Genomic DNA, 61,011 nt, shown 5'->3' with positions numbered 1-61,011 from the left:
CTGTAATGGTGAATATTTGTGATATGCTGATGGCCTAACTCGAATTAATGACGCTGCATGAATTATAGCATGTCCCCAAGCAGAAATAGGAAGATTTGATTTCATAAGTAAAGGTCTAGCGATTAGCTGAAGCCTTTTAATCAATGATTCAGCTAAACCATTTTGAGTGTGTGTGTGGGCAACTGGATGTTCAACATCTATTCCTATTGACATGCAATAATTATCAAAAGTTTGAGATGTAAATTCTCCTGCATTATCCAATCGAATAGTTTTAATTGGATAGTCAGGGAATTGTGCTCGTAGCTTAATTATTTGTGCAAGAAGTTTAGCAAATGCAGTATTTCTAGTGGAAAGTAGACAAACATGTGACCATCGACTTGATGCATCAATTAAAACCATAAAATATCTAAACGGTCCACTTGATGGTTGAATAGGCCCACATATATCCCCATGAATCATTTGTAAAAAAGATGGAGATTCAAAAACAACCTTTGAGATAGATGGTTTGATAATCAATTTACCTTGAGAACATGCAGAGCATGGATATTCATTGGGTAAGATAATCTTCTGATTCTTTAGGGGATGCCCATACGAATTATCAATTATTCGTCTCATCATTATTGATCCGGATGTCCAAGGCGATCATGCCAAGTCATAAATATTTTGGGATCAATGCACTTCTGGTGCATTACAACATGTGATTCAATTGTTCTCATTTTTGTATAATACAATCCAGATGAGATGGCAGACAGTTTTTCTAATACGAGCTTCTGGCTCGAAATTATTTTAGTAATGAGAAGATGCTCTTTATCGTCTTCGTTAATGGTTTCAATATGACAACCATTACGACGTATATCTTTAAAACTTAATAAATTTCTTCTGGATTGTGAAGAAAATAGAGCATCATTAATACAAAATTTGGTGTCATTAGGCAACACAATATAAGCTCTTCCGGAACCTTCAATTAGATTCGATGAACCGGAAATGGTATGAATATAGGCTTTACTCAATGTTAGATTTTGAAAATATTTTTTATCCTTAAGAATTGTGTGAGTTGTAGCACTGTCAGCCAGACATACATCTTTATTATTCATCTCGGAAATAGAAAGTTCATCAATAAGACTCATGATTCTACAAAATATATAAAACTTTCATTACTAAAAAAAACATTGCAGAATAAAAATATTTTACAATAATATAAAGGAAATACATTAATTAAAAAGGAACACTTCCATGATCAACTCTACCACTAGAATCCTTAAAGAAATCAGAAACATTAAGGCTTGTAATATCTTCTCCATCTATAGAATTTAAAGCATATGATGGTTCAGCAAAATTTGTTTCAAATTTCTTTGTTTTTTCTTTTATAGAAGATTGGTATAAGTCAACCAAGTGCTTAGTTGTACGACAGGTACGAGACCAATGTCCAGTCATACCACATCTATGGCATTCATCTTCATATTTCTTTACAAATTTATTTTGAGGACCTTTGCCCTTCTCAGAGTTGAACCACTTCTGGTGGTACGGTGTATATCTATTATTTTCCCTTTTAGTGTGGTCACTTCTAGGACCTCCACTTCTATAGTTTTTCTTACCACGTCCACGCCCTCTTTTTCTTTGAAAAGATGCACCATTCGCTTCTGGGAATAATGTAAATCTAGTACCATTCACTTCAGGGAATGATATAGAACCAGTAGGACGTGACTGGTGATTTCTTAATAAAAACTCATTATTTTGCTCAGCTAATAGAAGACAAGATATAAGTTCAGAATATTTCTTGAACTTTCGCTCTCGATACTGCTGCTGCAGGAGCACATTCAAGGCATAAAAAGTAGTATATGTCTTCTCTAACAAGTCATCATCAGTGACTTTTTCACCACATAATTTCAATAGCGAGCTAATTTTAAAGAGTGCAGAGTTATATTCACTAACACTCTTGAAGTCTTGCAACCTCAGGTGCATCCAATCATGACGAGCTTTTGGGAGGATTACAGTTTTCTGGTGTTCATATCTCTCCCTTAAATCATTCCACAAAATAAGTGAATCTTTTACCGTTAGATACTTAGTTTTTAATTCTTCATGAAGATGGTGCCGAAGGAAAATCATTGCCTTAGCACGGTCCTGCAGGGACCTTTGATTTCCTTCTTTAATTGTATCTCCCAGGTTCATTGCATCCAGATGAATCTCAGCATCAAGGATATAAGATAAATAATTTTTTCCAGAAATGTCAAGAGCAACGAATTCCAATTTTGTAAGATTTGACATTTTCTACATATATAAATCAGGAACATAAGTATGTTTAACATTTCATATTTATTTTGAAAACTACAAAAATATATTGAAAAACTTACTTGAAGTAGATGACTATTAGCTTCAAGATCGTCAGAACTTTCGTGCTGATAACGTGTTATAAAACTATCGAAAAGGAAAGAGAGATAGATTTGTTATAAAACTTTCTAAAAGGAGAGAGAGATAGAGCTCAGAGAAGTTATGAAACTTATGAATTTTTTAAAAAATTCAACGATATATATAGGCGTACAAAGGGGACTATGCTAGCTTACTATGCAGTAATATGCTGGCACTATGCACTGTGCATATGTCGACCATTCACTATGCCAGTTACTATGTTGGTACTATACACTGTGCATATGTGGACTATTCACTATACCAGTTACTATGCTGGCACTATGTATTGTGCATATGTCGGCTAGTTCAAGGTGGTCATATAATTTATTTTACAACAATATTATTTTACAATAATAATGAGTATTATTATTATTATTCTTTATTTATAAAATTTACAGCATACGATCAAATCTGCCAATATACTTCAATATGCTTATTTTGGTGATTCACGTAGCTTATTGGTCTGATCGTATTATAATAACAACAAAATAGTTACTATTTTAATCATCGTGTTTTTTCACAAGATTAAGTATATAATAAAATATCAATATAGTCGATGCTTTATAGTTTATACTAAGGTTGTACAGAAACTGACAATACCGACCGCCACCGATTGGAACTGATTGTTGGAGGCAGGAACCTATGGAGAACTAGTCGTGAGAATTTGAAGAAACCGATACCAGCCAATTCGATTTTGGTTAAAAGTTGGACCGGATCGTTGAATCGCCCCAAAATATATATATATTTTTTTATTTTTAATGTGCCTTATTCAAGATGAATTTTAAGTAAAACATCATTTTTTTTAATGCTTTATAGTATACAAAACATAACTTAAATCAAATGGCGTTATTTTATGCAAAACGTAGGGATAAAGATGTGAGTCAACGCTGTTTGATTTTAAACCAAACGACGTTGTTTCGAGATGAGATCATCTATCGTCTTTTTCCCTGTCAGTTTCTCGCATCCTCTCTCCCTCATTTGCAACACTCTCTTACTCTATTCTCTCAAACGAAGCTTGACACTAGGAGGATTGAGAATCGTCAAAGTCGATATAACCTATATTTCTCCTCCCCATCGACCAGTACAGTTGGTTGCTCCTTGTCAGTTTCTCTCTTAGTTGGTGGTGGTTTTACCCAAAAACTGCGCCAAATGCATTGATTTTTACCCCTAGTTTACACTTACTAAATACTTTTCATTTTGGAAAATACTAGTCTTTCCGCTGTGTGTTTTTTTTACTTAATAATTAAAGAAATGTTTTTAATACTATTTTGAATTTTTTTTAAATATTTAAAATTGTTAAAAAAATACATGTAAAAAAAAGTAAAGAAAAAATATGAATAAATAGACTAGCGAGAGCTCCCAACGGTGGCTATGGAGCTACCTTTTCATTTTAAATGAAGGTTAAAATGCTAAAAAAAAAAAAAAAAGATGCCAGAAAATAAATTGGAAAATAATTTCTTTATACACTCTTATGGATGTAAGCCTGTGTACTTATTTTGAAAAAATATATATATAGTATTTACATAAGAAGTCTCAATTTTTAATAGTAAACTTCACTTTTTTTTAATATAATACATGAGGCTTTTACATTTTATAATTGTATATAACGTTGCTTAAAAATATTATATCCATTGACTTTATAAAGTTTAGTCATTTCTTAGATCCTTTTGAAGTGTGCATGTTTGACAAGGGACAAAACTTTCAAAATCTCTTGTAACTTCATTATCAAATATCACTCAAATATGAAAAAGTTTTCAATTTCAAACTTTTAAATTTTTTATCTAAACATTAAACAAATACAAAAATCAATATAACTTTTAAAAACTTGAAAATAAATAAAAAAATAATCTAAACAAATTATATTCAAACAACTTTTCAACCTTATCTAGCAACTTTCATAAACTCCAATACAATATTTATATAATTTTTAAATTATTCAACTTTTTCTTTATCATCTTTCAAAATCTAATCTCAAATAAATTCTTACAATTTTCAAATGTTTCCAAACATGCATAACTCCACATTCTCTTTAACTTACATTTAAAACAAGAAAGATTATTTGTATATTTGTTTGTTTAAAGCCTGGATTGGTTACACAATATCAAAAATCTTATCTCAACTTATCATTACAATTTTTTTAAATTCTCATATAAAATATAATAAATAATTTACATTTTTTAAATTTCAATACAAAATTAATATTACAAAATTATATTATAATAATATTTTATTTATTACTATTTAAAATATCTCATCTCATCTCATCTGTGTAACCAAACGGGGCCTAAGTCTGTCACTACCAATGCATGCATATATAAGCTCAATACTAAGGTCTCATTTGGTTATACATATGAGATGAGATGAAATATAAGTTAAAAATTAAATAAAATATTATTGAAATATAAAATTTTTAATATTATTTTTATTTTGATATTTGAAAAAGTTGAATTGTTTATTTTATTTTGTGTATGAATTTAAAAAAATTATAATAATTATATAAGATAAGATAAGATGAGTCTCGTGGTAACCAAACGAGGCCTAAGTATAAGAATGGGTTGTCTACTTCAAAGATTTGAACTATATTATTATGCGTTTGAATATGGTCACACATAAGCTGTTTAATGGTTTAAGTTACTCTTAACCCACCTCTTAGGTTTCCTACTACATTCATATATATCAAAATATCCTTTGTATTCTGTCACTCTATATTTCGGTTAAATTCCGATTATGGTCTCATTGTGATTCTACTTATATAGAAGATGATCGAGTTTAGATTTAAACATGCAAAAGAAACGTTAATTTATCTATCTTCTCTTTTTTTGTATAATCTTCAATCTTGTAAGAAAAATTATATTTATTATTCTTATATGATATACATTATATATTTTTTTTACTTTTTTTTTTTTATCAAATGTGTATTATGTTAATAGAAGAATTTAATTAATTTAACAAAAAGAATAAAAAAAATATAATATATTATTTGTGACGATGATAAGTAATAAAACTCGTCCCACAAATTACCTCGCTATATTTTGTACACAAATCGAACACAGCACTCTTAACTTTTGGACCCAAACCGTTGGGTTGGGGCCCTTTCTCTGTTAGGCCCTGTCTCTACTCACTCAGCAAAGATTTCAAATCGCCGACTGCCGAACGGGACTTTGAAGGCTCATTGGGCCTGCGGAATTAGTACCCGCAGCCTTCGTCAGCTTTTGTGCTTTCATTGCCTATTTGCAGGCTCTCTTTCGCCTTGCTATGGTTTTGAGCACGTAGGCTTCGTCTTCTACCCTTTTTTTTTTTTTTTTTTAAAGCAATGAATCTTCTTATAAAAATTGAGAAATGTTATAGATAGAAAAAGATTTTATAAAAATAAATTCATAAATTAATGTATTTCATATGATTTATTATATCTATTTTATAATAAAATTAATTTTTTGACATATCATATCAAATAATGCCAATTTATGAATTTATCTTTCTATAATTCTTTTATAGCTAAAATATCTCTCATGAAACAAGTGTATCATTCTAGATTATACGTGATGATATGAAATTTTAAATAACATCATATGTTTATTATTTAAAGTCCCGTTTAATTACACAATTTAGATGAGAAGAGATGATATATTTTGTTGAAATTTAAATAAAATCTTGTTATAATATAATTTTTTAATATTAATTTTGTTTTAAAATTTAAAAAAATTTAAATTATTTATTATATTTTGTATGAAAATATGAGAAAATTATAATAATTATATAAGATGAGATAGTTTGAATTTGTGTAACTAAATTAGTCCTAAATATTCAACTACTTAAAGTGCGACACATTAGGGATTTGAGATGATAACAAGATATCATTTTTCTTTTTGTAATCTTATTCAAATAAATTTTGTTTTATTGTCTTCTGAATTACAATAAAATAAAAATATTGTAGAAAATGAGATTTGATATCCTGATTTAAATGGAGTTGGTAATTTAGGGTACGCTTGGTTCACCAAATCAGTATTTCTAATTTCTTAAAACAATAGGTCTTATCATAATTTTGTTCGGTAACAACGTAAAAACATAGCATCGGAATTAGAGCAAATTTCTCCAAAAGGAAAAACGACATATAATTATCATTTTGGGCTTCCCAATTAACCATATTACAAAATGCCCGCCATTGATGACGAAAAGGCTTTAGCCTTTTTGTCACTCGATATTCTGGAGGTGGTTCGAACAACTCTAGAATATCAGTGATAAGAAGTTTATTATTTTGGATGAATTTAATAGGGAGGGTGAACGACTCTCAAGAATCTCAGAATATCAATGATATCTATCTTAAATTTGCATATGCCGTTTATCAATAATTTTCACATAATTTTTAAGAATTTGGTTTACTCTTAAATTTCTTTTTATATAAAATATTCATTTATCATAAATGACGATTATCGATAAAATTGAGATGAGATTTTAGACCCGATTTAGATGATGAGTTGAGATGAGTTAGAAGTTAAAAATTGAATAAAATATTATTAAAATATTATTTTTTAATATTATTATTATTATTTCGAGATTTAAAAAAATTATATTATTTATTATATTTTATATTAAACATTAAAAAAAATTATAATGATTAGAATTTATATTAGGTTGAATTGAACTCAACCTGGTAACTAAACGCTACATAACTTAAAATCGGATGGAGTGAAGGAGGAACTTATACAGCCTCTAATAAAATTTTGACACATAAGTATTGTAAGAAGAGAATAATAAAACAGTACACAGCAAAAAAATTTCACTCTCTTTCTTCCCCTCTACCTCAGTCTTTCCGTGTCCTGCACTTTCTCATTTTCTTATTTGCCCACCCCTCTGTTTCTCTCTCTCTCACCCTGAAACAGAGGAATCATTCGGAGATCCAAAACTTAGGATAGTCAACTGCCTTTGCTCACCTTTGTTCCATTTGAATTGAAGCTATGAGTAAAGAAGATTTTGTGAAGATCCAATACTCCCACTCAACCATTGTATCATTTATCTACTTTATTGTTCTTTTCCATCATATTTCTTTCTATTTTTTCGTTGAATACTCATGGCTTGGGGAGAGAGATTGGGGAGAGAGAGTGGAGATTGGAGAGAGTGAGAGTGACGTGAAAAGAGGGGGTGAGATAGGAGAAACGAGAAAGAGAAAGTGATTTGATTGTCTGTAGTGTAGTTTTATTATTTTTTTCCTAGAACTCTTGCGTGTCAAAAGCCTATTGAAGGGTGTATTTATACCTTAGTGTTGTTGTGAAAAACAACCATAAAATAAATAAAATAAATAATATTTTGACAATGAATCTTCATTTTTTAAACTATAGAAAGTTGAGAATACCTTCTAGTCAGTCTGATTTTCCCGTTATAACAGCCTGTCATTAGATTTTAAACACGTCAGCTTTCCACCATAATTATTGTGAACTATACTACATGAAATCATCCTTCTCGATAGCTCCTGCTCGAAACAGAACCCACCCTTTCTCTTTCCCTGTGTGAAACATAACCCCTCTTCTCCCTTTTCTTGCGCAAAATCATTAAGTAACTCTTCGAAAGCATCTCGTAGACTTTTTGCAGTAGCTCACAGTGCCCCCCCTCCCCTTCGCAGCAGCTCACAGACCCTTCAGAATCGCAACACAACCCCTTCGTCTTGCATATATGCGCAACCACTTTAGAATTAGAATATAACTTTAGAAAGAAATGTATGAGATATACATTTAACAACAATCTCATCAGAATAAACTCATTCAATTTATTCAATGAGATAATTTTTGATGTGTCTGAACCTGCAGCTTCAGCTGCTATGCTTGATTCCGGTAATTTTGTGCTCTATAAGAATGATTCATACATTATTTGGGAAACTTTTGATTTTCCAACTGACACCATATTAGGAGGTCAGAATCTGTCTATGGGCAAAAGTTTGGTTTCAAGTGTGTCTAAATTAGACCAATTGAGTGGACGATTTTTCTCTTAATATTGTTAGCCATGAACAACCATGTGGGCGACAGTGGTGCGACGGTGATGAGAATCAGTGTGGTTGAGAAGATATGGTGGTGCAAAATCTTGGGCGGCAGTGCAAACAATCGGAAGAGATGGCTGGGTCTCGGTGGGTTGAGATTCGGAAGGCAACGACTGTGTGATTCGAACAACAGGAGTGTGTGACTAACTTTCTGATCATGTGTAGCTGCACCCATAGACTTTTTTGTGTGATTTCTAACGTGGCTGATGATGATAGGAGGGTTGTTTTTCTCTAATAAACGGCCGGACCGCTTAGACGCGGAACTGTAGAAAGTTTAACAATAAATGCTTCACAACTTTTCTGCTATTTTTCCCACAAACACAGCCCTCCATTCAAGTCCAGACACGTAAGAAAATATATTGAAAGAGAAATACGCTAGACCATAGAGTATCAAGTTGTCTGTGTTACCACTATGCTAGCCCCTTTTAGTGTTTTCAGTATTGCCATATGCTCTTCTCTTATTGGTTGCTTTTTGTGTCTTTGTGTATTGCCCTTAGTTACAGGATGCCGAAACCGACGAGTAATGCAAAGCCTCGTTTGCACCGCCCCTCTCTTGCACTTGTGAAACATCTCTGTTCTCATTTGCACTGCCCCAATCTCAGTCCAACGCTGACAGAGCTTAAAAAATCTGACGTCGATGCAACCAGTTGCCCACAAGGATTTCATAGCTAACACTTAGGTATTTATTTGATTAAATGCCACAAAGGGCTGTATTTATCTTATATGGACTCTATTACAAAGGGTTAAATCCAAATCAACATCTTCCGCATGAATCCCATACATCTTTGGGTATTTTTATTTAGGAAAAATAAAAAGAAATTACAAATAAAGGAAAATGGAATTACAGAGTATTTGAAATTTTCCACTGCATACTCGGTCCCTGGTACTTGGAACTTTGACATTGACACTGAGTTTTGTATCCCAAACCTGACTTTGCTTATCCTGTAATTATAAATTGTTATTAGAAAATGGATTAGGGATTGATTATCCTCCTAATCACATGGCTAGATGTTATTTTGAAGAGAAATAATGCTTGTCTTGTAACTATAAAAATGCTTGTCCTGTAAATGTTTTTTTTTTTTTTAAAAGTATACCTAGTTCCAGACCTAGTAATAAGTTTCGATAAGAGATTAAAAATATAGCAATGGAAGTGCAACTGTAAAAACACACTGCCATCATGACCTTAATGTAGTATTGTTGCCAGCAAACACATGTGCCACCTTTTTATCGCACACAAATGTTTTGAATAACTATTAAATTTATAATGTGGTGGTTTTGTATTGAATGAACAAATTTCTTGGGTTGATAGTGATGAACTTGAGACTGAAAGTATAGATAGACAATGTGATTTCAATGTTGAAGATGAGGTGAATGTTGAAAATGATGTGAATGTCGAAAATTGTGTGAATGTTGAAGATGGTTTGAATGTCGAAGATGAGGTTAATGTTGAAGATGGAGTGAATGTCGAAGAAGGAGTAGAAGGAGTGAATGTGGAAGATTCGAGTAGTGGTACTTTAGAGCCATTCATTGGCATGATATTCGACGATGTGGAAGATGCCCAAGCATTTTACAAGGCATATGTAAGACGGAAATGCTTTGCAATTCGGACAAATTGTGACGCCCCCAAATTCCGTTTGGGATCGGACGGACATTTGAAGCGTCGAGACATGCAACACAAGGTTACCTGCCCCCGTTCATGACATATAAGATGCAATATTCCTAACATGCATCTAACAATATGCAATATTCGCAGCGGATAAATTTTTTCTTTAGCAATACTATGCACCAAATTGAAAATATCCCAAATGCTTAAAACATACTTCATACATAAAAATCCATTGAACAACTAAGATCACAACACTAGTCCAAAATGGTTATGATCCAAAAAGTAGTAGAGATGCAACTCAATCGTACAAGTAGTAATTTACGTTAATTACTATATCAACATTTATGTCGCACCGTCACTTAGTCAACTGTGTCTAGTTGATCAGCTCCTGATTCTCCTTCAGGTCCTGTAACAAGATCTACCATTCGGGGGGAATGGTAGTTGGGACTACCAAAGTGAGATTTGATTACAAATCTCAGCAAGTTAACAAAAAACTTCCATACAGACTAATGATACATGTATGACAGTAAAAACATAAATGCATAATCAAATTCATAAGTAATTAAAGCATAACTTAGCGTACAACATAGCATAATTGACATAGCTTAAATTGAATCATGAACTGAACTTGACTTGACATGAATTTGATCTGAAACTTGACTTAGCATGAATTTGCTCTGAAACTTGAATTAACATGAAAAATACATACTCCACAGTTGTTGTGGCCCCATGTATTCTACACAAACTTGACTTAACATTAAAAATACATACTCCACAGTTGTTGTGGCCCCATGTATTCGACATAAACTTGACTTAACATGAAAAATACATACTCCACAGTTGTTGTGGCCCCATGTATTCTACACAAACTTGACTTAACATGAAAAATACATACTCCACAGTTGTTGTGGCCCCATGTATTCTACGTGTAAATACATACTCCACAGTTGTTGTGGCCCCATGTATTCTACACAAACTTGACTTAACATGAAAAATACATACTCCACAGTTGTTGTGGCCCCATGTATTCTACGTGTAAATACATACTCCACAGTTGTTGTGGCCCCATGTATTCTACGCATCACAATTGTAGTAAAATACATACTCCACAGTTGTTGTGGCCCCATGTATTCTACACAAACATAATGTACTCAAGATGAAACGTGACTTGAACATAACTTGAAATACATGACCAACTTGAGATAGAAACATTTCGTAACATGGCATAACATATAATAGACAACATATTTAACATGACATACTTGCAACAGTGAATATTACATGACTTGACATACATGTAATAGATGGCATACTTAGCATGACGTACTTGTAATGTACAGTAATACATAACAGAATATATTATGTAACAGATAAAAATTGATGACAGAATAAATTCTGTATAATAGATAATTACGTGATAACTTGGCATGGCATGACATATATGATAACATACATACATACACTATAGTTCCTTTACTTAGCACACATACACAGTAGACTGCTAGTAAGTTAAAAGCTAACTTACCTCGATCTCCGCGTTTCTTATAAAACTTCAAGTGCGATCACGAGGAACTGTAATTAGTGATTCTAAAAGTTAGAACTAAATCACTAATAATTTGAAATATGGAAAATACTAACTTAAAGAGTAAAATTTCCATTTTACTTCCTACATGTAGGAAAATGACCGTTTTACCCATAACTTAAGGATTTTGCGTACTAACTCCAAAAGTCACCAAAATTTACATGCCTCATGTAAATTTTATCCTCAACTCAAATATCAATTTAGAAAAATTTAAAACTAATCACAACTATTAAAACTCCATAGGGCCGAAATTCTCATATGCTATTTCTATTGATTTTTGTTTCTAACTTGTTTTGATCAACCTTTTGATCTATGATTTATAAATATGTGATCTTCAAACCAAACCATCACATGGTTTAAAAAGATGTCCTAAAACATATATAAGCTTCTAATTCAAGATCACATGGTTAAAAATTAACCAAAACATAAATTTAGCCAAGAACATCCACACTTTGGCTTATCTGAATATCTCTTTGTATAAAATTTCATATCTTTGAAACTAACATCAAATATCTTCAAAATAATAATATAACATGTATATAAGATGCTTAGGATCCTCCAATAAAATTATCAAAGTCATTAGAATAGGTTTAGACCACCAAAGAGTTAAACTTTCTCAAAATAGAAACTGTTTTTCTTCTTCCAGTTTCTAAGTTTCTAAATCTAAGCAAATATTTCATCAAAACCTTCAATCATGCAAAACTCCTCAACCAATAGTCATATATACATGTTAACAATACTCCATAAAAATTTCGGACCAATATCTATCCATTAGCTTGGTCAAAAACTCCAAACTATAACATATTCTCCAGTTTATCTCTCAGAATGACCTTTCTATAGTTTACATAATATTTGACTGACCAAATGATCTTCAAATGGGGCAAATAAGATATCCATGTAAACTAGACTCAAAAAGGAACAACTTATATGAAGGAGACTTTATGATAAAATACTTACAACAGCTTCGAAATGGGCATGCAAAAGAACTCCTAAAAGCTGTCCGAGAGAGAATGTTTGATATTCTTTTAAAGAAACGTGTAAATGAAGATAAGTTCGTGGGTGATGGCTGGAGATGCTTATGGAAGAGATAAGGGAGATGATAAGGCTGGAGTTGAGAGTTGAGTGTGGTTTTCTCCTACCCAAAATATCTATAAAATATTATCTCAAAATATTCTATCCAATAATATCTATAAAAATCAGCTCAATATATTTTCCAAATGTGGAGTAGACTTGGAAGAGTAAGGTGGCTAAAATCTTTTTATGTGTATTTTAAATCTCTATTCTTAAGATATTTTCCAAATGTGTATTTTGCTTAGGTGTCATGATCTCACACCTTGATTTCCTTCACAATTCCATCTAATGGTTTCTCTTTGTGCCAAGTATCTAATACTATTCATTATGTGTGGTTAAGATCTTGCCAAGTGTCCAAATAAAATATCGCTATCCTAATTTGGACATTTCACACTATGATTTTGAAAACACTGCGCTCAGTACATTTACCGAGGTTACTATTCACTCCAAAAATAAACGTAATAAACTTAGTACTGAAAAATTCTAAATATTTAATTAAGCCTAGTGGTGTAGACTATAATGTATTCTGACACTTTTAACTATCTCAAATAATTAAAATCGCATTTCTGGCACCATAATGAGTGATAACACTAACTATGTTGACAGGCTAAAACCTATGCGATTAGTCGATTCGTATAAACTTACAGAGTTTTCACGAGGTTCCTAAAGTCAATAGAAATTCCTTAATTGAATTTCTAGCGGGCTGTTACACAAATCATACTCGGTTATCGAAAGATGATAAAAAATTTTGTGCAATATACTATGTTTGTACAAGACAAGGATTTCGGCAGGTAAGTCTACAAGAAAAAGAACAAACAATTCATAAACTTGCCGAGACAAAGATTTGATGTAAAAAAATTATGGGAATAAAAAAATATGGTGAAAAATGGATAGTCAACAAGTTTGTGGTTGGACATAATAATGTTCTACTTATACCGAGGAGTACTAGTTTGTTTCGTGGAAATAGGAAAGTTACTAAAGTAAAAAAAAAAAAAAATATTATGACATTGAATGAGTTCGGTGTACCGACAAGGAAGATTATGTCAGTGTTGAGTAAATAATCAGGCGGTGAATTCAATGTTGGCTGTATTGGCAAGGATGTTGAAAATTACTTGAAAAACAAAAAGAGAAAAGTATTTGAAGAGGGGGATGCACAAAGGTTATATTCTTACTTTCTTGAGTACAACTCATAGAACCTGGATTTGTGTACTCCATGCAAGTTGATAATGATGGGTGTATGGGAAATTGTTTTTGGGCCGATGCGCGATCAAGAGCTGCATACCAGTATTTTGGAAATATTGTTACATTTGATGCCACGTACCTGACCAATATTTATAAGATGTCATTTGTGCCATTTTCTAGAGTTAACCCTCATCATCAGACCATAATGTTTGGTTATGCTTTGTTAATGAATGAAACAACAAAATCATATACATGGTTATTGAGAACATGACAAAGGGCAATGTTTGGTAAAACTCCTTCAACTATAATTACTGATGATGACAAGCAATGGCTAAGGCCATTGCAGAGATACTCCCGAACACAACTCATAGGTTGTACTTGTAACACATTTTAAAAAAAATTTCCGAACACTTGACCCATGTATATAACAAATTTCTGGATTTTAGGAGAGATTTTTGTCATTGCATCCATAAGAAAATTACAACTGATGAATTCGAGCAAGAATGATCTTATATATTAGTGAAGTTGAGCTAGGAGGAAATATTTGGCTGCAAAATCTTTACAGCTGACAGGATAAGTGAGTTCTGGCTGACTTGCATTCAATATTCTGTACCGGCATGTCAACAACTCAAATAAGTGAAAGTATGAACAAATTTTTTAAAGATTATATTCGTTAAAGCACTATGGTTAGTAACTTTGTGTATCAGTATGAAAAAGCCATAAATGCATATTACTTTAAAGAAAAAGAGAAGGATGTGCAGACAAAATCTACACAGACGATATTGAAGACACCTCTTAAAATTGAAGAGGATGCGATAATGGTTTAAATAAGAAAGTCTTTCATGATCTTCCAATATGAGTTGTTCAATAGGCTACGGTACAAGCCAGTAAAATTATTTAAAGAGGGTGAAAGCAAGTCATATGGAGTGGTACCTTATCGTAAAGAAACACTTATTTACCATGTGATATTGGAGAGTGGTGACGGACATGCAACATGGACATGCCATATGTGGGAGTTTATGGGGCTTCTTTGTAGGCATATCTTGTGTGTTTTTGGCAAGAAAACGAAATTAAATAGATTGCCACATCATTATGTTTTAGAAAGATGGACTATTAATGCTAAGAGTCGATCCATTCCTGACATACCATGCTCTGAAGGGCAAGTTCGGCAAGGACAAAATGATCCTACGATGAGAAAAAACAAGTTGATGATACAACTTTATGACATTTTTGAACTTGGGTCGCAGTCAACTGAAAAACGCAATTACCTATGTCTTGCATTGAAGAAGGTTTATAAAGAGTTACTTACAATAGAAGATCATATAAAATGTTCACAAAGAGGGGAGTCAAAGAGGGGAGTCAACCAATGAAATTCAAATGGTAAGAAGTCAAGTTGTATCAAACTTTTCACAAACGGTCTAGGATCCTTCACGGGTGCCAACAAAAGGACGACCAAAATCTTTAAGAGCGAAAAATCCAAAAGAAACATAAACAATAAATAAAATTTTTTATAGCATTTGCAAGAATGATGATGTAACAGCCCGCTAGAAATTCAATTGTGGAATTTCTTTTGACCTTAAGAACCTCGTGAAAATTCCGTAAGTTTACACGAATCGACTAATCGCATAGGTTTTAGCCTGTCAACATAGTTAGTGTTATCACTCACTATGGTGTCAGAAATGCGATTTTAATTATTTGAGATAGTTAGAAGTGTCAGAATACATTATAGTCTACACCACTAGGCTTAATTGAATATTTAGGATTTTTCAGTACTAAGTTTATTACGTTTATTTTTGGAGTGAATAGTAATCTCGGTAAACGTACTAAACGCAGTGTTTTCAAAATCACAGTGTGAAATGTCCAAATTAGGTTAGCGAAATTTTATTTGGATACTTGGCAAGATCTTAACCACACATAATGAATAGTATTAGATACTTAGCACAAAGAGAAACCATTAGATGGAATTGTGAAGGAAATCAAGGTATGAGATCATGACACCTAAGCAAAATACACATTTGGAAAATATCTTAAGAACATAGATTTAAAATACACATGGAAAGATTTTAACCACCTTACTCTTCCAAGTCTACTCCACATTTAGAAAATATTTTGAACTAATTTCGTGGATATTATTGGGTAAAAAATATCTTGAGTTGATTTTTGTAGATATTATTAGGTAAGAGAGTCCTACACTCCACTCTCACTCCGGTAAGAGAGTCCTACACTTAACTCTCACTTCGGGTAAGAGAGTCCTACACTTAACTCTCACTCCAGCCTCATCTCTTCCATATCTCATCCATAATTATCTGCAGCCACCTCTCCCCACGAAATTATCTTCATTTATGCTTTCCATTGAAAGAATATCAAACACTCTCTCTCGGACAGCTTTTAGGAGGTATTTTGCACATCAATTTTGAAGCTGTTGTAAGTGTTTTATCATAAAGTTTCCTTCATATAAGTTGTTACTTTTTGAGTCTAGTTTACATGGATATCTTATTTGCCCCATTTGAAGATAATTTGGTCAGTCAAATATTGTATAAACTATAGAAAGGTCATTCTGGGAGGTAAACTGGAGAATATGTTATAGTTTGGAGTTTTTGACCAAGCTAATGGATAGATATTGGTCCGAAATTTTTATGGAGTATTGTTAACATGTATATATGACTATTGGTTGAGGATTTTTGCATGATTAAAGGTTTTGATGAAAGATTTTCTTAGATTTAGAAACTTAGAAACTGGAAGAGGAAAAACAGTTTCTGTTTTGAGAAAGTTTAACTCTTTGGTGGTCTAAACCTATTCTAATGACTTTAATAATTTTATTGGAGGATCCTAAATATCTTATATACATGTTATATTATTATTTTGAAGATATTTGATATTAGTTTCAAAGATATGAAATTTTATGCAAAGAGATATTCAGATAAGCCAAAGTGTGGATATTCTTGGCTAAATTTATGTTTTGGTTAATTTCTAACCATGTGATCTTGAATTAGAAGCTTGTATATGTTTTAGGACATCTTTTTAAACCATGTGATGGTTTGGTTTGAAGATCATATATTTATAAGTCATAGATCAAGAGATTTATCAAAACTAGTTGAGGAAAAAGTTTCTGTTTTTGGACTAAGTGTAAAACCAAAAACTCCAAATGTTATTTTGTGATTTTGGTGACTTTAGTTTGATGATTTAAAGCATGGTTGATGTTAGGATGATATTATGAATATGTTAGAAGTAAGATTTGATTTTTGAAATTCTTGGAGATGTTTTGATTTAAGGTCAAAACTTGTGATTCAAGTGCTTGGATATTTTTACAAAAAAGTTTGGTGTTGATTATTAGCTTTTTCTAAATGGATGTTTTAAGTATGGTTTTGAACTTAGGATTGGAAGATGTTTGTTGCAAAATTTTGGTTTAAGCATGAGTTTTGAAGTTGGAAGGAATTGCAACAAAAATAAAAGGAAATGCCCTATGGATGTTTCAACCATAGTGTGTTCTTCATAGTTGTGTTTTGTTTTAAATTTTTCTGAGTTGATATTTAAGTTTAGGATAAAATTTACATGAGGAATGTAAATTTTAGAAACTTTTAGAGTTAGTATGCAAAATCCTTAAGTTATGGGTAAAACGGTCATTTTCCCACATGTAGAGAGTAAAATGAAAATTTTACTCTTTAAGTTAGTATTTTCCATATTTCAAATTATTAGTGATTTAGTTCTAACTTTTAGAATCACTAATTACAGTTCCTCGTGATCGCACTTGAAGTTTTATAAGAAACGCGGAGATCGAGGTAAGTTAGCTTTTAACTTACTAGCAGTCTACTGTGTATGTGTGCTAAGTAAAAGAACTACAGTGTATGTATGTATGTTATCATATGTGTCATGCCATGTCAAGTTATCATGTAATTGTCTATTATACAGAATTTATTCTGTCATCAATTTTTATCTGTTACATAATATATTCTGTTATGTATTACTGTACATTACAAGTACATCATGCTAAGTATGTCATCTATTACATGTAAGTCAAGTCATGTAATATTCACTGTTGCAAGTATGTCATGTTAAATATGTTGTCTATTATATATTATGCCATGTTACGAAATGTTTCTATCTCAAGTTGGTCATGTATTCTAAGTTATGTTCAAGTCACGTTATGTTACGTCAGGACTTCAGTCATTTTGTATTCCAGTCACATTTCATCTTGAGTACATTATGATGTGTAGAATACATAAGGCTACAACAACTGTGGAGTATGTATTTAACTACAATTGTGATGCGTAAAATACATGGGGCTACAACAACTGTGGAGTATGTATTTTTCATGTTAAGTCAAGTTTTTGTAGAATACATGGGGCCACAACAACTGTGGAGTATGTATTTTTAATGTTAAGTCAAGTTTGTATAGAATACATGGGGCCACAACAACTGTGGAGTATGTATTTAACTACAATTGTGATGCGTAAAATACATGGGGCCACAACAACTGTGGAGTATGTATTTTTCATGTTAAGTCAAGTTTGTGTAGAATACATGGGGCCACAACAACTATGGAGTATGTATTTTTAATGTTAAGTCAAGTTTGTGTAGAATACATGGGGCCACAACAACTGTGGAGTATGTATTTACACGTAGAATACATGGGGCCACAACAACTGTGGAGTATGTATTTTTCATGTTAATTCAAGTTTCAGAGCAAGTTCATGCTAAGTCAAGTTCAGTTCATGATTCAATTTAAGCTATGTCAATTATGCTATGTTGTACGCTAAGTTATGCTTTAATTACTTATGAATTTAATTATGCATTTATGCTTTTACTGTCATACATGCATCATTAGTCTGTATGGAAGTTTTTTGTTAACTTGCTGAGATTTGTAATCAAATCTCACTGTGGTAGTCCCAACTACCATTCCCCCCGAATGGTAGATCTTGTTACAGGACCTGAAGGAGGACCAGGAGCTGACCAACTAGACACAGTCGACTGAACGACGGTGTGTCGTTAATGTTAATATAGTAGTTAAATTACTACTTGTACAATGGAGTTGCATCTCCAGTACTTTTGGATCATAACTATTTTGGAATAATGCTGTGATCTTAGTTATTCAATGGATCTTTATGTATGAAGTATGTTTTAAATATTGGGATATTTTCAGTTTGGTGCATAGTATTGCTAAAGAAAAAAATTATCCGCTGCGAATATTGCATAATGTTAGATGCATGTTAGGATTATTGCATCTTATATGTCATGAACGGGGGCAGGTAACCTTGTGTTGCATGTCTCGACGCTTCAAATGTCCGTCCAATCCCAAACAGAATTTGGGGGCGTCATAGATGAACATGCTAAAAACAATTGTCCTTCAATGAGGTATAGTAGTTTTGTAGTTATTTGTATTTTATCGATTTTTAATTGAAAAAGTTGATAATTTATTTCTCTTTTGTTATGTTTAATTCAGCTTCTATTTATCGGTTAATTTAATCCGTCTTTATTTTTAATGTGACATGGAATGTGAAGAAAGTCTACTCAGGTTGTGAAGAAAGTTTCTATACCAACATTTTTCAATTTGTGAAGAAAGTTTAGCTACAAGACATACTTAATGTACCAATTTTCTGGTTGCATTTTCTTTTGGACAATGACATGTATCCATGAATTTGATCTTGGTTTATCTATGATATGCTTGGATTTGATCTTAATCATCGGCAAACACCTTACTTGGACATAGAGAATTTGCAATCTGAAAATAAATAAACTAAGCACCATATGATCTCAAAATAAAGTCAAGAAATTCAATCCATGAAAGATGTTCTCATTACATTAATCACATTTAGTGCATTCAACTTATCAAAGTGTTAAAAAAAAGTAGACCGTGTTACATGAGCTGTAGCACTGTCCAATATATATTGTAATTTTTTGAATACATAAAAATTACACCATAAACTATTATTAAAAAAAAAAAAAACCATGATAAGATTAACACTTTCAAGACTCACTTGTACTTCTTATCCAATGCTTTAAATTTGGATTTTTTGATGTGTAGCCGCTCATGAAGTACCCTATCGTGCCTCCTTTCAGCTAACTCTAACGTCATCTTACATCAGATGTTTTGCTCACTTTGAAAATCAATCCACTAAAAAAAGTCAGATTGTTTATTCATCTTATAGTTTGGACAATTGAAAAATCTTCTACCAAAACTTTTTAATTTTCTAAATATTCGTAGCTTTGCTTGACGACCACAATAGTAAAGTGGTCTCTCCAAACTAGCTTTGTAGACCCCGGAATGAGAACTGGAACTCATTTGCGATCACAAAATTGAAGAAAATAAGCAATAACTTAAAAAGTTTTAAAATAGGATTCGTGTAACATTAGGAGAGGGGCTATAATATTTAGAGTCTATTACTTTAACCATACAAAAGAAACAGTCTCTTTTATTTAGAGTTTTAGCTGAAGTTACCACTTCAACCATGCCAAAATGAATACAGAACAACTTCCCATAAACAATTTTGTAGCACAATTGCAAATACAGGTAATTCCCATAAACAGAAACATCAACATGTTAATATGTAAGATTTTTGCATAACTTACCAGTCTTAATAGAGAACCAAACATTAAAAAAAAAAAAAAAGCCTGCACAAAAACAATATTGTACTTCATCATACCAATTCACCTACTACTCTTGAACATACCAATTCACCTACTAGTACTGCCTCAACCTGAACATACCAATTCACCTATAATACCAAGGGACCAATTCATTTTTCTTCTTAGAACTTTTATCAAACACGTAAAGTGCAAAAACATCAAATCTTGTACACTGCAGATGAGGAGAGATTTGGTTAATATTACATGCACAATCAATTTACAAACAAACCAGGTAAGTCCAATTGGCTAATATCGATCCCAAAAATAGTTGAAACATAAATGCATCATACCAGAAATTGATATAGTCCAATCGGACTTGAAACAAAAATTCATTTCTCAAGCAAAATCAAATCATACCAGAAATGGTTATACCAATTTTGCAAAGGGGGCTAAGCGACGAAGAGGGGTTCTGAAGGAGTCCGACACCGACTCAGGGGTGCAATTCGGGCGTGGCGATTCAGGCATGGCGATTAGGGGGTGCGATTCGTGGGGAGTTGGTATGTGATGAGATTGAAGTGTGACTTGGGATTGCGATTTGTGGGTGGGGAGTTCATATGTAACCATAGTGATTCGTGAATGAAGGGGGGTACGAGGGACGAAAGGGGGGTGGGTATTGTTTTGAAATCATTTCCCTATGTTTGCTTGTTTATGATAACTATGGTGAAAGTCATACATGTAACTGTGTAATTGGCATGTTGTTATTTGTTTAAAAGCAAGTCAAAATATATTGTTAAATTATTCGTTCAAATGATGTATCGAGTAAATTGTTCATAAGTTAATTTGAGCAAATATCACATAAATAATTTGCTCGAATTAATTGATGAATGACACTCGAACAAAGTCTCTATCTAATCTTTACTTAATCACCAGACAAATAAACTTCAAGCGAACTTTTTATCTAATATATATATATATTTTTATAACAAGTCAATCATTCTTTCATACCAAAGAGTCCTTACAAATAGAGTTTTTATCAAGCCAAATTGCTTGACTTACAAAAGAAGGACATGAATCCCACCACATTACAATGTCTTTAACTTCCCTTGCATATCTTGCCAATTGATGGGCAGCATTATTACCCAAGCGACGAACATACTAAAGTCTTGCTTCTTCAAACCCATTCATAAGCCTTCGAATATCTTGTAAAATAAAATCAAATTCCGTTAGACACTCAGAACTTTTATTCAAAGAGTTGACAAGAATCAAAGAATCAGATTCTAATAAGATTTTTGGTACACCCCATTGAGCACACAGTTGTAGGCCTCCCAACAAAGCAATGGCTTCAATAAATTCAGCTGAAGAAACCTCCTTTTCCACCTTACTAACAGCTACTACAACATCTCTATTATGACCTCTCAAAATAACCCCAACCCCAGTAGAAAAAGATTCACTAAAGTTAGCACCATCAACATTTAATTTCAAACAACCAGTTGGAGGGGGATGCCAATACACAACATGATTAATCCTTTTATCAAACCCAGAAAACACCTGCACCTTATTATACTCTTGCAATAACGACAGAGCACTATTAACAACAGTAGTAATATTCAGGGATACATCTTTATAAATGAACTTGTTCCTCCTATTCCATAGTCCCCAAGCAACTACCAAAAAAGTGGCCAACACATCATTAGAACCTCATCGGGTCTCGGTGCTTTTGAGGGGTGTATTTGTTTGAGTGCATCCTCCACTTCCTTGGCCACAAAGGGTTTTAAGAGCTCTACATTCATATGAGTAGTTACTTTCATATCAATACTCGATAATACCTCCGTCATCTCCACTTGGTCCGTTGCTGAAAAAAGATTCTGAAAATAATCAGTGATTAAAACATCCATCTGAGCCCCATTCTTCCAGTTTCCAGAGTCATCCTTCAGCTGAACAATAGTATTCTTCCTTTTTCGAGCCAAAGCCTTTGAATGAAAATACTTAGAATTACAATCCCCATCCCTGAGCCACTGAACACGAGACCTCTGTTTCCATATTAACTCATCATTTTCCAACCACTTCTGAACTTCATCACGGGCTTTATTAAACTCAGCCATGAACAAACAATTAGGATCAGTTGCTTGTAGACTCTGAAGCTTCATCTTGGCTTTGGCTAATTCTTGTTGAACATGACCAAAAGATGACTTATTCCAACTTCCCAAATCCTCTGCACATGTAGAAATACAACTCATAATACAACTCAAAGAAGCGGAATCCTCAACGCACCTCCACACATTTTCAATAATAGATGAGCATGCTGTCTCTCCCACCCACATGGCTTCAAATCTAAACAATTTCTTCCCCCTTCTCCGAATTAAAACACCCTCAATATCTAACCACAAAGGAGAGTGGTCAGAATGTGTCGCTACACCATGATAAACTCTAAGATTTGGATATAAATCATACCATAAAGAATTAGCAAGAAATCTATCCAATCTCTCCATGATTAAACTAGCCCCCTCTATTCTATTGCTCCAAGTAAATCGAGTCCCAACAAACCCCAAGTCTCTCAGCTCACATACTTCCAACACCTCCCTAAACTCTCTTAATTGAGTATTACTCCGTAAACTCCCTCCATATTTCTCAAAATTGTCAAGGATTTCATTGAAATCCCCAAACACTAACCAAGGTATATTAACCCCACGACCCAAAGTTTTTAATATCCTCCATACTTCCATTCTCATGTTCCGATCCGGATGACCATAAACCCCTGTTATCAAACACTCTTTTCCATTACAATCAGTAACAATGGCATGAATATGGTGATGAGTATAATTAATTATAGATAAATTCAACTCATCCTTCCAAAATAGAACCAGCCCACCGCTCCGCCCCACACAATCAACACCAAAGCAATTACTAAAGCCAAACTTGAATTTACACAACTCCACTTGTCTAGCCTTTATTTTCATTTTTTGCCAAAAAAAAAAGATCGGGAGCTTCCTTCGTAATTAAATCACGAAGCGTACGAATACTCCGTGGGTTCCCAAGTCCACGGAGATTCCAACTTAAGCATTTCATTATGACCGGCGGGGCTGTTCAACAGCCACCATCGATAAATTCGAACTGGAATCCACAACGTTAGATTCACAAGAAGATTTACCTTTCTTTGCAACAACTTCCAACAGTAAAGAGCCCTTCCGTTTTCTGCCGAGAGACATGATATCAACCTCCGTTTGAACTCGATCAGAACACCCAGATGCTCCCGACCTGCCTTTCCCATGTTGCTGCTTGATTTTTGCAGCCCTAGCCGCTGCTGAAAAAACTCTCGGGTTTGACTTAGATTGGAAAGGGGTTGAAAGAAATTCCGAGTGAGAGTTAGAAGACCATGGGTTGCAGCTGTATGGGCCTAAGCCCAACTCCAAACCCAAATCCGAGGCCTGTAGGACCGGAACTTCAGTAAGCCCATTCACATTTTCACCACCGTTCTCTTATGTAAGCCCAGTACACTCAATGTATTCTTCATTAAGACTCTGCTTTGTTTCCGTTACTTCGAAAACCACCATTTTCTGAGATTCCTCCATAGCCGTTAATGCAGTAATATCCGCCTGAACACCCGGAACCGAAGGATTTATCTCCGTAATCAACTCCTCCACGACAGTATCTTGATTCCCACAATTTATTCGCACAGCTGGTGCTGTATCTGGATCTGTAACCGACGTAACTGGTTCCGTAACCGACGGAACGTTGAAATTGTCAGTTTGAGTCATCGTCCCCTCTGGTTCCCCTCCCTCCACCATCGACAACGGTGCTACCACTGTTGGTTCCCCTGAGTAAGTGCCCTCTCGCCGCCCTACCACCCTTCGATTACTCATGAACCCGGCTCTCAACCATTGCCCATACGGAAGCTTGGTCTGATCAACCTTGACAACATCGGTAACTTCACAGTCCTTTAACGTGTGTCCTAACACTCTATAGAAAAAACATATATCTGGTAGTCTTTCATAGGAAAAATTCACCCAGCATGAAGCTCCCTTCCCCACATTCAAACGCTTCCTTCGCAAAAAGGGTTTGGAAATATCCAACATCACTTGGACTCTTATGTACTCCCCCCATTCCATTTCCCCCTTATCCAGATCAATCTCCAGAACCTCCCCCAACGCACTGCCAACCAATTTCTCAATATACTCATTCCGGGCATTCAGTGGTAAATAATGGATACGGACCTAAAAAGGAGCCTTAACCAAATCAAGTTTACTAATCTGTATCAGACCATCAAACTCCTTCAGTAACACCAAATATTTATCAAAGCTCCAAGGACCTTCACGTATAACTTTGGCTTTGTCACGGCTATCTTCAAACTCAACCAGTATAAACTTGACATTTAAATTGCAAAATTTCACACTCTTCACCAGCCTCCTAACTTTTCACATTGTCTGTTTAAAAGCTTCATGATTATAATGTTTCTGAATCAGAAGCTTTATAATCAAACAATTCTCTCAACATTCCAAGACTTCTTCGAATCTACTCGGTTTCACCGACACCTCCTCATTTTCGTTCTCCGTTAAAGATAAACTCACATATAATTCATCTAGATTATCCACCATTCGGTTGAAATCTCGTACAGAAGATGAGGGTGAAAGCCTCTACCCTGAGAGGAGAATGGTGGATGACAAACTCAATGTGAAGTGAATTTCGACTTTCTCCACAAGACTCAGAAATCACGATCTACAAAACCCACCAAACGACGCTAAGCGAGATTCGAATCTAGGAAGCATTATTGATCAAAGACCAAGCCTTTCGGTGGTCAAAAACTTGTCTGTCAGACAATGCCATTTATTTTTGTCCTCTGGTCAAAAAGCAATTGTGCTGATTTTATTTCAGCTTCCTTCCCACCACCCACGATATCCGAGCCGGTGCAAATCTGAGCTTAATTAATACGAGAAAAATTTTTTTTATCATCTTTATATTTTATATATTATATTTATTTTATTTTATTTATAATAAATATGTAGTATATAAATGATAAATAGAATAATTTAATTAATTTAATAATAATAAAATAAAATAAAAAATAATATTTTAATATATAAAATATGTGATATAAGATGATGTGTATTATTTCTTTTAAATCAATAACCAAGCTGCTCTAGCCATCAATTTCCGGACACTCCACCGAAAAAGACCATTCAACTTAACGTGTACAATATACCATTCCTTTTTTTTTATCCCCCTCTAAAACAATCTCTTTTTAATATTAATATTAATGACAATTATTTCTAAAATCGAGTTGGGTGGCCAAATTTTTAGTTTATTTGACTCTACCGATCGTTGAATTTGATTGCTCGTCTCTGTCAACCACGACATTGTCATTGCGAGGCCAAGGAAGTCAGCGACATACCGGTTTCGAGGTTGGACCTTGCGACCTACTTGCAAGCCTAGAATTTATAAATATGGGTACTCTGAAAATCTGACCGTCTCTCCCATCAAGTTTTGCCATCTGGGTTGATTAAATGGCCTCTCTATCCACTTTTGCAGCAGCCTAAGGTGGTATCACGTGATGTGATATGATTAATATGTTAATTAATTCAAAGAAAGGCGGGAGGGAAAAAAAATAGTTATTTTATTTTATTATATATATATATATATATAAAGGAGATAAGTTTGTTTCGAACTATTACACGTGAGACATTTTATATACGTGTGTATCATAAGAAGTCAAAAATCAGAGTGATTAATATATATATACCGAAAATACGATCGATATTTATAAATTTGGTGGGTAGACATATTAATTATTATATAATTATAATTAAAGTTCTTTTACTTAACATCTTTAATCACACACTTACTGTAGGTTTTTATTTCTTTATCTTTTCATTTTTTTTCCTTCAACAAGTATGCAGTGTAGAGTTGCTTAATAGAATTTTTTTTTTTTAAATTATACAAAATTAAAATATCAATATCTTTTTAACATTGTGGGAATCAACTCAATGTTATGTTACTACATGCCTCGTTTGATTATACATATAAGATAAGATAAAAGTTAAATAAAATATTATTAAAATTTAATTTTTTAACATTATTTTTGTTTTGATTTTAAAAAAGTTAAATCGTCTTTATAATAAAATTGCTTATTTGCAACCAGTTATTTCTAGCGAAATGTCTATTTTTAGCTAAAATGAGTATGCTTTTGTCGCAAATAATAATTTTTATTGTAAAAAAATTGGTCACAAATAGTACTCGTTTTTTTGTAATATGCTTATTATATTTTATGTGAAAGTTTGAAAAAATTATAATAATTATATGAGATAATATGAGATTTTAGAAACCAAACCATGCTAAGTGTGTCAAATAACAAACTTACAAATATAAGTTTTTACGCCAAGAAAACCTAGCCTTGATAGATCTATAAGGAATTCATTAATACCGGATCAGTAGATTGAAGTCTTGACTATGGATCAAAATTTTCTCAAGTTATTATTTAAATGTAAGAATTTCAAGCGCTTACGTAGAACTAGAAGTATAGAGAGCGAAGTGAGTTTTGCAATAATATTTATTATTGCTTGTGCGAATTTTTCAAACAACAAATCAATATCTTATAATTCAATTCATGATGTTCATCTATTTCTCTCTTAAAACTTTCAATTTCAAACAAGTACTTAAAACAAATTATTTTTTATTTGACTATATGTATATATATTATTGATGATAGTAACGTATGGCTTGTGGAGTGCGACCGAACTAGCATTCAAATTAGAAAGAGCCCGAGATGTCAAACATTCTCGCTCAAAGATCAATACATTGAATATCATGCTAAAAGACGAGTACTGGCCAACCTGCTGACTGTGGCTCACATGCTGACAACTAGACTTGCTCTCAATCATAAACAGTACCAACGATCGATAAATGTTTATCGTTCGCTGGTGGCGATCACGATCATCGTGTTCGAGTGTAACTAATTATTATAATGAGCTCGTGCATGCGTGTGATGATGCATGTGGCCCAAAAATTAGGTTTGTCTTAATCACCTAATTAATTGCTTTTAGCAGTTAAACTATACACACACACACACATATCCAAATAGTACGATATACAAGGAAAGACTTCTGAGTTCAATGGATTAATGCACTAGTTAAGTAAGACTGGATTGCTTTGTTAATATGTAAAATACTAAGGAAAATGGAAGCTGGGACTAAGATATGACATCCATCTTACAAATTAAAGGCATGCAAGACCCCAACCCAATCAGAATTCAGAACAATCCCCACTTGAACCCAGTTGCCCATTCTACGTGGGTACGTACGTAGGGCAGTAGTCATGTGCGCGCGTGAACGTTCCCCCGTGGTGCATTATCTTTTTTAGGGGACAGGGATCACATGGCCGATGGAGAAGACACATTAATCCGAACTGAGAAGATAGTGAGGAATCTCAGAGATCATATTGATCATCTTCATGTGGTTTGTTTTTTCAGTTTTTGTTTGTTTTCTTCATTTATTTAATTTCTTCGATCCAAGCAAATTGATGCTTCAAAAACCTCAGATGAGTTTAATGCAGTTTGGTGAGCGTTCTCTTAGATTAATGCGATTGGATAGAAGTTTGAATTCTTAGCTAGTGATCCATTCCTTTGTTACCTCTCCCGAAATATATATATATATATATATATTAAAATTTATTTTTTTATCGTCATGTGGAGGATCATAACGTACGTACGCACGTACTACTTCCAAATATATTTGGAAAGAAAAGTTTTATGATTGTTTTTTTAATTTTGTATTAAATTATATTAATTTCTTATTTATCAAGAAAATCAAAATAAAACATGATTTAGTAGATTGAATTCTAAAAAATATATGGGAAAAAAAATTCAAAATCCTTTGTTTTCAAACATGTCTTAATCTGTCTGTCTCTGGCAGATGCAAGTGGCTTTTCTTTTTCCACGTTTATCGCCAGAAAGAGCAGACGTGTATGTTCCTGCTCCGAAGCCTCCCCCTAATAGGCATTTATGGATCTACAAGCTGTACCGCGCGGTCACAATAACATGGGGACTGCCGACTGCTTAACGCCGGGCGAAGAGGTCCCCCCCTCCCCCCCACGGGGCCTCTCTCAAATTACGAAGGGCTTAGAAAATGGAATGATTCATTTCATCTCATTTACTTTGTAAATATTATTTAAATATAAATATTATTTAATTTTAAATATTTAACTTATTTGAAAGATCGGTGGCCGTTGTTAAATATTCGAATTATATATATAAAACTGGAATTATGAAGAAATTAGTGGGGTCAGGATGATCAATGGGCTTTTTAGCGTCCCTAATTTATTTGTCTATCTAGTGGGGTCAGATAATGGCTTTTTAATATATAGTTATATATATATATATATATTCTTTAAATACTAATCTATATTCTTAGTATTTTTCAGACACGCGTGATATATATTCTTAACGTTCATAAATGCAATAACGAAAGATAGCTGTCAGTCGGTGGAGAAAGGTAGAGGTAGGGGTGGTAATATGTCACACGATTCGTTAACCCAATACGGATACGACACAATAATAGAGGGTTAGGATTTAACCTTAATGGGTTCGGGTCAAAACGGGTTGACCCGTTAAGACACGATTGCTTAACGGATTGATAACGGGTTAATCCGTTTTGACCCGTTATGACATGTTAATAAAATTAAAGTTACAATTATACCCTTATATCTAAAAATAAAATTGTTAGAATTTCAATTTCGATATTTTTATTATTTGGATTGTAGTTTTGGACTTAAAATTAGTTTTATAATTTTTATAAATATTGTAATTTTAACATTTATATAAAATTATGCTAAATTTAATCAAGTTAAAAATGTTAATTTCAGGTTTATTCAACCTATTTCGTAATATTTTCTTAATTTATTTGTTTACTTATAAAAAAAACATATTTCGTAATATTTATTAATGGGTCAAAACGGGTTAACACGACACGACCCGTTATGTTAATGGGTCGTGTTAGGGTTTGAGATTTTGACACGATAAGCTTAACGAGTCGGGTTAGAGTTGACCTATATGACCCGTTAACACGATTTGATACGACACGAACACGACCCGTTAACACGATTTGACACCCCTAGGTAGAGGTAGGAACCATTAACGTAACAATTTCTTTTTGGACATGATTATAGAAACACATTCTCACTATATAATGTTTAGTTTGAACAATTGAGACGGGAGTTATAGCTCAAATCTCTAATTGGGATAGTAGTTATTGTGCAAGGACGAATCGGTCACCATAATACATCTAAAATATTCAGTTAATCTAAAGTCCATTCGATCTAGGACTCAAATATTAAATTTTACTATTATAAATAATTTTAACTTACATATGGACTTAAACTCCTGACCGTGAAATATAAGTTAATAGTAACAACTTAGATCAGTACGGTTAACTTCAAATGAAAGCATAATTTCAAAAAAGTCGGCCACCGATCCTCTCAAACTGCTCAAAAATATTTTTTGTGTAATAATATAACAAGAAACAAAATAAACATAATTCAAAATAAATAAAACTAGTATCAAAATGTTCACCAACCTGAAAATGGTTATAAACGAGTGCATGTCATGAAACTTATAATATTAACAGTGTTGATCATGAACCATATATAAAATATAATTTCTCTTCAACAATTATCATGATTTTAATTAAAGAAGAGCGAAAATGGCTTAATAGAGTACTTACTAATTAAGAGAATATAAGGCCGGAAGAAAACCATATTATTTATTTTTAAATATTTTGAAGTCAAACTTTTGAGATTTTACTAAATTTTTAAAGTTTCTAATCATCTGATATCATATCATGTACAGAATAATAAGAGAATGATGAGAAAATAGATAATAAATATATTTTTTCACATAAGAATTAAGAGTAAATGGATGGATTTTGTTACGGTGTTTTTATGGTATTTTGAGGTTGAAGATTTATTTTAAATTTTTTAAGGATTAAAAGTTCATTTTTTAAAAAGGGGTGGCGCAATTACCTTATCCACCGTTGATCGATCCAAGTATATATATATATAGAACGTTAATAAAGACCGACCGAAGACGGAAGCAAACATACACATGCATGCAGGGCAATAATAAATAAATAAACAGCAAGCATTTTAATTAAAAATAAGCAGAAGAATATATATATATATTTTCCTCGAGCTACATATTCATTTTCATGATTTTAATGGGCAGATCGAGGTCCTTTGGAATGAGATTGTTGGAGACATCATGTCAAGGGAGTGGAAAATAAACATCTGCTGCTCTGCAATATTGTCAAAATTAAGGATTCGACGGTACACTCATTTAATGTTACCTTATCGATATACATTAGACCTTCACCACTAGTTGACTCATTAGGCCTATTTTATTGACTCATTACGTAGATGACATGACCAGCTAATTAATGTAAGGAGAAAACGTTCATGTATTAAGGTAAAACATCTAAACGGATGCCAACACTACTCAAAATACTACAAAAGTAAATTCGATTAGAAGTAGTGGTCTATACTCCAAAAGCATAGACAATTATTTCACCAGGCTAATTAATTTCATCCCACTTTAAAAATATATTAGCTAACAATTAATTTTACATATTTTATTAATATGATTGGTTATTATTATTTTAATATAAAATAATTATTTTAACCAATCACATTAATAAAATATATAAAAAATATTTAAAACTGGGTGTAAGCAGAACTCATTAAATAGCTTTACTTGCACACTGCCACTAGTACTGTCTTTTTCAATGTGCAACTAAAATTTATTAAAAACAAATATACAAAATGGGGGTGGAACAAACAGTACTTCTGATCATATTTTCTCCAGCGAAGGGCTATATACAAGGTTGCTTGCTTTGAAGACGTTTTGATCTTTGCTGAAGAATCAAAGATCCAGCGGTCCACGAGATGATCTGATCCTATCTTTAATATCAACGGACAAGATCAAAATATACTAGATATGTTACTTAATTTTGGACAAAAGAAATGTCGAATTGTCGATCGAGTCTCATGCAAAAGATCGGGGAAAATAGTGATATCTAGATCACGACGAAGTGTAGGGGCCATTGAAAGTGGCGATGACGGAAGTTCATGCACATGTGGGATGGGGAGCTAGCTTCAGTACTGGGTCGGGCGTGGACAGTTGGAGAATGGAGAATTCGACGGTGGAATGTACGTCATGTGTATAGAATAAAGAGATAAAAAGGCGACAGATCTAAGAGTAATGTTACAAATAGTCGTAAAATTATAAACGCTGTGCAATTATTTTGAAAAAGAGTGGGGTCTATGATTAAAAAATTAGTTTTTTTTTTTCAAGTGAGTCCCATATTAATTCATTTTTTTCAAAGCGACTGCACGCCGCTTGTACAATCACGACTGCAAATATCATTTCTCCAGATCTAATCACTCTTTTTTACTGTTAATTTAGGACTAGAAAGAAAAAATATGCCGAAAAAAATAGAGAGATTAAAAGGGCTTGTTGGGAAATAGATCTTATTTATAAATTTGATCACATTTTATCATATTTTTTTCTTAATTATAATTTAAAATATAAAATTTTTAAATTAATTATTATAACTTTCTCAAACTTTTAAATAAAAAATAAAAACAATTCAACTTTTTCAAATACTTAAATAAAAATAATATTATAAACATATATTTTAACAATATTTTAATTTTATAATATTTTTTATATAATTTTTATTCTCTTATTTTTTAAAATTTAAAATATTTAATTTAAATTATCTTATTACTATTTATAAATTATTTTATTATTATTTATAAAAAGTTTATTTTATTTATTTAAAAAGAAAAAAAAAGGGGGGCGGGGGAGAGCGGAGCTTCTGCCTCTCACCTCTCTTTAGGTCTGTCGTGTGTACTTGGGTAAGAGATTTTCTTTTTCTTTTAAAAGAAAGCCAGAGCGTGAGTTTTTAGGAGGCGTTACAATTTTTCACCCTGCCACTTGTTCAAACAGTGGATAGAGTGCTTGAGAACATACGCACCTATACGCGTAACGCTAGCACAGCTCACGTATTTTTTTATTTTTTTAATACATTACCGAATATAATAAGATAATTTCATGGCTATAACAAGTTACAGAAGCCATCTAAGTTTCTAACCCTATCTCAACTCTGGTGCTCTCCTTCCAACTTGCCAAACAGATTCTTTAGCTCCGGATCTTTGATTCGGTTTGGTTTGCATTCCTTGTATTCCATCCCAAAACGGAAAAGTTGCAAGGAAAATAAATCTGAGTAAGCTAGCAGATCATGCTCTAGATATATGTCCTAGTGCTACAATATCACAAAAATAGCATTAAATCAGCTTTTAACAGGTTTGAAAAGTGGATCGGAGGCATGGAAAGCGGCCACTTCCTTCGGAAACATCAGAGGAGAAAAAGAAAGAACATGATGATCAGTTCCCAGCTTATGCATCTTCTTGGTCAGAAACGGATATGTCCGCCATGGTTTCTGCTCTCACTCAGGTTATGGGAACGATCGATGATAAGCCAGTGCTGGTGCAATCAACCCCATTAACCATCCCAGAGTGTGCGGTGAAAGAAGAACCTCCTGATTCATCTCAACCAGTGCAAGATCCAGGTACCCAACATGGCTTGACTACTAACACTAGCTACTTCTATTCTATTATGGTGTACTTTTTCCTAAGTTTATAGGTTAAATTAAAGTAGTGAACTGGCTTTTTTGGGGCTTTAGATGCCAAACTGTTCATCACATGGTCATTCTTTGGATTAACACGTACCCTAAATCGTCAAAGTTTCTGATTTTGCTTCTTTTGATTGCTCTTTTATATAATGTTTATATCGTCAAAAATGCATGTCGTGATCTATCTCTATCTTCCCTTATTGTGGTTCCTCTTTTTTTTTTTTTTTGGGTTTGGAAAAAGAAAAAAAAGAAAAGAAAGAATCATCCAAGCTAGCTCATGATTTGTTGAGACATAAATATCTCTGCGTTCCTTGTCGATCCAATCTTTAAGAGCAAGTTCCGTAAGTATTAATCCCATGAATTCCGTAAATTAACCCTACCACGCACATACATACAGATGGGACAAAAGATTCTTAAGGAGAAAATATCTCTTCATTTTTTATTTTTTTATTTTTTATAGATTTTCATTCAGCCAAGTTCAGTGTATCCTACGCTTTGCCTAAAGAACTCTATTCCGGCCTCTTTCTCTCTCCCCCTCTCTCGAATAGATGGAAACGGTACATTCTTTCATGTCTTTCTTTCCCATATTTTTCATGTATTTCCCAGTCTTTTCATGTTTCTTTTCCCTCCTTTTTCTTGTATTTTGATTGAATGAATTAAAAGGCTCTCACATCTTCCATAGCGCCTAAGCATTAAATTCCCTAAACTACTCGTGATTTATCTGTTCCGTGGGTTATTACTATCCTTCCATTTGATCTTCCGTCTTTGACCAACTGACCTTGAACCTAATCCCTCATATTATTATACTATATCTTTCATGTCATTTTTATAAGATTTCTAAATATTATTTGTTAATATATATATTGCTTGAACGTTGTCTAAACTCGAAAAAGTCAGCTAATTCTGCTAGATAGCATGGCTTAATTGCTGCTGAATTACTCCCACTGAGGAAAAACTTGACTTTCTATCCGCTGGAATCATTATGATCACATTTACGTTATGAAAAAAGAAAAGATGATTGTTTCACGTTTTTTCTCCTCTTTGAATTGATTTTTCTCACCCCTCATTCAAAGTAAGAAAAACAAAACACCTTGAACTAAAGTCATGCAGTACTAGTTCTTATCTTAAGTTAGAAATGGGTCGGGGGCATCCCGCTTTCAGGTTCGGCGCCTCACTTTTGAGTCTTAACACGTCCCGAACTAGGGAAAGGTATCATATGATCGGGACTTGAAACCTACTTCTAATATATATGATCTTTTTGTCCTAGCTAGTAGTATTTATTGTAGGAATTAAAGCAGCTGATCATACCCCAGTACTTCTAGCTTTCCACATTGTGCGTGCATGAAACTTTATGGCACTTTGTATAGAGGGGCGTGCTACACGCCTTAAATAACAAGCAACAAATAGTATTACCCTTTATCTTGTATGCACCTCAATTGTGTACTGAACGTACACAAGAAAGTTAAAATTTTAGTCCTTCAAAGACCCAGAAAGACAATTTATTGGTTGTTTTTGTATATATATTTGTCGACCCAGATTCGTATATGTCGTAATAATTGCGTGCATTTTGTATACACATTATACGCACCATGCATCTCATATCTTGTGCCCTTTCCCTTGTTTGCATGCATGAACTTGTGAAGAGAGTGTAAGAAGACGTCACTACAGAGGAGTAAGACAAAGACCATGGGGAAAATGGGCAGCCGAAATACGGGACCCAAAAAAAGCAGCCCGGGTCTGGCTGGGGACCTTTGACACAGCTGAGGATGCGGCCCTGGCATATGATCGAGCAGCTTTAAGGTTTAAAGGCACCAAGGCCAAGCTTAATTTTCCCGAACGAGTTCAAAGAACCACCGAATATGGCGAATATGGCTACCCGATGGGGTTTGGGAATACAAGCGGCGTCGCCCAGCTGCCTGTGCAAAATCCCGGCCCGGTCGTTCCTCCTCCGTCAACGACGACGACTTTATCGCAGGAAACTTTCCCCGGCCTATTCCAGTACGCACAGCTTCTTTCCAGTTCTGATGTTGAATTCCCTTATTACACTACGGGTCTCTTTAATCAAGAATCTTTTGCTCCACAATTTTCGTCAACTTCATCCTCATCTTCCGCCTCATCGCATCAGCATCAACAGCAACAGGAAGAGCATGGCAAGGACGTCAATTCTAGTAACCCAAGCGAGTAGTATCTGTAACATGGTTTTAGTTAAAATATATCTATCCATTCTGAGTGCTAGCTAGTATTACTATTATTGGCAACTCTTCCCCGCGATTGTTTCAACAACTAGACATCAATCCCCACGGAATCATCAAGAGCTTAATTATTCCCATTATTGTTTTGGGATTTTGGAAGCTTCTGTTGTCTGTCCGATATGCCGTGTTTTGTATTGGGGAGGACATGGATTTTATTAGTTACAATCCAAGGACAATCTCCATCTTCTACTGTGTATGACGAGAGTATTAGATTTCGGGGTACCTAAACTTGGCAACTGTATGTAAGAAAGTTGCTGTTCAGTTGTTTTTATTTTGAATCATTATCATCAAGATGTTCATCTTGCTCATTTGAAAGTGCACGTGTAATGCATGCGGACATGATCAACGTTAATGGAGTGCGGTTTGCTTTTCCACTGTTGTGATGTGTCTGAATCCTGATCCATTGAAATGCTTTTACCATAAATTTTTTTATTATTATTATTTTTTATAAATTACCGTGCTTAATATGATAGGTTATATCTATAATTATTTTTATTATATTAAATTATCTCAATTTATATCATATTAAATCACGTCAATTTATGTATTTATTTTTACGATTTTTTTTAATTAAAATAATTTTTATGACGTCTTTTATCATATATATTATTAAAAATTTTATATACAGTCACTTTTATATATATTTTATATATTTTATTTATATGATTGATTGTGTATTTAAAAAAATTAATATAATTAATCATATCAATAGAATATAATACATAAAAATAACTATATGTACTATTATTCATATATTATATATATATATATATATATATGATCTTTTGATGTTCATCAGTATATCTCCTTTTTCATGCCATTGATTAGATTTAAATAACAGAGATAAATGTTTACCATTGACTTTAATATGATCAAAGTCGAAAACTTAAAAACTAAAAATGTCTTTATGGTCAACCTTCTGACGTATTTAGCGGCCCTTCTCATCCACTTCCATTTGACTAAACATTTTAAAAAAGTAGATCATTGGTTTAAAGCCATCAAGAAGCAGCTTTAAATATATTAATTTCAAAGCTATCAAATTAGAGTGTTAGACCACCACCCCCTCTAATTTCTTTCCCTTATGTTTCTAATTAATTGTTATATATATGTGTGTGTGATCTTCAGCCGCCTTCTATACTCCACATATGAATTCTCAGGTTATTGGTCCATAGTATGGCCACTACTCCTTGCCTCCTGCACTGCATGATAAATAATTAACTAACTTAATTTTCCCTCCCGAGCCTTGAGAGATGGATGTAATTCTGATTCTCTGAAGGCCGGATCGAAGGACATCAATTAATCAGCATTTATAAATAAAGATGATACAAAGTATAGGATGGTATGGCCGGCCGCGACGGACTCCAATAATTGGAGGCCGCATGCATGCATATATAGACCATATCATGTTGTTTGCTTCTTCATCCTTTTGACTATTTCCAAGGACCTATATATATATTTATTGTTTTTTGGTCGTGTAGTTACACTTCGAAAACGAACTAGCCAGCCAGAAGTCCTTCTTTCTATCTTTTTTTAAAAAGAAATATTTATGGGTTGAGTTAGAGTTAGGTAAACAGATCAAATTTATCTTTCTTTGTACAATATATTCTCCTTAAGTGGGCTCAATCAGAATTTCGAAATCTTGGTCACCGTCTTATTATTCTTTATGATATATGAATGTATAGTATCATCAAAATCCCACAGTGCTGTCAATTCATAATTAAAAGTGGAATATTTGATGGAATGGGGCGGAGTCTGGTCCCCATCATGTCACTCGAGTCTATCTTATGTAATCCTTTAAAACACGCCATCAGCTTATGTCTTTTTTTATTTGTCTTATTTTTTTTTGTAATCATGTAATTTAATTAGTATTTATTTTTTAATCTTCTTCTTATTCTCTATTTATATGTAAATTAATAAAGAAAAGAAGAATGAACGAGCATATAGAAATAACTATTATTCATAATTATAATACCAGAAATTAACACGAGAATGTGCACGCGCTCACTCAAGATGAGTTAATTCATAATTTGATCCCAATGTGTGTGTGTATATATGTATATAAATATACGCGTGTGCGAGTTATTATATTATCAAACTAGAGTATATATTATACATATAACTTAAATTGTAAGATCATTTGATTTGTAAGATTCAAATTTAAAATTTATATTTTAAATTAAATTATGTGATCATGTCAATATCTTATTAAGTATTATTTATACTGACTTATAAATAATATATATGATAATGTGATTGATCAAAATAATTATTTTATATTAAAAAAAATGACGTAATGAATCACATCATTAAAATTAAAAAAAGACTACACAAAAATCATGACTTCAAGTAAAGATTTTGTATATATATTATATATGTATATATATTACCACTTTAGCACTTTTATCAGCACGCGGAGTTGGAAAGAGAATAATTATATACATCTAATCATGGGAGGTTGGTTCTAATTATAGCATATTTCCAGACAGATCACCGGTAAAAAATATTAAGGTGATCACACCTAGCACTAGGAGGACAGAACAAAGTGCTGTTGCATGTAATTTTATGCAACTCACAATTATGACACTACAATTGTGGTCATGGTTTCAAGATCTTTGTTCGACACACCTTTTACGAATGTCTTAATTAATATGATTGAAACAGTAAATTTTTTTTTTGGGACAAGAATTGAACCTCCATTCTAATGACTAGTACGATAAAGACTCGCCCCCCTAGGAGGAGAGAGAAACAGAGGGTGTACGCATGCAGAAGCTGGAGTGGGCCGTGCCCACTTGCCCCAGACAGCAAGGTGCAGTGGGCCAAGTGAAATCGTCCAAAGCCCAAATAAAGTAGCTTTGAGATCAATCAAAAAGAGAATGCAGAAACCGACAAAAGCAAAAGAAGCTTCTTTGTTCACTTTTTATTTTAAAAGTGGGGATCAAATTAAGGGCCTGACTTGCCTTCTGTGCAAGAAAAAAGAGGCATCTCCTGTTTAAAGAATTAATGGCCACTACTGCTGCTTGTTAAACAATCCTCCAAGCGTGAGTACTGACGTGGGCACACTTCTCAAGACAAGCATGGGATTAGGGGCCGATACGATGGAGACGCAAGCAGCTGCAAATTGCATGGGGTCAGGGCTGTAGCCTGTAGGGGCCCATAATTGATTTTTCTGGGTTTTTGAAAATTGTTTTTTTTTTTTTTAACAGTGAACAAACGTGTGGAGTTTTTGGTATGCTTTCGGCTTCCCAACGTCAATTTTTGCGGCTCTTTTTCAAGAAAACACTCGAGAGTCTTACTTAAATGATGGTACATGTTGAAACACCACTGCATAAGAGTGCAGATGATTTGTACGTCACACTCACAAAAATCAAGGGATGGTATTGCTATCTTTTTTCTTTTGTCTTATTATATTAGACATAGACAGCGTTGGAACACAGGCAGGCCACCGGGCGGGCTTCTCTATTTATGCTTCTCTATTCATTTCTGGGCCACCCCCATTTTGTTTTTGGGCTTTTTTGGGGTTAGGTTGGGCCATGCCAATGCAACTCCATTGGATCGGAATAAAGTCCAATACGGTTCTCATTCCCATTCAATACTTTGAAAACTTAAATCCTTGAAATCAATAAAGCCCAATGTCCTTGCATTTTTTTACTTGATGGAGGGCAATCCTACTCCTTCGAGTACAAAAACCTCCGCAACTCGCTTTCACAGGCATACATAGTGTCTGCACTCTGCACACAAAACCTATTACATTTCTTTTATTTATTTATTTACCTTCTTTTTTCTTTTCTTTTTTGCACAAATTGGTTTAGGAAAACTTAAAAATAAATAAATAAAACAACCAAATAGGCTAATGGCAGCAAATGCTTCATACGTAAATTTCTAACTGATGAAAAATATAAAATAAATGCAATAGCTCTCATTTTTAATTACGAGATCGAAATTTAATTGGCGAAGAAGCCGCACGTTGTGGATTTCAGAACATGAACATGGCGTCGCGAGTGTTATCATGTGCAGCAACCATGGTCACTCCCCCGAAGCTCAATGGCATGCCTGAATCTTCTATGACTTGTTACCCTTCACTACTACTACTGTCTTCATCTTCACCTTCAAAGGCAGCCGCTAAGGTTACGCTTCGAATTGGGTCGGTAAAGTGCAAGGCTCTGGGAGAGAGCTCTCAGAATTCCTTCGATCGAACGGTCTATCAGGGAATTTACGGCCCTTGGACCGTTGATTCCTCCGATGTTCGAGAGGTACCCACACGTTTATATCTTATTCATAGTTTTCCTTTTTTTCATCTGCTAGCGCGAGACGCGCCGTTCAATTGATGCTGTTAATCATAAGGTTGATAACAAAGTTGCTTCTTTTTTGGATAATAAAAGTTGCTTAGAGCTTCGGGAGAGTTATTTTCGGAGTTTTGGATATCAAATAAGTAGGGTGAACAAGAAGTTATTGCACTTGAATTTGATTTTTCAAATCCCACCTGCACCTCCAGGTGCTGGAGAATGTACAGTGAGTTAGTTGGAATCTAAGACTTTCTTCAATTCAATTTCAGGTAAATTATTAATGAAAGATGTAAAAGGTTCTATAGGATAGTCTTAATCTCCCTTCAAATGTGGTGTGAGTTTGTATAATTTTTTGAAAGGTAAAATTAGGCCAAATCGCCCAAAACTATCATGGAGCCGATCTGAAACCTGATATGAAAATGAAAAATAGGTCTATGCCATGCAACCAGAGAAAAACACGTTAAAAACTTAAAAGATGATAACTTTGTAATGGTATGTATGAATCTGGATCTTGATATGGAGCAGTAAAGGTTAGTATTTGAGTATCTCAGCGATACTTTGCTTGCCGTGGCAGGTTGTTTTATACAGAGCGGGGTTGGTGACCGCTGCCTCATCATTTGTTGTTGCTGCATCAACTGCCCTTTTACCTGAAAACTCTTTGTTTGATATTATCAAGCAAAATCTTGATCTGTTTTACACAATTGGTGCTGGTGGTTTGGGCTTGTCTTTATTTTTAATTCACATCTATGTTACTGAGATTAAGCGCACTCTTCAAGCATTGTGGGGACTTGGTGTTGTTGGATCTTTGGCAACTTACACGAGCCTTGCTCTACCAGCTGGTGAAAACTTGGTACAATATGTTGTCAATCACCCATCGGCAGTCTGGTTTGTTGGTCCTCTTTTTGCAGCACTAACAGGACTTGTATTCAAAGAAGGTAATTGCAGTTGACTTGTAATTGTAAGCATCTATTTATGTTCACTAATATATGTTCCAAGTTAAATGAGCTATTATTCAGTATCACAGCTTGATCTCCCACTATTTGTGGTCATTTGATATGTAAAATTAGTCAGGTGTTAACCTTAATTCATATTTAAACGATATTATTATACTCCAGATTGTAGCAATAAAGTGTAATGTCAAACTCCATGCCCATTGGAAAGTCCAGGTTGCCTTTTGAAATGGTTGAAGCAAAACAGTAAGAGCTTGTGCCTAGTAATTCCTTTGGTTGATTAGCAAAGGCAGAACCATTACTGTAAAAATGGTCGACCACTTGACCTAGCCCCCATCATATGAACTTGGTTCAATGTCCAGTTATGAAACCCTTAGATAGAGAGGCACGACTCAAAATATAGCTCCTACACCAAAGCCAGGCGGTTTCTTTGTAATGGTTTTGAATCACCTTCATGTTTTTAAACACGGCAAAAGTTATCGTGCGATCTCTTGATTGTGTTCCCTTTTGTGCTATATAAGAAGATGGAAGTCAATCCAATTCACTTCCGTTGCCTCAATTGGTTGAAATTCTTTTACTTAGTTCAATATAATTATTGGTGTTTGACAACTTAAAGATACAAAAGAAGGATTAAGATGAAGAGAGGTAGAATCCTGCATGTTCACTTATTTGCTGGCTGAAAATAAAATTGACAAGGAGGTGTGAAGTGCTCTTTTAAAAAAAAAATAAAATAAAATCTCATCATCATAAATGATCATTTTTACAATAAACAGGTAAAATAAGTTTGAACATTTGTTTTTTTGACAATGTCACATCAATGCTTTGTGCTCTTTTGTTTTACATTTGTTATGGCTTTTGAAGTTATATGTACCACAGAGAAATTTGGTAGCCTCCTGACTGTTTCCAAACAGGCCTCTGCTATGGAAAGCTGGAAGCTGGAGTTCTCACATTCATTATACCTACAGTTCTTCTTGGGCACCTGGTATTCTTCTTTCTATGTGTTCCCAACATGTAGAATATTATCCTGTGTTCCCAACGTGTAGAATATTATCCTGCTTGTAGTCTGCCTAATTTTTTTCCTTTTTTAATACGTATGAAGTGTCTTGTGAAAAAGGGATTGCTATGACTCTCTCTCTCTCTCTCTCTCTCTCTCTCTCTCTCTCTCTCTCTCTCTCTCTCTCTCTCTCTCCTTGGTTGGTATTGAGATCATCTAATTTCTTAAGTTCTTAAGATCCTTTATATGTATGCGATGTAAGCTTAATTGTTGTTTCAAAAACCTTCCATGCATAGACATAACATTTTGTGGAATCCTTTACAAATGGGCGGTGGGTTTCTATTAAAACTTATCCAAGAAAATTCCAAGCTTTTGAATACCGTGTTGATTTGACTTTTCATTTGAAAATCACAGACTGGTTTGATGGATGATGGAGCAAAGCTTACTCTGCTAGGCTCGTGGATGGTCCTTTTTGTGATATTTGCCGGAAGAAAGTTTACTCAACCAATTAAGGTAGACCTTAAATGAACTAATTTTTTGTTAATGATATTCTATCTAGCTCAATTTACTGTGTTAAACATTATTAATGCCCATGGCATATCACTGATATGTTCTTGCCTTCAAGGATGACATTGGTGACAAATCTGTTTTCATGTTCAATTCTCTTCCTGAAGACGAGAAGAAAACCTTGCTTGAGAAACTTGAGCAACAAAAAGTATAGTCAGAATCTTAAGTAGGAAGAGATGCCAAAACAAACCTTAATTGGACAGGAAATTACATGAACTGGACTGCAGAGAGGTTTTTGAGGTAGGCAATGTTATATAGATTCTCAGATCATAGCTTGTAATATTCTTTCACTTGCTTATAAATTAATATTTTCTATGGTATATAGCTTCTAGATTGTTGGGGCACATAGTATAAATGTTACTATGTTTTAGTGATAGTTTGGTAACAATTGATGATGCTTGGGAACCCACCATACCAATTTTTTGAGACACAACATAGCTTTAGCTTTCTACTTCTTCTGTTACCCTGTTGACAGTTGAGCCAGGGTCTAAGCACAGTTCCATATTGAATCAGGCCTGAGGCCTGTAATAAAAAAAAACTAATAAAAAAAGAGTAATGCTAAGGATAGGCTTCAAATGCACAAGTCTTGCGCAAACTTTTTATAAAATGGTGGGCCCCACTAAGAAAAAATGAGTTTTCCACACTTCTTCAAAATAAGGTCCATTTTTTTATAAAATGTTTATACAAAACTTGTACATTTGAGACTTATATAGATCATCACTCTTACCATGTTAAAACTCATTCAATGACCAGCCAACGTGATGTTTCCCTTTTCTTTTTTTCTTTTTTTTCTAAACAAGCAAGTTATATATATATATAGGGATATTGCAAAGTACAATTACAAAGTTCAAGGAGGATCAAAAAGAAAGAAATGGAAAGAGTCATCTAAGGGTATGCTTCCAAAAACAAGATTGGTTGCTGTCCATTGCGCTACAGAATGCGCACATCGATTTGCAGATCGATGAATTTTGACAAAACTCCAAAGCGTATTACTCGCATACAGATGTTGAATATCCTTGATGATATTGGAGATAGATCAGTTTGAAGCAGAAGATTGGTCTTGAATTGTTGAAAGTACCAATTGTGAGTCTCCTTCAAAAATAACCTGAGTGTGTTTGGATTGAGCCGCCATTTCCGTGGCTAGGAGAGCTGCTGTTGCTTCAGCGACAAGAGGGTTCTAGGTCTGGATTTTATCAGTTTGAATGCTATGATTCAGCCAACGTGATGTTTCCACTTCATCAAAAATACTGATTTTTTTTTATTATTTTTTTTAAAGTTTTCCGTCAGATTTGAATTTTAGATTTTATAGTAACACTTGATTTAAAACAAAGTCGTAAAGAGTTGTGTATTAGTGCTTGTACATTCATCTTTTCATTTTTCTCGTTGCCATTATGATTGTTACGTCAATTTTCAGCATGGAAAATGCCTTTTTTTGCTCGTCATTACAAACAAATAAGACTAAGATGTCAATTTGTTCGATGGGAAACAACATAGCTGGATTTATTCCACTTATAAAAAATAAACTGGATTTATTTTAATTCATTTCAAGTGCTGTATTACATGGTGTTCATGAGGGGGAAAAAAAGTACCATGTTGCATGGAACATACTTTGGCCCCGCACAATTCTCAAATTAACGATAATCTGAAAATGGTACCAGCTCTGTAACGGACCAAAAAAGCTTGACTGCCTTACGATCAAAGCTTTCGTCGCCGTTTGAATAAGAGTAGAACTGACGGTCGTTAAGTTCTTTCTATTACTTCCATTTTAGCCCTTTTGCTTCTGGCCTTGGCTCCAAAGCCTCCAATATCCAAGGTTGACAAGTCGTCTCCATTGTTGATCCTTTTGCAAGTCTGTTTGACTTTGCTCTCTATGGTAGGATCTTCTAGTAATTTGCTACCAGCTGCCTTTTCAGGATCAACACCATTTTGGCCATCAGCAGCATCAGGCTTCTCAGGGAATGTTCTTCCCTTCTTTTCACCAGGAATTAATTTACATTCGCCACCACTTGCAATTTTCAGCACATCCGTTTTCCCGACTTCGCTTGCAGCCTGAGCTTTCGAAATGTCGGCTTTTACTTCCTCCAGATTTGCATTATTCACATCACAAATCCCCATTTCATCAGAAACTCCATCCAGCTTCTCATGGGTGACATCAGTTTCTTCACTTGACTCAGTACTTTCACCCTCTTCAATTCTGCATTTTAATGACTCTATCACCTCCATCAGTTCTCTGTTAACCTGTGACAGAAACTCAGATGTTAGCAGTAAAATTCTGCTACTCTTTTAATCAGCAGTGAAACCAAAAGAGATGGTCACAAGAGGAGGGCCAATCACTACCAAATTAACCAATACCTAAGCAGTACAACCAAGTATAACTCCAAGTCATGTAGGTTCACGAGAAAGACGTTCCAAGTCATGCAATTTACCGGATAAATTGATAAGCCGATGACGTAGTTCTCAATTTTTCTCTTGAAAAAAACAATAACGATGTCACCTATCAACCCCTACAATAAACAAGCTGTTGATGCGAACAACTATACTCAGCTGCCATGAAAATAATAAACTCATTCTAAATGCCATCAAGGTCAGGAAAAACAGTTCAATTTCCATGGGAAACTCAAACTCATACCGAGACCCAACTCTCCAGGTAATCAAATGTTGACTGAACTTGCCTCAACCAAGTAATTATAAGATCTATTGCAGGCTTTCTGTAATCAAACAGCCGTTTAAGGTCTCCTCTAGAGCGGTTCAACATATATATAGCATATCAAAAAACAAATGCACTGTTTAAAAACCCAAGTGAGTGTAATGATCCGTCAATAATACCTGGGGATCCTGAAGAAAGTCAGCTATGTCTGTTGAACATGAAGGGCATTTCATGATATTCTTCCGTGCTCTTAATGTTCGTCTGCCTTCACATGTCCTGTCTTTCATGAAACTTTGACCAGCGAAGGCACCCTCTAGACAAGCTTTGCAGAAGTTATGAGCACAAGGGGTAGTAAGAGGGAAAGTCATCACCTTCCGGCAGATGTGGCAGCTAAACTCTGCATGGCCAATTGCACAAGCACGATTTCTAAGACATGAAAGTGAGATAAAAAAAAAAAAAAGAAGAGAAAACTTGAACAAAGCTTGTAAATGTGAATTAGACAAGTAAACCTTTTAGAAGTTTCGCTTTCACAGACAGATTTTGTGCTCGTTGAATAACTTTCCTTGATCTCTTCCCATCTTCCAATTGTCCATTATTAACCCGTTTTCTGCTACATGGTGGAGGTCTTTTCCACATCCAGCAACCTTTTTCCTCCTGGGGATCATGATGGAACATTTAGGACATATAAAAATCAATTAACTAACCATCTAGCTGAATACTCAAGGAGCACAAGTAGGTTTAGAGACTCATAGGAAACCATCTATTTAACCTAGATATAATATAATAGATATTGAGTATGCCCAAAAAGGAAAGAAAAAATGAAGTCACTGGGAAAATCAATAGAGAGAGAGAAACCCCTTTGGACACAGGAAGTAAAGGAGCATTATTAGCTTACATCATAGTCCCAGGATGGAGATTCCTTTCTTTCGGTTATGTCAATTGCATTCTCTAACTCGTTAATGACGGGCAGTGGCCTTGGCTGGTCCCCATGATTATCACTACAGATTCATCTCCAAAATTTAGTCGCACAAAAATACATCACCAGAGAGGGAAAGAGAGATAGAGGGTGAAAATAATAGACCTTGTCCAGGGGGCAGGATCGTTGTCACATCTAACGAAAAGATATCTGCACACCTTATATCCCTAACACAATAAACATTCATCAGCTAACAATTTTAGAATACCATAAACCTACATTGGTGAACAAGCTCAGCAAGAATACAGCCCGGGCTGTTGTTTCAATCTACATTGTTATGAACTTATGATCATAAGCATCTTACTTGAGTCCCATTTTTCCGCCAGCATTTCTCGATTCTGTAAATCCCATCATAACGTAACCCTCTCTCTGGGGCATAAGAAGATCGCGTCTCCTTGTTAGACCTGCTTAAAAGAATCTTATTAGCAAAAAGATAACTTTTCTGATAGAAGCAGAAACTTACACCTTCAGAAACAATCTTGTTAGCAATTGCTACCCAGAAGGTAATGAAATAGTTATATATGCAGCAATGACGACAAAGGGTTTAGTCGGCCCAACCGTTTGTGTAACTTTTTGCAAAAAGAAGACGACATTAGCTGCCTATTTAGGAAAATAGCCACTTTTTGCTTGTTAATCTCACCCTTTTATTCTTTAGCATGCAAGCTTATTAATAATATGTTCCACAAAAGAAAACAAAATGTTAACTGGAACGACTGCTCATTAACTTGTCGATATCTAACATTCTGTTTATATGCTACCAGACATCATAGAGGTCGAAAGCTATGCCTGTAAACTTGCTATCTGCACTGAAGAACCATGAATGCCATAAACGATATCCTAAGCTCTGTGCCATTTGCATTTCTACGCCTGTTGTTTGATCCGTAAAATTGAAAACTGGGATGTGATATGCAACTACATTATTATACAGGTTTTCCACACCTAATAAAATTTCAGTAAATACCTTAACCAAATTTAGACAAGCAGTAAAGACCTAAACGATTAAGGACTTGCATGCTACTGAATTGTAATAACTTTCATTAAAATGACTCACCTCACCACACGAACAGGATAACCCTTCCTGCAACTTACTCGTAATGCCTCGTTGAAATATTCAAACTTCTGATCAAAAGAATGCTCCTTATTTGTGCGTTTATTGCCACTAAGGTCTCTTCCACCACTATATTGGGAGGGAACAAAATATCAATCGCATGTTTAAGACGAAAGCATCATAGAGGTACAAAATTAAGACAGCAACAAAGAGATGCAGGAAACTTGTTGAATTGATTAAACTAATTTGACCATATGATAACAGCACCAAAGAGACGTAGGAAACTTGTTGAGTTGATTAAATTATCTTGGCATTAAAAATACAATTTAGCTCATTAAAATAAAACCCAGTACAAAGCAAGCCAATTACACACCAAAATCCAGAATCCAAGTACGAATGTCAATAGTGCTGACACGAATGTACCTCCCTGTGTAGAGGAACCATTCGCCATGGTCCTCATCATCTTCATAGCCTCCAGATAGGGCCACCGATTGAGCACCAAATTTTGATTGCCCAGCAATCCCGGCAACAACCGGAAGGTGTACACCCCATTGCCTACATTCCAGCCTACCTTCCCAAGTTTCCCCCACCAGCACACCCTGATTTCTCTCCGGATCATTTTCTGCAAGGATTGGTCCTAAATGATCGGGGGGGACTGTAACAAAAATCTTTCCGCTACTAGCATTGGCGTTTCCACCTTTCTTCGCTCGTTCGCTGGTGTATGCTTTATCTGGGCGGTCTTGGTTACGTACAAAGTGATAGACCTTTGGGAAGGCCCCTTTGGCATCGGATTTTGACATCCTTGCCATTCGGATGGCAATGACAAGCGCAGAGTTGATACGAGGTTGGCTTGCCATAGTGGCTGGGATTTTCTTGCGGCAATTCGCACAACTTCGCTTACCCTGCCCAATCCATTTCTGGAAGCACTTCAAGCAAAAGTTGTGACCACAAGGTGTCTGAAACAAAAAAATAGATGAGGTCAAGTGCGAAGCCAGTAAAGGAAATATCTAAGCACAGTATCTCGAAACCATGAACCATTTACTTTTAATCCAGAACTCGAATAACAAATCACATTTTACAATTTTTTATGGTCTCTCGATAATTTTGCATGTAAAATGAAATAATTAATAAATAAGTAGAAAATAAATAATAATTTTTTAAATATTTAGTATATATGGTTAGCACGGCCGAGATGACATATCTCATCGTAATAGAAGGTGAATTATAGATTCGTGAACATTTAATGGATTAAATAATCGAATATATAGATGATGTGATGACTAATACAATTAAATTAAACTAGTACGTACTATATGGATTAGCAGCCCCAGTCCGTGTAAAATTACTTCCAATTTTCCAAACAACTAAAAACCCGCCATTTCCACCCTTTCTTCCTGAAACCCAGCGACTCTGCGCGATTGTAAAATGAGGACGCACATAGAAACATACATAATTCGAAATCTACAACGGAGAATCTGATGCAAGCCGAAAACAAACTTCAAATTCTATTACTACTGCCCCACGATAAAAACACGACAGCGATACTCTAAAAAACTATAAGCTGTTGCTCTTCTATGAAGTTAAATCCAAACGCAAAGCATGAACGGTGTGATTTGGTTAGGTAATTTAAGCAAACAGAGCCATAAATTCAAGAAACGAAGGAAGACGGAAGCACATACCGTCACAGGTCTCTCCGGTAACTGCATGCAAAACGAACAGTTCAAACTGTTATCGAGAATACCAAGAACATCGTTATGACCGCTGATCACCTCCTTCTTCTTGGGACTGGCGTCTTCGTCGTCGTCTTCGTCTCCATCGAACGGGTGCGCGCCACTATACATAAGCTGCTGCCGTCTCCTCGCCTTCTCCCGCTCGGTCAGCGACCCGTCCAATTCGATAGCCCGAATCGCCGTGATCAGGTCACCGGAACCCCTCGATCCTTCAGCACCGGCGCTGGAGAAGTGCTCCGAGGCGATCGGTGAACAGTCCAGGCATTCCCATTGGAGAGCATCGGCAAGGGTTTGGGGACGGGAAGACTCCGATAGGCAAGCGACGTGCCAGGGCGTGGCGCATGTTTTGCACGAGAGGGTGTCGTCGGGCGAGGAGGGCTTTGTCTTGCATACCATACAAATGCCATCCCAGTCGCAGGGCAGCCCTCTAACGTGCGCCATGAAAGTGAATGATAAGCCACGAAACCGACAAAGTCGAAGGTAGGAGATGATGGAGAGCAGTGAGAGGTGGGAGGGGAAGCGGGTTTTTATAGGATATTTCCTTCGTAGGAAATTCATTTTTGAAAACTCGCTTTTCCCTCTTATTCTGTCGCACTATAAATGGGTAAATCTGTGTTTGGCATGTTTGCGGTGTATGTTCATATCCCTTGTGTTTTGTGAAAATGGAAGGTTACAACTCATATTCATGCATACTTATCCAAATATTTATCACGTACATTTGTTGCATCAATTTATCTTACAATTCTCAATCGAGATAATTAAGGTGTGTTTGGTAAGTAAGGTAGTCCAAAGTAACTATTATTCACCGTTTGTTTTTTTTTTTTTTTAATTACTATTTATTAATCATTTGAAATCACATCAACATTTAAATCAAACCTTACTAGTCATTGAAATGAGGAATATTGGAAGTACCGACACTCGACTTCCAAACCTCTAGTATTGAATTCATTAAGATATATCACGTGTAAATGGTTGAAAAAATATTAACGGTGGGTTAATAGTTTATAGTTTATACCGAAATTAACGGTATATGATAATAAATTATATGCCATTAATCATCTCTAACACGTAAGAGTAATCCCCATGTATTATGATCTATAATTGTAGATTATCCTAATAAATGTATGAGATCTTATCCGCTAGTAATATTATACTTCTCTTTTTACATATATACATTTTTTATTTTATTTTAGTTACTTGAACTTGATTCGAAACTACTGATTATCACTTCTGCACCCATCATCGAAATATAATATTTTCTTTTTGTCTCGGTTTCTATAAAGTGTATTGACGTTAAAGAAAAGGATGTCTTATATGACAGTTACAAAATCCTATAAAACACATTTGCATGGCAGTTACGAAATCATATTAGATACGCATTAAATACACATGCAAATTGCACAAAACTCACAACTTATAATATATATAAAAATGTTATATACAGTCATTTTTATTTATTTTTTATACACTTTATAAAATTATATATTATATGAAGAGGCCAAATTCTCTCACAGCTTGCAAGACTTTTTTTGTATAATTCGCGGACCATAGGCCTAAAAGTAAGACTCATATAAGTCTTGAATAGCATTCGAACTTTCCTTCCGACATTCGTCCCGCGCCTACAAGGAGGGAATTTGCAAGTATTGAACGGATGAAAAGATTCGAAAACTTCCCCAACCGTCAAGCACGATCATATAAAAGGGAAGTACGAATTGTTAGCCTGAAACATAATTCAAACAATAGATAAGTTTGTTACTGGGCACAAAAAGGGCCATCCACACTTTATATATATACCTGCTAAAACATGCTAGTAAGGCGCGTGAACACTACCCTGGTATTTTATTAGAGAGAAAATCTTTAAACCAGTGCTTTCTATATTATTTACTTATCGGAACTCAATAATAAAGTGACACGTAAGAGTTGCAACTTACAGGAACGAAGCCACGCATTGCAGGGGATCCTTCTGTTTTGCCCCCCATCTCTCCCCTTCTGTTTCGCAACTCTCTCTCCCTCTATGACTCTCATTCCACAACAAAGACGAAAATCATCCCCTAACCTCTCTCTTTCTCTCCCCTTCACGAACGAAAACCATACCCATGAAAATGTCACACTGGTTCACGTCGATTCCCATGGGTGAGTTTTTTTTTATTGTTATTATTATTTTTTTCATGAATAATTGGTTTTAAGATTTTCTAATCCCTAATTCATAATGTTCCAAGTTTATTGTTCTAGAATTTTTGGCTTCGATTTCCCACAGTTTGCCCAAAGATGAAACGACGAACCCACAATGAAAATCATGATAAAATCTGTCGGCACAACCTCATTTGAAAATCTGTATTCTAGCTGTAATCAATAATGAAAATCTCTGTGTGTATTCTGTTTTCAAATAATGTTGAATAAAAATTAGAAAAAATTCATTCTATAAATGCTATAGCATCATAATATTAGAAAAAATGGCAGCATAAAAATTAGAAAAAATTTATTATTCATCCTTGTCAATCTGGAATGCATTCCAAGTTTCAGATAATACTTTGTATTACTTTTGTTTGAACCATATCATGTTCATTCTTCATATGGCCTTGTTTGAACCATAAGTGATTAAATTAATATAGAGCTGTAGCTGTTTGAATATTGATTTACAACTTGTGGATTTTTTTAGTGACTGGTTTTTTTATTGATTACATTGTTTTATGTTGGGATGAAAAATTTTGGGTGGAGTTCGGATAGTGATGATGTTGAGATACTAACGAGTAGAAACTTTCCTATTGAGGATGAAACTGTAGAAGAGCAATGTGATGTGAATGTAGAAGATGGATTGGAAAGGATAGATGGCATGAATTTGGGAGATTGAGTGAAGGTGGAAGATGAAGATGGAGTCATTTCATTTCCACTTCTAGTGGTGGACTTTTTGAATCATTCATTGGGAAGGAATTTGATGAAGTTGAGGATGCCTAAACATTTTATAAAGCATATGCAAGACGGAAATGCTTTGCAATGAGGACTAACCATACGCAATTATCAAGAGGGGACAAAAAATTAATTAGAGTATACTATGTTTGTACAAGAGAAGGATTTAGGCGTGAAAGTCTCAAACAAAAAGAAAGAAAAATTTTCGAACCTGCTGAAACAAAGATTTGGTGTAAGGCTACCATGTGTATAAAAAAGAATGGTGAAATGTGGATAGTATATAAGTTCGTGCCTGAACACAACCATGAGCTACTCACACCAAGAATACTAGCTTACTTTATGGACATAGAGGAGTTACCTGTGTGCAAAAAAACCTCATTCTCACTTTGAATGAGTCTGGTGTATCGACTCTACACCAGAGTCGAAAGATAATGTCAGTATTAAGTAAAGAAGCAGATGCTGATTTTAAAATTGGTTACATTGGAAAGGACGTAGAAAATTATTTGGGAAATAAAAGAAGAAAATTTTTTGAAGAGGGAGATGCACAAAAATTGCATGCATACTTTCTTGAACGACAGTGTAAAAAATTTGGGTTTGTGTGCTCTATGCAAGTTGATGAGCATGAGAGTATGAGAAGTTGTTTTTGGGCAGATGCAATGTGACGCCCCCAAATTCCGTTTGGGATCGGACGGACATTTGAAGCGTCGAGACATGCAACACAAGGTTACCTGCCCCCGTTTATGACATATAAGATGCAATGTTCCTAACATGCATCTAACACTATGCAATATTCGCAGCGGATAATTTTTTTCTTTAGCAATACTATGCACCAAATTGAAAATATCCCAAATGCTTAAAACATACTTCATACATAAAGACCCATTGAGTAGATCACAACACTAGTCCAAAATGGTTATGATCCAAAAAATACTAAAGATGCAACTCTATTGTACAAGTAGTAATTTACGTTAACTACTATATTAACATTGATGTCGCACCGTCGCTTAGTCAACTGTGTCTAGTTGATCAGCTCCTGATTCTCCTTTAGATCTTGTAACAAGATCTACCATTCGGGGGGAATGGTAGTTGGGACTACCAAAGTGAGATTTGATTACAAATCTCAGTAAGTTAACAAAAAACTTCCACACAAGCTAATGATACATGCATGACAGTAAAAGCATAACTTGGCGTACAACATAACATAATTGACATAACTTAAATTGAAACATGAACTGAACTTGACTTGACATGAACTTGATCTAAAACTTGACTTAACATGAAAAATACATACTCCACAGTTGTTGTGGTCCCATGTATTCTACGTATAAATACATACTCCACAGTTGTTGTGGCCCCATGTATTCTACACAAACTTGACTTAACATGAAAAATACATACTCCACAGTTGTTGTGGCCCCATGTATTCTACGTGTAAATACATACTCCACAGTTGTTGTGGCCCCATGTATTCTACACAAACTTGACTTAACATAAAAAATACATACTCCACAGTTGTTGTGGCCCCATGTATTCTACGTGTAAATACATACTCCACAGTTGTTGTGGCCCCATGTATTCTACGGAAACTTATTCTTTAACTGCTTAAATACATACTCCACAGTTGTTGTGGCCCCATGTATTCTACGTGTCGTAATTGATGTGTCTCACGTAGTGTATGCGTCACAATTGTTGTGACCCCATACATAAGTAATCAAGATGAAACATGACTGGAATACGAAATGACTAAAGCCCTGACGTAACATAACGTGACTTGAATATAACTTGAAATACATGACCAACTTGAGATAGAAAAATTCCGTAACATTGCATAACATATAATAGACAACATATTTAACATGACATACTTGCAACAGTGAATATTACATGACTTGACATACATGTAATAGATGGCATACTTAGCATGACGTACTTGTAAGGTACAGTAATACATAACAGAATATATTATGTAACAGATAAAAATTGACAACAGAATAAATTCTGTATAATAGACAATTACGTGATAACTTGGCATGGCATGACATATATGATAACACACATACATACATTGTAGTTCCTTTACTTAGCACACATACACAATAGACTATTAGTAAGTTAAAAGCTAACTTACATCGATTTTCGCGTTTTTTTATAAAACTTCAAGTGCGACCACGAGGAACTGTAATTAGTGATTCTAAAAGTTAGAACTAAATCACTAAATATTTGAAATGTGAAAAATACTAACTTAAAGAGTAAAATTTTCATTTTACTCTCTACATGTGGGAAAATGATTGTTTTACCCATAACTTAAGGATTTTGCATACTAACTCCAAAAGTTTCTAAAATTTACATTCCTCATGTAAATTTTGTCCTAAACTTAAATATCAACTCAGAAAAATTTAAAACAAAACATAACTATGAAGAACACACTATGGCCGAAACATCCATAGGCCATTTCCCTTGATTTTTGTTGCAATTCTTTCCAATTTCAAAACTCATGCTTAAACCAAAATTTTGCAACAAACATCTTCCAATCTTAAGTTCAAAACCATACTTAAAACATCCATTTAGAAAAAGCTAATAATTAACACCAAACTTTTTTGTAAAAAGATCCAAGCACTTAAATCACAAGTTTTGACCTTAAATCAAAACATCTCCAAGAATTTTAAAAAATCAAATCTTACTTCTAACATATTCATAATATCATCCTAACATCAAACATGCTTTAAATCATCAAACTAAAGTCACCAAAATCACAAAATAACATTTGGAGTTTTTGGTTTTACACTTAGTCCAAAAACAGAAACTTTTTTCTCAACTAGTTTTGATAAATCTCTTGATCTATGACTTATAAATATATGATCTTCAAACCAAATCATCACATGGTTTAAAAAGATGTCCTAAAACATATATAAGCTTCTAATTCAAGATCAAATGGTTAGAAATTAACCAAAACATAAATTTAGCCAAGAATATCCACACTTTGGCTTATTTGAATATCTCTTTGCATAAAATTTCATATCTTTGAAACTAACATCAAATATCTTCAAAATAATAGTATAACATGTATATAAGATACTTAGGATCCTCCAATAAAATTATTAAAGTCATTAGAATAGGTTTAGACCACCAAAGAGTTAAACTTTCTCAAAACAGAAACTGTTTTTCTTCTTCCAGTTTCTAAGTTTCTAAATCTAAGAAAATATTTCATTAAAACCTTTAATCATGCAAAAATCCTCAACCAATAATCACATATACATGTTAACAATACTCCATAAAAATTTCGGACCAATATCTATCCATTAGCTTGGTCAAAAACTCCAAACTATAACATATTCTCCAGTTTATCTCTCAGAATGACCTTTCTATAGTTTACACAATATTTGACTGACCAAATGATTTTCAAATGGGGCAAATAAGATATCCATGTAAACTAGATTAAAAAAGGAACAACTTATATGAAGGAGACTTTATGATAAAATACTTACAAAATCTTCGAAATGGGTGTGCAAAAGACCTTCTAAAAGCTGTCCGAGAGAGAGTGTTTGATATTCTTTCAATAGAAAGTGTAAATGAAGATAATTTCGTGGGGAGAGGTGGCTGGAGATACTTATGGATGAGATATGGAAGAGATGAGGCTGGAGTTGAGAGTTGAGTGTAGTTTTCTCCTACCCAAAATATCTATAAAAGATTATCTCATAATATTCTATCCAATAGTATCTACAAAAAATCAACTTAAGATATTTTTATCTAATAATATCTATAAAAATCAACTCAAAATATTTTTACCCAATAATATTAATGAAAATTACCTCAAGATATTTCTTTTTATCCAATAATATCTACAGTTTTGAACAGACGTTTTGTCCGAAAATATGAAAAAATGTTATTGCGCCATAAGACTTTAAATAACCCTCCGAGTCTAATGGCACAAACCATAATACATTTTGACACTTCTAACTATCTCCAATAATCAAAAACACACTTCTGATACCATAGCAAATAATAACACTGACTATGTAGTTAGACAAAAACCTATACGATTAATGGATTCGTGAAAACTTATGGGGTTTTCACGAGGTTCCTAAAGTTAATAGAAATTTCACAATTGAATTTCTAGTAGGCTGTTACATGCAAGATCAATGTCTGCATATCAATATTTCGGATATGTTTTGATGTTTGATGCCACGTACCTCACAAATGTTTATAAGATGCCATTTGTGTCATTCTCAGGAGTTAATCATCATCACCAAACCATAATGTTTGATTGTGCATTGTTAAAAAACGTCAATGAGACAACTGAATCCTATATATGTTACTGAGAACATGGCAGGAAGCTATGCTTGGGCGTGCCCCTTCAACCATTATTACTGATGACGATAAAGGCATGGCCAAGGCTATTGCAATGGTACTCCCAAATACAACTCATCGGTTGTGCTTGTGGCATATTTTACAAAAAAATTTTAAAACATTTGGCACATGTCTATAATAAGTTTCCAGACTTTCAAAAAGAGTTTTATCATTGTATTCATGATACTATAACACCTGATGAGTTTGAGGAGGAATGAGTTTCAATACTAATGAAGTATGGTCTAGCATGTAATGATTGGGTACAAAATCTTTACAACCGACGGGAGAAGTGGGTTTCGACTTACTTGCGAACCACATTTTGTGCATGTATGTCAAGCACACAAAGGAGCGAGAGTATGAATAAATTTTTCAAATATTATGTGCGATCGAGCACGATGGTGAGTGACTTCGTGCATCAGTACGAGAAAGTCTTAAATGCACGGTACTTTAATGAGAAAGAGAATGATGTGAGAATGAAATCGACTAACCCGGTTTTGAAAACATGTTAGAAAATTGAAGAAGAGGCGGCCAAAGTGTATACAATGAAGTCTTTCAGTATCTTTCAAGAAGAGCTATTCAATTGCCAACGGTACAAAATGACAAAAGTTTAGTAAGATGGTGAAAGTAAGATGCATGAGGTGGCACCTAACAGTAAAGATGCTCGGATTTATTATGTGACTTTGGACAGTAGAGAAGCAAATGGAATATGTACATGTCATAAATTTGAGTTTCTAGGTATTCTTTGTAGGCATATCCTATGTGTATTTATGAAGAAATCAAACTTAGATATGTTGCCACATCACTATGTTCTAGAGCGATGGACCATCAATGGTAAGAGCAGAGCTATTCTTAAAATACCAAATTTCGAGGGGCCTATTTCGACACAAGAAGATCCGATATTGCAAAAAAGCCATTTGATGATGCAGTTTTACGATATTGCCAAACTTGGCTCACAATCAAGGTTCAAAATGAATCACTTATCTCTTGCCTTGGATAAGGTACATAAGGAATTGCTTTTGATGGAAGATATTAAAGAACAAAATATAGAAGATGGAGCCATGTCACATATAGATTCCCCTATAGTAAGATCACAAGTAATATTAAATTTTTTCCAAACTTTACAAGATCCTCAACGGGTGCCAACGAAAGGAATACCAAAATTTTTAAGAGCAAAGAACCCAAGAGAGACTCAAGCAATGAAGAAACAACGTTGTGGCATTTGCAAGGTTGAGGGCCATATGAGGAACAATTGCCCTTCATTGGAGTATGGTACTTTTCTTCCCATTTTTTGTTTGTCTTTCAATCTATTAACAAAATGTTTATGATTTTTTTTGTCTTTCATGTAGGGATATTGGAAATATAAATGACAACAAATCACGAAGGGTGGATCTTGAATAAGAAACATCAGGTTGATGATTAATGTAGAGTACGCAACTTATTAAACAAAAACATTATTACTGCTCTTATTGTTTTTTTTTTTTTTAAAGTATGCAACTTATTTGTTTTTTTAATGTCACAGGAAATGTGTATAGAGATGAAGGCATTGTTTCCATGGAAGCTATTTGTATTTTGGACTTGATTTTTGGACCTATGTATTTGGTTGTGCGTTGTGTATTTGTATTTTGATTAGAACTTGCAAATTCGTATTGGCTAAAATTAGAACTTGCCAAGTCTATTGAATATTTCGGATCATGCATGGTTATTATCTATAGTTGTGGGTTCCCTCTATTTCAGCTCGAATATTAATGTAAAAGAGAATAATGATTGTTTAAGAATTTATTCTGTTATGAACATCTTCAGCTGGGTGTGCTCAGAAGCTTCAACCCAGTGTAGAAAATGTTGTATAAATTTTTTGGTTTCTAAGTTATGAGCTATTGTTTACACTTGTGTATGTAACAAGTCATAATAGTTAATTGTAGTATGAGTTTATGTTCCAGTGCTATTTGATCATACTGGTGTATATTTAATGAGAAGTGTGAGAATAAACTCATAAATTAAATTTGTTATAATCGATGCGACTTAAGATCTCTTTCTTCCAGTTACTTTCAAATTGAAAATTGGTTTTTGAAGCAGCCTGATCATATTTATAAAACTCCAAAAGGTAACTGGGTTTGGGATCAAAATCCATCCAAATCTAAATTCAAAACTTGGTTTGGGAGTGAGTCCTGAAAAATCTGAATTATTTAAGGCTTTAACCACCACTTGATTACAATAGAATAGCACAAAGGCTGAATAAAGTTGGTCTACTAACCATAGGATATATAATTATTGTTTACATAAAAAATAATTACAGCACAAAGCACAACAATACAAAACCATGAAACGAATAGAACTTTTAATGTTTCATTGTACTTCTTTTCCATAGTTTTAAATTTTGCCGCTTCAACTGTTTCACGTTCTTGATTGATCCTATCGTTCCTTCTTTGAGCTAACTCCAATGTGATTTTGCAACAATAGTTTTGTTCCATTTTAAAATCAACTCATTGAAAAAATCCGCATTATTTGTTAAACTTATAATTTGGACAATTGAAAAATCATCTGCCAAAACTAGTATCTTTGGCAGAAATCCTTAATTTTGCTGAAATTTCACAATGGCAAAATGGTCTCTCCAAACTAGCACCATTGTCATCGTCAAACTGCATTTGCAACATTAATTAATATTAAACATAACAATGTAAACAGTTTGGACACTAGCTAAGACCACGTGACCTTAAAATATGTAATGTGAATGTAACAAATTCTATTTGGCGTCAACAATAACAATTTCTTATGTTATGTTATGCCCTAATGTGACATTTTTATGCCCCAATTTCTTATGTTATGTTATGCTCCAATTTCTTTTATTCTATTATGCTACATTAGACATTTTCATGGTAAAAAACTACAACAACATTTTGACAATTGAAGAGGACATGAACTATGTAAATTGGAGGAATTGAAACTGGAAACATATCTTCTCTCATAAATTTGATTTTGAAATTGAGATCGTAATCATTTAAGAAACTCTGTAATTAAAAAACAAAAATATTTACAAATCATTCAAGGAATCCCAAATATATGAGAAGATAATATCGAATCTAGGCATGCAATGAATGGACAAGAAAAAATCAAAACTATTTACAAATTGCCATTCCATGACTACCTTCATGATATTCCAACTTCCAATTTCATGGATTTTACATCATAACATCTTAGGCATGATTACATTTTTATATTTCAGAAGTAACATTTCATGAAGGAGAACATATATCCACAGAAAATAAATGGATTTCAAGACCAATGTTGCATTAGAACATTACCTTCATTCTGTACGGGGCATGCCATATTTGTTCTATTTTTTAAGTTTTTCCTTTCGGAGGAGTGAGTCGAATAGGGGATGGTTAGGGTTCAGTTTAGTGAGTCGGGTGAGGTTTGGTTATGGTTTTATGGAGGAGTTGAGTGAGGGAGGGTTAGGGTTTTATTGAGGAGTCGGGTTTTATGGAGGAGTCGATCTAGGGTTTCAGTTTCTGGTTTCATTGATGGCGGAGAGAGAGAGAGAGAGAGAGAGAGAGAGAGAGAGAGAGAGAGAGAGAGAGAGCTATGACAGATCTTCAAGAAAGTAAGGACTTGTATAGCTTTAGAGGGGTTTCGGCTTGCGGGAGAGGGAGGGGGAGACCGTGAAGGAGAGAAGCAGAGATAGCAAATTTGAGAGAGAGCAGAGTTCAAAAATCAAAAGGGGGGATTCAATTCAAGAATGAGAGTTTGATCCCCTGTTATGCATCTAAAGCCAACTCTTGATAAACCCTTTATGTGGCAATTCACTATTGGCTTCCGATAAATACAACTTATAGGTGCCACCGGCCTGAAGCACCTCTGTTCATTAGAAAGATCGAGTAACCTATCTAACTTAAGTATCAGAGATGTTTCTATACCTTGGCCTATGGCTGCTCTTGTTGCAAGTGAACCCAAGTTATTCTAGAGTGCAGAACAATGACAAAACACATTCACAACATTATAATTTTACACAAATTACACTCTACATTAATATAGCACGATTTAATTTGTAATATTTAAATTTTGATTGCAAATCAAATCATGAAATTTCAACGATATGAATAATGTATTAAAAAAGCTGACCTGAAAATAGAGTTTTAATTAATGTTAACAACAGAATAGACTAAAATGCATAACATTGTTGACTAACGATTAACGAATGTTGGGAGTGCCAACACTCAACTTCCGAACATAGTATTGAATTCATTAAGGTGTCATGTATAAATTGTTCAATAAACTTCAACTTAGGGCTGAGCAACCGGGTACCGGACCGGGTATCCGGGTATACCCGGCCCGGAACCCGGATTCCAAATCCGGCCCGGATACACCCGGGTTAGGACCCGGGCTGGAACCCGGATTGATCCGGGTTTTTACAACCCGGAAATCCGGGTTCCGGTCTAGACCCGGTTTTTTTTTTTTTTTTTTTTTTTTTAAACAAAGCCTATATTATTAATTCTTTTTCAGTAAAAACTATTTTAGCTTGGATGGTGTTGAAACACAAAGTGCTGGAGAACTTCATCTTCTGCATTGTTTCAATCATTTTGGACTGAAAAAAGTTGTTAGGTGCATGCATTAAACTTGCTGAAAAACATGGTGGCATTCTAGATAACTGAAGAGAAACTTTGAAAGGAGGATATAAATTAAAACTTTATATCCAGATCATGAAAAAGGCAAAAACAATATAAATTAAAAACAAATGATGATAATTAGTACAACCCAGTTAACATATTCATCAGCCTCATCTAATTAATTATGAATCTGGACATCTAACACTCGGGTAGATGTGCTGAGACCAACCAGTCATATCAAGAGATCACTCAATAGATCATTGGGCAATTGTTCAGACAGGCATGGAATCAATTGTATCATGTCAAGTCCTTCTCGATCCAGATCATGAAAAAGGCAAAAACAATATAAATTAAAAACAAATGATGATAATTAGTACAACCCAGTTAACATATTCATCAGCCTCATCTACTTAATTATGAATCTAGACGTGCTCCATACAGATTGGGAATACCTGCACATTCCATGGATCAATTATTTTATCAAAAACCATAATAACACCTACATAATATATAAACACCTACATAATAACACCTACATACAGATTGGGAATTGGAGAGCTGCATGCCATACAGTATGAGCAGAAAATAAAAATATA

The 61,011-nt window shown here is 34.2% G+C and overlaps 3 protein-coding genes and 1 long non-coding RNA gene across 7 annotated transcripts; 3 read left to right on the top strand and 1 right to left on the bottom strand.

The window, feature by feature from the left end:
* Window positions 1–32,539: 32,539 nt before the first annotated feature.
* On the top strand, window positions 32,540–35,739 carry LOC122311278 (ethylene-responsive transcription factor ERF113-like). 2 transcript variants are annotated; one of them, XM_043125768.1, is made up of 3 exons: window positions 32,544–32,705; window positions 32,786–33,050; window positions 34,757–35,739. In XM_043125768.1, exons 2-3 carry the CDS (start codon window positions 32,906–32,908, stop codon window positions 35,296–35,298), a joined length of 687 nt encoding a protein of 228 aa, XP_042981702.1. In that variant the 5' UTR covers window positions 32,544–32,705; window positions 32,786–32,905; the 3' UTR covers window positions 35,299–35,739. The 2 variants fall into 2 exon arrangements, with proteins under 2 accessions (XP_042981701.1, XP_042981702.1); XM_043125767.1 differs by having other exon boundaries at window positions 32,540–33,050.
* A 3,518-nt stretch (window positions 35,740–39,257) lies between these two features.
* Window positions 39,258–43,519, top strand: LOC122311031. 3 transcript variants are annotated; one of them, XR_006242721.1, is made up of 6 exons: window positions 39,258–39,615; window positions 40,223–40,583; window positions 41,510–41,580; window positions 42,007–42,105; window positions 42,218–42,399; window positions 43,163–43,519. XR_006242721.1 is itself a non-coding variant. In XM_043125376.1 (5 exons), the coding sequence occupies exons 1-5, from the start codon at window positions 39,346–39,348 to the stop codon at window positions 42,311–42,313; spliced, it is 897 nt and encodes a 298-aa protein (XP_042981310.1). In that variant the 5' UTR covers window positions 39,259–39,345; the 3' UTR covers window positions 42,314–42,479. The 3 variants fall into 3 exon arrangements, 1 of the variants encoding a protein (XP_042981310.1); XR_006242720.1 differs by lacking the exon at window positions 43,163–43,519 and adding an exon at window positions 42,980–43,017; XM_043125376.1 differs by lacking the exon at window positions 43,163–43,519 and having other exon boundaries at window positions 39,259–39,615; window positions 42,218–42,479.
* A 149-nt stretch (window positions 43,520–43,668) lies between these two features.
* On the bottom strand, window positions 43,669–49,133 carry LOC122311030 (E3 ubiquitin-protein ligase ORTHRUS 2-like). The gene is made up of 9 exons (XM_043125375.1): window positions 48,510–49,133; window positions 47,254–47,786; window positions 46,834–46,959; window positions 46,087–46,186; window positions 45,888–45,949; window positions 45,702–45,804; window positions 45,316–45,460; window positions 44,986–45,203; window positions 43,669–44,397 (listed from the first exon to the last, which is right to left on the bottom strand). The coding sequence occupies exons 1-9, from the start codon at window positions 49,116–49,118 to the stop codon at window positions 43,900–43,902; spliced, it is 2,394 nt and encodes a 797-aa protein (XP_042981309.1). The 5' UTR covers window positions 49,119–49,133; the 3' UTR covers window positions 43,669–43,899.
* Window positions 49,134–50,547: 1,414 nt separating this feature from the next.
* LOC122308758 lies at window positions 50,548–57,506 on the top strand. The gene is made up of 4 exons (XR_006242218.1): window positions 50,548–50,693; window positions 56,940–57,083; window positions 57,161–57,222; window positions 57,334–57,506. It is a non-coding gene; the product is annotated as an uncharacterized LOC122308758 (long non-coding RNA).
* The last annotated feature ends 3,505 nt before the right edge of the window (window positions 57,507–61,011 follow it).

This window comes from Carya illinoinensis, chromosome 5 (assembly GCF_018687715.1).
Source record: "Carya illinoinensis cultivar Pawnee chromosome 5, C.illinoinensisPawnee_v1, whole genome shotgun sequence".
Lineage (NCBI taxonomy): Eukaryota > Viridiplantae > Streptophyta > Magnoliopsida > Fagales > Juglandaceae > Carya > Carya illinoinensis.
This window is presented reverse-complemented; position numbering and strand designations above follow the sequence as displayed.

Coding starts and splice junctions, on each gene's coding strand:
- LOC122311031 (XM_043125376.1), top strand. CDS start 39,346: ATGAACATGGCGTCGCGAGTGTTATCATGTGCAGCAACCATGGTCACT. Junction 40,584..41,509: donor AGGACTTGTATTCAAAGAAG/GTAATTGCAGTT, acceptor GTTTCCAAACAG/GCCTCTGCTATGGAAAGCTG. Junction 42,106..42,217: donor AGTTTACTCAACCAATTAAG/GTAGACCTTAAA, acceptor CTTGCCTTCAAG/GATGACATTGGTGACAAATC.
- LOC122311030 (XM_043125375.1), bottom strand. CDS start 49,118: ATGAATTTCCTACGAAGGAAATATCCTATAAAAACCCGCTTCCCCTCC. Junction 46,187..46,833: donor TATCCTGTTCGTGTGGTGAG/GTGAGTCATTTT, acceptor TCTTTTAAGCAG/GTCTAACAAGGAGACGCGAT. Junction 44,398..44,985: donor ACTTTCTTCAGGATCCCCAG/GTATTATTGACG, acceptor TTTCTGTCACAG/GTTAACAGAGAACTGATGGA.
- LOC122311278 (XM_043125767.1), top strand. CDS start 32,906: ATGTCCGCCATGGTTTCTGCTCTCACTCAGGTTATGGGAACGATCGAT. Junction 33,051..34,756: donor TCAACCAGTGCAAGATCCAG/GTACCCAACATG, acceptor GAACTTGTGAAG/AGAGTGTAAGAAGACGTCAC.